Genomic DNA, 72089 nt, shown 5'->3' on the forward strand with positions numbered 1-72089 from the left:
AAAGAACATGAGATATCTAGTACCCAGAAATGGTTTGGCTAAATTCTAACCGGTTTAGGAGATATTAAAATAATTAATATTTTTAATTAAGTTCGTAAGTCTAAACTTAGGAAAAATAAAATATTAATGGGTATTAACATAATACTAGGTTAGAAGGTTCCAAAAGTCATGGATAGTGAAGTGTTAATGATATCAAAGCACAGGTGAGGGCAAGCCCAAGCAATAGAGAAAGAAATCAATCATCTGCATGGAAACAATTTCATCCCTCTCTGCACGTGGAGTAATTTCCTCTTCCATCTGTGGTAGCAAGGGTCTCGATCTATTTATGTTTTGAGCATTAATTCGAGCCTCTATAATATTTCTGAAAAAACTTATTTATGTCTATGTCCATTTCCTGTGGATCTCTTGGCATCTGGTTTGGTTTCATAATTGCAAGGAGTAGACTTTCGGCCTCTTAAGGACATCAACTTTTACACAAGGATTTCCTTTGCAGCCAGTAGTTTCATTGCAGAACAATGTGGTTTTTGTCTTCCTCTTTGAATAGAAGTAGGGCTACAGAAACTAGTAAGAGTTCTATGAAAGAATCATCCAAGAAAAACTCAAATAATTCCCTGCGGCATAATTTCTGAGCAACACTCTAGTCTCTATGATTAACATGAATCGATGAACAAGGAGCAGTAAGGATTGTTAAGAATCCATTTGGGCTTGTTTGAAAAACTTTTAAAGACCAAATTATTGGAAACCTGTTATAATTTTGTCCTCATTAGGGATTTATTACTGAGCATGAAGGTTTTCATCTAAGTTTGTTGATCTCTAAGGTTTGGTGGTATCACAGTTCACTGACAGTTTGGCTCTAAAATAAATTCCATGAATAGTTGATGACACTTCTAGATTTGTGGCATAAGCCCTCGTCTCTTTGGAATATCACTCTAATCCTTGAATTTTAGGGCATTTTCTATCTTGTGAAGTGTGGAGCTATTTCGATCCTCTTAGGGCTTCAATCAATCGGCAAGGATGAGTTGTTAAGACATGAGAGTTTTGAAGTTCCTTTTGGATTGACTTGTATTTAGAGCTTACACCAATGATTCTTGAAGGAACTAGTGAAAGAAATCCTTTTATCTTGTGGACTATTTGAACATTTCCCAAAAATTGTTTATAACTCCTTGAAGCACTTCAGTCATCTCTGGTTAGGGAAAGGGCATATGGATATTTTAGACCTATTTAATATCTACGAATAAGTGTTTTACTAAGATGTCTACAACTCCTTTTTAGATCGATATTCTTCTATGCTTACGACATGAATTACAGACCTATCTGTAACCTCTGTTGGTCATCAATTCAGTCATCTATGGGCCAGTACTATTATAAGGACGAATAATTCAGACAGTTGATTTAGAGTTCTAAAGTTTGAATCTAAATGTTTCAAGGTCTATGCATACATATTGTTGATTGTAAAGAATATAAATTTCTGAAGCATTCAAACTCTGCAATATGCAAGCTATTCAAGCAGGATGTTGTGCTAAAGTTGGCTTCACTACTGCATCATTATTGTAACAATCAGAGAAGATAGTAATTTTGTCAAGGGCTTCCTCAATATGCAGCAATATGAATAGACAAAGGACTACTATTCATAGTTCTCACGCTGCAATCATTTTATCTATATTAGACAGAAGCAACATAGAAAAGCCTTGCTAGGATTTATATTGATGGCAGTCTTGACCCTAATAAGCAACAAAGAAAATACTTGACAACTACATATGTTGGTGTCAGAATCCCTCATACAAATTTTCTTTATGGGCAAGTTTTATAAGGTATGTGACATGGCAATAACATTTTTCTTATATAAGACAGTGATTTGATAGTGTTTTCGTTGTCACACACATTAGAGCATACATTTTGAGAAACCTTAAAGTGTTACAGACTTTATCCGAAATGAATATTTTGAAGAGTAATAGCATTCAATGTTTGGATATGTTTTGAAAATGTGCAACAATTTAAACAGTTGACCTTATATATATTGCAAGTTGTTACAGTAGCAGAAAAACATTAGCATGACAGTGACTCAGGAGGGTGACTGTAGTAACCTTCTATCTGACAATAATTTATGATGGTATGATGTATTAGATGTAGCATAGTGACATACTATATAGTGTTATAACAGTGATAGTGAAGTGTCAATGATAGTTAAGACAACGATGATTGCACAGTAACCCTTGACACAACAACAAACAATGGTGTGTACCCTAGATTATGTGCAGCAGTAACATTAGACTTTATTGTTATTATTAGAGGTATGGAAATCTTTGCAAGAAATTAGTAAGGGTCCTTCATCACTGCAGTAGATTTCATTGATCCTAAAAGAAAGTCTGTAAGCAAATCTTGTTGATGGTTTTAAGAACAGAGAAACTATTTAAGAAATGGCAGTGGAAAAAGTATGACAAGAGAAGAAGAATAGAGCACGGAAGGAGTTAATGAGGTGCATAACAATTATTCTATGTAAATGATCTTGCAATGACATTGATGTTGAAGCAACAGAAAGATGGAACAATAGAATCAGTGGTGAGAACTGTGAAGTGCAGAAAAGGCAGTTGCATGGCACAGGGAGAGTGACAACTACAATTGAGTACAAATTGCAGTGCCTTTGGCTTTGATGGGAGGTGCATCTCACCTGAAGCTTTTACTCTTAAAAGGGGGTGCATGGAACTCTAGATAGTCCTCTGTATCAATTCATTGTTGTTAAGAATCATTGTTGGACAAAGCATGTCTAGTCAAGTTAGCTGATATAGTTGAGAAGTAGAGTGATGAAGGCTAAATGATCAATTGAAGTAAGACTTCTTAGGGAGCTATACTAGCAATTGCACCACATGTTACAAAGGAAATGCCATAAGGTGGTAGCATAGAAGAAAGAATATGTTATATGGTATGTGATTTAATTGAATATTTAAATTATAAAAATGAATTATTTTATTTAAAAAGAAATTTTAGGTTTGGAGAATTGTTAGGATAAAGAAATTGGTTTTTATAGCTTTAGGTTAGTATAGATAGTATACATAGTATATTTAGTTAAAGACATAACATAATGTTAAACAATGTCATCATGGTTTGACAACCCACATATGTAAATAGATGGAGCAGAATGGGCACAGAGGAAAGAATGAAAAACAAGTTAAGGGTCATAAAGGTGTAGCTCAAAGATCTTTAAATTTCCTACTAATTTCTAAGGACACAACTGCCATCAATATCAACTTTTCAAGAAAACGCCTTCATGAAGAGGTTTCTAGATCCATCATAGTATGGTGTAAAGAATTGTTTGGTGGACAAAATACCATCCTAGTAAACAACCTTCAATCCAACCATTAATGTGACTTAGCGGTTGGGCTGACCATATGAAGGCTTTGGGGTAGAGGTTTTGTTGTGGGAAGGTTTCTTGGGGGAAGGCATGGTATTCCAAGACATTGGTCTCTAATGAATACACATAAAAATTGAGTTATTAATCTAGGTACAATTGCATTTTTTCTTGTTCATAATGATATAGACAATCTAGACAAGAAAACAACTGGGGCACCTGCTAGTCAATGGCCAACCCTTTATTGGTTTAATGAACACACTTTTTTCTTGCATTGTTGGGCGTGGGATCCCCCAAGGGAAGTTTTGGGGCTTAAAGCTCAGATTTCGACTAAATCCGATGTAAAGACTCTGCGTTTTGTGGGCATGGAGCACGAGCTTGTAAATGAGTCATAGCATTGTCTGCCCTCATTTTTGTAATGTAATGTCAACTTTAGAGATCTACCCATGGTTTGCGGACCATGGGATTTTATAAATAGAGTGAGGCTCTAAGTTGTAAGGAAGAAAGGAATAGATGGAGAATTCAATCTTATCTAAGTGTAGAGATGATTCTTGGTCGTAGAGTAGGAGAAGGCTCTACAACTGAGTGTACAGAGGCCTAGTAGTCTGTAGCTAAGTGCGCGGACCCCTACAGCTGAGTGGGTAGGGCAGGTTGAGTCTATAACGAATTGAAGCATTAATAAATATAATTTGTATACCATTCCTATGTATTTGTTTACTATTTTATGCATCGAATGTATTGGGTATGAATTACATTTCTATTGTTTATATGATGCACGAACATATATGATTGTGTTGATTAAGTGAATATAAGATAAAGTATCTATTTATTCGAAATTAACTAACAGTTATAAGAAGATAAGTAAGATCCATGGTATAACATGGGGAAATAGTGAAAATCATTGCCTTAGCATCATGAAAGCCCCTCAGCCCTTGGTTAGGGCTACGCGAAGGTTGCTATAACAGATCACGAAGGTCTCGCAGGTCATGACAGTACGCAAAGTGACTTGCAATAAGTATTCACAATTGGACTAAATCGACCCCTCAAATATCTGAAGGGTGCAGAAACTTGGTTCTAGCATACCTCCATACTACTTCGGGTGAGACCTCAGTCCGTGGATTGCAGAAAGGGCCAGTAGTGTAGGGATTAGTTTGGCTAATTAACTCTAAACCTGGGTCAGGCCCACTCAAGCTAACAAATGGTTCCATTCCCGGGACCGGAATCTGCATAGAGATGTCTGATGTCGTATCACTAGAATCCAACTAAGAAGGAAATTCAAGGTTGGTTAGACAAGAGGATTCATGAGTTCGCGGCGCAGGAGAACAAGAATCCGTGACTCACAAAAGAAGAGTGGTTAAATTGCTACTTGTACATAGAAATCCATGAGATCTTTTTCATATTTTTCCCTACTGAGTTGTACGAGTGGATCGTGAAGATAGCAGATAGCCAAGGAAGAGGGAAGCTCAACAACATTATTGTGTGGACCTCAACGTTGGTGCGTAGATTGGAACCATCGGAGGATAAGATCATGCGCACTATTGATCACTGGCTCGATTGGATTATAGGAGGGTCCATTACTGAGTTTGCGGTAGATACTTCAATCAGCTATAGCGAGGCAGAGCGATGCTTTCTCAAAGGACCATGAGGTAAGTACGTAAAGTCTCTGAATACTTGGATTAAAATGCTATTGTGTGAAAAGAGGGTTATGCAATTACCTTAATGTTCGGAGCTACGCGAAGTGGAAAAACCTACAGAAACGAAGGAAGTAAGGGACCAGAGAATAGCCGTTTGATTTCACCTATGTGAGGAGACGAGAAAAAGCTCACGAAGGTCTCTCTACAAAGTGCAATCCATCTGACAGGGCAAAGAATTCCACGCATACCGCCCCCACCCACACTGCCACTAGCTTCACCACCTTCACCTCCATCTTCACCCATACCACCTCCGCCACCACTACAAGTAAATATGGTAACCATGATAAAGTTGCATGTGTTCAAGGGAGTATGAAATGAAGATCCAAACTAGTTTTGGCTAGTGATAAGAGTCGTATGGGAAGTGCAAGGGGTTATAGATGATAATATAAAGAAAGCGACACTGGTTAGCGAACTACAAGACCGCTTGCTGACTTGGTATATTAAGCATTCTAATGAAAATCCGAATGTGGGAATTGTAGATATCCAAATTGCATTAAATACGAAATTTAGCAGGCCGAAGTCTGAAGCATAGTCGATCATTGGGTTCAAAGAAATCATGATGCTACAAAGAAAAAATCCTTGGGAGTTGGATCAAAGGTTGAAGTGTAGGATTCACAAAGCTAACATGAATCTGATGAATGGACAACACCGCGAATGGTTTGTAGCATTGCTAATGCCACATCTAAGGAGCACGCTATTGTAGCAGAAGTTAACAACTCAGGCAGAGGCCTTACAAATCAATATGAGGCTGCATGAGACATTGATGCAGGATCCAAACTTGGGAGTTTAGTAGATCCACATGCAGTTGAAAAACTTATGCCTTGAGATGCAGAGTCTAAAACAGGATAGGACAACTCAACTAGAAGTATGCAAAGAGGTATGGTGCGAAAAAGGCAAGGGTCAAGGTCATGATAGGGACCACTGCCGATGTTCTCGATTTACGTCACGGGAGGAGTATCAATGCCATTAAGGCCGAATGCACAAGCAGGACCTAGCGTGACACCTAATTTGTGGTGTGCGATTTGTCAAATAGGTGGAAAGCATGCTACGGACAATTGCCATTTGTTACAGAAGTATAATCAAAATTCGAAGCAATTGTTCTATAATTTTTTTAGATCGCTTGGACACAATGAGAGCACTTGTAGAAGCTATGAGTTGATGATGGATAGAACTCCCACCTATAGGGTTCAGGCTGAAACACAACCCCTAGACTCGAATGCAGGAGTGGTGCAAACATGATTTTAGGGGTGTGGATGAGGCAGAGGCCGAGGAGGACCTAGAAGAGGTCGCGGAAAACTAATATTCTACAATTGCGGAGGGCCAAGACATTAGGCCCATGATTGTATGAACCCGATGTGTCCATCATGTTTGTATTTTATATTGTTTGATCATGAGGCAGAAGATTTTCCTACGCTGATAGCTAGGATACACAACAAGGGAGCGCTACCACCTCCCCTGACTCAAAACCTGTAAATGATGAGGTCTGAGCTATCTGAGGAAGGTCCAAATTTGAATATTGTGCTCTGAAGTGGAATCACAATGGGAGATGATAAAGGAAAACAACTCGAAGATAGTACTTGGATTTGCAAGGCTATGATGAAAGAAGCAGAGTTTGATTTGGAGCGTGCTAAGGAAACCTTCATGGAAGCTAAGAAGAGCTTCGCTAATGCCTCCAGTTCAGGAAGCAAAGATATACCAGAGCCGGAAATGGATCCATCTATGCTTAAGACGTTCCTGGAAACATGGATGAAGCTCTGCATGATAGTAAGGCTATAAAAGGATTGTAGGAACTCATTAACAAATTCAATGGGACCACGCTAGGAGAACCGCGCATAGTCCGAAAGATTGGAAAGCATATGACAAGGATGGGAAGAGAAATGAGGTTAACCACGTAGATAGGAGAATATGAGATGGACCAAGTAATTCTAGATTTAGGATCAGATGTGAAGGTTCTGCTGAAGTAGACATGGGAGTGCGTGGGGAGGCCTACGCTGCAATGGTCTCCTATTCAGCTGTGAATGGCGAACCAGCAAAAGATAATACCTATGGGGCGATTATAGGGAATCACTGTGGATATTGAGGTAGTGATCGTGCTAGCAGAATTTGAAGTAATATAGATTTTTTATGACAACGATCCCTACCTCGCGCTCTTAGGAATTGATTGGGCCACTCACATGAATGGGGTTATTAATCTAAAGAAGCGCAAGATGATTTTTGGAAAGAAGTATTTGCCTGTAGTTATACCTTTGGATCCTGTGAAAGGATTGCACTATACAGAGTCGTTGCGTGACTATGAAAGTGACAATGATTTGGACTGCATCTACAAAATAATTGTGTGAGAGCAAGATTGGGTAAATCCCACTACAGACGGACATATCTCATAGGAGCGTCAAAGCTCCTATACGTGGGATTCTGATGAGGAGTTAGAGCGATGGCAGAATCAGTTACACGAGGTAACCACGTTGAACTGTAATATGATGTCAAGATCGCTACACTACATATCAACAGAAGTAAGGGATCTACCTACTTATTATGGGTTAAGTGAGGTAGATACTTTCCTAGATAAGTTTGAAAGGTAGGTGCCAAAAAAGCAACGTCTCTAGGCCTTGAATTGGTTACTCCACGCTACGCCCACGAGATGGTGAGGTACACACAAAGGGAGCTTTGAGGACTGGCGTGAATGTAGGAGAATGATGCGCACATAATTTGGGAAGCCTAAGATGCGACTAACAGACAAGTATGATGGACAGGATGATCCACGCACACACCTGGCCAAGTGGACGAAGGTCTATGGAGAAAAGCCACAACCTGAGTGGGTGCACCTGTTCTGTCATACCCTAGATGTTATACCCATGAATTGGTATATAAAGATAGAGCTCTGCCATGGGATAGGTTAATGGGATATCCTACGTGAAGGGTTCATGATGACCTTCAGTTTTGAGGATAGATGGTGGGACAATGTTGATGAAGCAGTACAAGAGGTAAAAGTAGCTATCTTCTGCGTACCACAGGAGACAGTAGAATCAATTCAGCTTGAATGGGCTACTCAATTGAGCTGCGCGTAGGAATGTTATAATCTAAGTACTGAAGAAGAAGACAAAGATCTGCAGAAAATTGACATTCCCAAAATAGAAGGCCATCGCAAGGTTCAAGGACGACAGATTGAGAACCTTGACATAACCGCGCAGGTAAAACGAAGCAGGTGAACATTGGTACGAAAGCCAAACCTAAGTTTGCAATGCTCAGTGACTAGTGGGATGATGCAACAATGGATAAGGTCACTGCGTTACTCCGCGAGTACCAGGACATATTCCTGACCAAGTTTACAGAGTTTAAGGGAATCATCAAAGTTTTCGGAATGACGAGGATCACATTAAAGCCCGACGCGAAGCTAGTTAAACAAAGGCCTTACCGCTTAAATCACAAATATAAGGAGAAGGTTTGCGTAGAACTAGACAAAATGCTCACAATAGGAATTATTGAGTCGGTGGAAGAATCTGATTGGGTAAGTCCAATGGTGGTGCAAGGAAAGAATCAGAAGGATGAAATAAGAATATGCGTGGATCTTGGGAAATTGAATGAGGCTTGTGTGCATGATCCATTCCCAACTCCGTTCATAGATGAGGTGTTGGACAATGTCAGTGGGTAGGAAGCATATTCTTTCATTGATGGGTTCTCAGGGTACCACCAAATTAGAATCGTGCCAGAGGATAGGAGCAAGACAACCTTCCTGACTGAGTGGGGTTTCTTTCAATACACTGTCATGCCATTTGGGTTGAAGAATGCACCAGCCATCTTCTCACGCGTGGTGGTTGTAACATTCAAGGAATATATTCATAAGTTCTTGGAGGTTTATTTTGATGATTGGACTGTATTTGGGCTAGTTAACCACCATGTAGCTAGCCTACGCTTGATGATGGATACCTGCTAAAGATACCAAATCGCGCTTAACCTCAAGAAGTGTATGTTCCTTGTCCCTTTTAGGAACCTGTTGGGCCATGTGGTTTGCAGACAGGGTTTGATGGTAGATCACACGAATATTGTGGTGATTCTAAATTTGGAAACACCGCGAAGTGTGAAATAGCTACGCGCTACTCTGGGACATACGAGGTACTATAGGAAGTTCATAAAAAGATATGTCCACATCACCGCACTAATGGAAAATCTGTTGACAAAATATGTCACATTCTTCTAGAAGGATGACTATACGAAAAACCTGGATGTATTGAAAGAAAAGATGGTCACTGCGCTGATCCTGGTCTTCCAGAACTGGGACAAGGAGTTTCATGTCCACGTTGGCGCATTGTGTATAACGTTGGGAGCGGTACTAACATAGGATGGTGGAGAGGGCTTAGACCACCCTATCATGTTCACGAGTCACAGATTGTCTAAAGAAGAAAAGAACTATTCCACCACTGAATGTGAGGGACCGGCTATGGTGTATGCACTCTAGAAATATCAACACTACTTGCTAGGGGGACACTTCAAAATGTATATAGATGATTCCGTGTTGAAATACCTGGTCAATTAGCCTGTGTTGGGGGGGAACATATGTAGATGGATTTTACTGTTCCAAGAATATGATTTTGAAGTTGTTTTGAAACCTGGATGATTGAACGCAAGACTGGATCACTTGTCACACATTGAGACAGGAGAGGAGCCTACTAGTCTGGAGGAAGGATTACCTGACACACAGCTCTTTGCTGTGCGCATAGTGGATGGACATTTTGAAGATATAATCCACTTTCTTAGGACTGGAACTGCACCAAAAGAGTACTCCATCCAGTAGAAGAAAGAATTAGTGGTGCGCATGACGGATTTCTTTGTCATTGCGGGGCACCTATATAAGATGGGCAATGATGAGATACTGTGAAGGTATGTACCTGAATTTGAACAAAGAAATATCCTCATGGACGCTCATGGGGGCATTGTGGGAGGACATTATGTAGGGAGAGCGACCGCGCAGAAGATTCTCCACGCAGGGTTGTGGTGGTTGACCCTTCATCAGGATTCAAAAGCACATTGCAAGGCTTGTGATGTATGTCAAAGAATAGGTAAACCATCGCAGAGGGACAAGATGCCTTTGAATCTGCAAATTACACTGCAACCCTTTGAAAAGTGGGTCATCTTCTTCGTAGTACCTATCAAACATCAAGGAGAAATGGGCGTGAGATATATTATCACTGCGATAGAGTACTTGACTCGTTAGGAAAAAATGCAACCGGTAAAATATTGCATAGCTGCCACAACTGCAAAGTTTGTGTTTGAACATGTATTGACATGATTTGGATGTTTGAAGATCTTAATGAGTGACTGTAGTACACATTTTTTGAATGAGATGATCAGTGCGCTGACAAAAGAGTTTCAGGTGTATCATTAGAAAAGCACACTGTATCACGTACAAGCCAATGGAATAGTAGAAGCATTTAACAAAGTAATGCAGACTGCGTTGACCAAAGTATGCAATGCGCAGTGAAGTGATTGGGACCTACGTGTACCTACAATATTATGGGCTTATAGGATGACATGCAAGAAACTAACAGGTGTTACACTAAAAAATGTCACCTTGACTACTTACAGTTAGTATGGCTCAAATCAACAGTCATGCTACCCTCTTAGGCAAGTCTCATGCCTCTGTTATCCATCTCAAACTCAAAGAAGAGAGAAAGTCTTGTAAAAATCATGTTTATCTCTGGGGTCGCAGGTTCTCTCTAGTCTTACCTGCGGGGACGCGGACCTTGTTCACAAAATCTGCGTCCATGGACGCTCTGTATGTTAAGGGACAGGTGCGTCCCTCTGTAAAAGACAAAATGCGCGAGTTTTATCTTGAAAAAGTTACTTGTGGTTACTTCTAGAACATTCTAGAGGTCGGTTTGATGAAATGGATGCGCCTCCAGTTGGTTCATGTATCTCTATTAAGGGGGAACTTATCCCATCAATAAGGGAGCTATCCCACCCATAGAGGGGGATGATTCCATTGATAGTGGACCTGAATAACCTCTTTACAGCACTATAAATAAAGGCATTGAGCCAGAAGGAGAGGAGGTTGGAGCTATACATTTTCTTTGGGTAAATGCTGCAGGATTTAGGTCTTCCATTAGAGCCTTTGTGAGGAGAGATTGTCTTCAATTGATTCTACTTGGGAGAGGGTGAGCTTTGTCAAAGTAGAGGAAAACCCTTGATGGACCCTGGGAGGAACTTGCACAACACCAAGGCCAGGTTGTAAGAGTTTCTTTGTTTCGTTATTAATACAAACTGGTTTATTTTTCTCAATAGCTTGTGTTAATGAGTTATTTCATGTGTTCCTTGGTCTGCATGTTGAATATATGTTTTATTATATGAAATGCAAGTGCTTGGTAATTGTTTGATTGTTTGTGGTTGCAGGAATTGACTTGAAGGAGGAGCTCATCCGGATCGTCAAGAACGGACTTCAACAACAGCGTTTTGGAATAAGGTAAGCCTAAACACTTGTAGTTTTCATGTTGTAAAAGGTGTATTTAGAGAAAGATCACTCCATTTTGTCTTGTTTGTCATTAGAATGTCTTAGACTTCTAGGAAGGTCAGTCGTGTCCGCACCCTTGACAGATTCCGTGTGACAAATTGGCGACTCCACTGGGGAATCCATTAATGAGAGAGTCTTTTCCTTTATATGAACTTTGCTTTGAGAAAATCATTTTTTTTTTTTGGTTTTTGACTGTGAGAATTAGTATTTGGGTGGCTTAGCTGTAGATTTAGTTGGCTTTAGTTTTTCTTCCTTTTTCCAGAAGGATGCAGTCTCTGTGTGCTGCACAGTGCGTCCTTGGACGCGCTGTTGTCGACTGCACAGTGCGGGGCCGCACCTGTGACAACGGGTGGCCTGCGTCTTCCTGTAAAAGTTAAGAAAATTCCATTTTTGCTTTAAATTACTTTTAGATTTTGTTTTTCCTTAGTGTTTTCTGCCCAGATCCTTTAGTACCCTGTCAAGAATTCTCACCTGAACTAGTTTTGTGAGCTTTGAGTGTTTTAGTGGTTTTCAACGAAGTTTAGACCTAGGGTTTGATTTTTGGAAAGGCTTTGTAGTGACTTTGATAGTAGAAAGTTGTCCAGCCTTAGATATCTCTGGTTAGTCAACCTTCTTAGAAGTTGAGCCTGTCGTAAAGTCTCCTTGTTTGAGCAACTTGTCATTTGAGTTGTTTTGGGTCAAATTTCGCATTGCTTGTTTTTAAAGTATTGATTTCCATTTTCAAAAAGGACAAAAAGATTAGAATTTTGTTTTGACTAGTTTTTGGTTCTGCAATAAGCTAGTCCTTGATTTGATTGTGATCAAGTAAAACACCTTAGAAATAATCATTGTTAGTTTTGGCCTCGTTAAGATTGCTTAGAGTAAATTTGCTTTTAGTTTGCTTATGAGTGCATTTTCATAGATTTTAAGAGTTGTTAAGATTGATTTTTGGTTATATTAGATTTACTTGCTTTATTAAAAGAAAAATACAAAAACATCTTCTTAAAAAGTCTTGTTTCAAGTAGCTTTTTGTTTTCAAAAGAAGAAAAGAGTTTTTTCGTGCATGTAAAGAGAAGTTATGTTTTTATGCTTGGAAAAGAAAAACGAATTGTTTCTTTGATTGTCTTCAATTAAGAAGTTGCTTTTATAAAGATTGCATTCTCTCAACTTTTTAGTTAAGCAATTCATCGAAAAAGTAAAGTAGTGGATAAATCATTTTAGGTGCATTTTGTAGTGGTTTCGAGTCGAGTCAACACACCACTAGTTTCACTTCCATCACCTTTTGACTTAAGAAACAACCTTAAAAGTAACGCTTAAATTAAAATCAATCTAGTAATCTTTATTTTTCTAGGGCTCTGAAGCACCAACATAGCTTAGGCTAGGGTCTTGGAGTAGGTGAGTACTTAACTCTCCAAGACTACAAAACCAAACAGATAGTCTATCTTGAGTAGAACAAATCCAATTGTTTCAGTTACATTCTGGGAAAGCTCCTCTTAAAGGAGAAACACGAGCTCGTGTCCGAACCAGTGAGGGGATCATTCCTCCCTCGTTGGGAACGACGCCAGGCAGTACGTATTACAAACGGTAAACCTCGGATTAACCATTGTCGAGGAGCCAGGGGTCACTTATCGGTAAACCTTGGATTGTTGTCAAGGAGCCGGTAAGGGGATTGGAGCTTGCTACTCTGCCCTTGCGTGCTGTCGGAGTTTAGACTGTTCCCCCAGGTGTAATTGTTGTGATTGGTAACCTTAGTGGCCATAATATCTAGGATTCTACCCAAGGTGACGGTGGAGGGAAGGTCCCACTGTACCTGGAGCAGACGTCGGTTATACTCACTTGGATTTTCTGGGGGGTTCGCTTCACTTCGAGACGGTTAAAGTGGAGGAACTTGGTCCAGTCTATTCATTAAGCAGGTTGCCGGGGTAACTGTTCCACCCACTATTTCTGTACTGAATCCTGCGAGGTTGGGCCTAATCACCAACTAGCGCTTTTGGTCCGGAAGACTACTGTTTGTGTGTGGTTTGACGCTCTAGATTATTTAGGCGTGTGCTTCAAATTTGATTGGTTCTTTAGAAGACTTTAGGTGGTTTGATTTGAAATTTTTTACTTTGTTTTCGTGTGTTGTAGTTAAAATCTTTAATTGTGGCGGAATTACCGAGAAGGTCCCGTCGCATTGCGGGCCAGTCTCCTGAAGTTGTTTCTGTGGCCGAATTGTTGAGAAGATCCCGTGAACTTAGGGGTTCACCTCCTCGAGACGACCCCAGTAATTTAGAGGGTTTAAAGGTCCTTGTAACTCCTAGTGGCAGTAGAGTAGGTTCACCTGAAGAAGGAGAATCTTCTTTGGTAGTCCATCCAGATTACCAAAGATTAGAAACAGGTTACAATCCCGAAGCTGTTACAGTTTCCGAGCTTGCTGGTAGTTTTTCATCTGCCAGTGAAACAGGCGAAGAACCTGAAATTTCCGAACCTGTTACTCCAACTCCTAGTGTTCCTGATTCACCAAGAATAGAAAGAATTATCACCGAAAATCTTCCTGTTGGATTAATTGCTATAGAAGAACTTGTTCCAGAGGAAGAAATAGGCGTTTCTGATTCTGAAGATCTAATTACCCTTGATCTAAGGGAGCGTGAATCCATCTTTTACAGTCCTCCTAGAAGTGAATCTTGGTACCTTGCATTAACCAATTTTTTAGACAACTCAGTAGGTTTTTCTACACCTCGTACTCCGGTTCCACCTAGAGGAATTCATTCTCCTGTAAATATGTCTGGTCAGTCATCTGTGTTTTCACAAAGTCCTGAATCATTTTTACATGGCGGTCCTTCTGTTCCTACTGGGTATCAATCACTTTCTGGTACCTTTGCGGGAGCATCTCCTCAACCCATTGATCATGGGTTATTAGTTGGAAACAGTGGTAATGTACCATTGAGTATAGGTGAAGTTTATATGATGTCAGGTTCAACTCCCATTAACCAACCTCAAGGTGGCCAATTACCGCCTGGGGGGCAACCTTCGTTAATGCCTGGGGGGCAACCTCAAGGTACTTCATTCGTGACTGGGGGGCAACCTCAAGGGTATCAACCCCAAGGGTATCAACCCCAGCCTCAATATGTACCCCAAAGTCAACCTCAGTATCAGTATCAACCTCAAGGATGGCAACCTCAAGGATGGCAACCCCAAGGGTATCAACCCCAAGGGTATCAACCTCAAGGATACCAACCTCAAGGTCAAGGTCAACCCCAGTATTCGTATTTACCTCAAGGTTATCAACCTACGGGTCAATACCCTGGTCAAGGTTATCAACCACCTCAAGGGCAATCATATGGGACTACACCTTACAGTTATCAACCCTATCCTCAATACGGCTATGGATCTCAGTATCCTCAACCTGTTACGAGTCAATACCCTGGAATGTTAACATGGGATCCGTCACAGGGTCAACAGATGTCGCAACCAAGTATACAGTCGGTACCTCAAGCAGGACAACCTGCAGTTCCTGGTCCACCCCAGCAACCGCAACCTGTCCAGTCAAGTGTTCAGACCCCTGTAACTTCTGTAGTTACTCAGCCGCCAATTGCACCTAGTACTCCACCTCACACGGCTGCAGCAACTACCGCTTCATCTACCATGCTTACTTCTGGAGTATCGGCAGCTCCGGTTTCTACTGTCCCTGTAACCGCTCCTCAGACATCTGTACCGTTGTCTGGACCCACGGTTCAAACCACAGTCCAGATGCCTGCAGGCCAACCTGGTACAAGTACGGTTGTTACTACTCAACCTCAATTTGTTCAACCTCCGTACCAGGGACAGTATCAACCTGGGCAAGCTGCCCAACAACCGGTTTACCAGTATCAACCGTATCCTGGGTACACTTATCAACCACCTCAGCAACCCCAGTACGGTCCGGTTAATCCTGGTTTTCCAGGAGGATATAATATCCCAAATGCGACTCCTGTTCCTAGTTATCCTGGATATCCTCCTCCTGGGGCTGGTATTGTGACTCAGAGTTTTAGAGATCCTAACCGGCAGTTACCGTTTATTGCGACTTTAGATTTACCCGACTTGACGCGCCTAACGAACGATCCAATTCAATATCTTCCGTTCTGGCCGCCAATGCCAAATAAGTTGCCCAGCGATATACCCAAGTTCGAAGGTAAGTCTGGAGAGGATCCGTCTAATCACGTGATGACTTACCACCTCTGGTGTGCATCAAATTCCATCTCAGATGATTCTATCCGCTTACGTCTTTTCCAGCGTACACTCATTGGTCTCGCAGCCAAGTGGTACATTGAGTTGCCACGGGCTTCTTTTTACAACTTTAGCCAGTTAGCTACTTCATTCTTAACTCATTTTCAGTTACCAGTCAGATACGATAATGGTACAGAATTATTAACTTCGCTAAAACAATCGACATCCACGTACATTTCTGATCACATCCATGAGTGGAGACGTCGAAGAAGATTAGTGAAAGTTTTTATCCCGGACCAAATTTTAGCTGAATGGTTTGTAAAATCATTATTACCAAGAATTACTGAAGATGTAGCTAAGGCCGGAGTAGTTACTGAGGAGCAAGTCATTGCTCAGGCACAATACCTTGACTTAGTTTACACTCAGTCGGGTACGTTACACGAGAAAATTCCGGATCTTCCAAAGTCAAACCAAATCGCTGCTGCTCCTTCGGGATCTCATGCCGCTGATGGTATGATCGGTATCGTGACTACGAAGAGTAAGAAGAAGTCTTCCAAGACCTCCAATACTCCAATTATCACTTTGCCTGATTCTCCGACAGGAGAGTCTTCTCCTCCTGAACTTACCGCCGACATTCACGCTGTAGAGTCATCTACGGCCAAATCCAAAAACGGTGGAAAGAAGAAAGGAAAGAAGAAGGCTAAAGCAGACAAGGCTCCAAAGGAGAAAACGGAAAAGTCGGAAACCAATGACGAAAAGCGCAAACCTCGTTATCCTTGTCTTATTTGTGAAGAAGATCATTTTACGAGAGACTGCCCTCATCGGGCCGAGGTAGTGAAAATAGTTAAAGGTTCTCCCACTCCTGCTGTGTTAAAGAATCCATTTCCCGAGCAGGAAAATAAGATGATAGGTTCTTCTTCGAATGCCAGTGAAGAACCCATTTTGATGATGTCTCATGTCAGGATTGCGACTCGATCGCAAGATTATGGTAGTAAGGCTCCTGTTGATGGTAAAGAAGCAGAATCTTCTCACTCTAACCCATCAACCTCAGCTCCTGGTTCCGATCCACTACAGATCGAAAAACCTAACCCAGACTTAGTGATTAAGCCGCCCGCCAAGGGTGTACTTCGAAGGTCTGCTTTCAATCCACATGCGAGAGCAGCCCAGAATTACAACATTGTTGAAGACTTAGCTGTTTCACCTTCAGCAATGTCGGCACTCGAAGTGCTGCAATCATGTCCAGCGCAACGAAAATTGCTTTTGTCGGCTATTGGAGCTGTCGATGTTCAGGACCCGAACCTAATGATCTTTGATCTAGAAAGTAGTACACCGCGTCTCCCCCATCAAATGGCTTTCCAAATTCCAGTGATAGTCAAAAACAGGCCTATTCATCGGACTGTGATTGATGAGGGAGCTTCTACGTGTATTATGTCGATTCAATGTTGGAGATCGCTTGGTTCTCCTTCGTTGAACCAATCCCCCACCATCCTTAAGGCCTTTGATGGCCGTGGGTTCCGTCCGTTTGGTATTCTACAAGAATTGCCTATAGGGGTCGAAGGTAAAACCGTTAGTCTGGATGTGGAAGTGGTTGATGCCCCTCTAGACTACAACCTTCTTTTGGGTCGAAGTTGGTCATATGCTATGACAGCGGTCGTTTCATCGGTCTTCAGAGTCATTAAGTTTCCACATAACGGTAAGATCGTGACTATTGATCAGCTGACATACTTTTCATCCGACCCAACCTCTTTAGAAACTATCCAGCATGTTGGTAAAACGACAATCCCTTATAGGGACATTGGTGTAGGTTTAGTTAAGGATTCCGGTTTACTGGGAACTTTTCCTCTCCCTCCACTCAATGCAGACCCTTCGTTTGCAACAATTCATATGATCACGTCAGAAAACATTATTTATGATGATCCTTGGTATGTTCCCTCTGACTCTGAGCTAGACTCACTCGGTGATGTTATGCCGTTGAGTCCGTATGAGATTGCTTATGAAGCTCTTATGTCTTTTACCGACTTTCATTCAACCGACCAAATGAATGTGGTCAGTGAAGAGTCACTTTTCACCTCACCCTTAGAACGGATAACGTTTCCCGAAGAAGTGTCATCTGACGAACAACTTCGCGAAATCCTAAGTGTAGATGATCTACCATGGGAAGATCTCCATCACAGATCTTCGTTTTTACCTAAGGATGATGCATTTGAAAATGATTTTTCATCTATCTTTACCGCTGAATATGTCAAAGACGCTCAGGATCCAACGAAACATTCTGATTCAGAGCTGAATTTAGGGAATATTTCTCGTACTATTCCCATTGATATTTCAGTGAAGCCCGGAATCGAGGAGAACATTCATATAGGTGCCGCATGTACTGAAGAAGAAATCCAAACTTACAAGGCCCTATTCCAAGAATTCCGCGACGTGTTTGCCTGGTCTTACGAGGAAATGCCGGGAATTGATCCTGCCATTGTTGTTCATGAAATCAAAACCTACCCGGATGCTAAACCCATTCGGCAACGGTTGCGTCAGATTCACCCTCGAAAAGCGGCTGCAATTAAAGCAGAAGTCGAAAAGCTGTTGAAAGCAGGTTTCATTTATCCGATCCCGTTAACGGATTGGGTATCGAATATTGTTCCCGTCAATAAAAAACAAGGAACAATAAGAATCTGTATCGACTATAGGGATATCAATCGAGCTTGTCCAAAAGACAACTATCCTACGCCTTATATCGATCAAATTATTGATGATTGTGCCGGAAGTGAGATGTTTTCCTTCATGGATGGTTTCTCAGGTTATAATCAAATCAATATTCTACCTGCCGATCAACCAAAAACGGCATTCATTTGTCCATGGGGGACATTTGCTTATTGCAAATTACCTTTTGGCCTTAAGAATGCCGGTGCTACTTTTCAACGGGCCATGTCTTATGCATTTCATGACATCAAGCACATTGTGCAACCCTATCTCGATGATTTGCCTGCTCATTCTTTACACCGAGCTGATCACCTTGTCCACCTACGAGCAATCTTTATGAGGTGTAGGCATTATCGAATTCGGTTGAATCCCCACAAGTGTGTTTTCTGTATAGAAACAGGTCGATTGCTGGGATTTGTTGTTTCCAAAACCGGCATTCGCGTCGATCCCTCGAAAGTCGAGGCTATCATCCAATTGCCTCCTCCTTCGAGTTTGCGCCAACTCCAAAGTTTGCAAGGGAAAGCGAACTTTTTACGCCGATTCATCCCTAACTACGCCGAGGTCACTAAAGGTTTTACACGGTTGTTGAAACAGAACGTACAATTCTTTTGGGACGAGATTGCTCAACAATCTTTTGATGCATTAAAACACGCGTTGACCCATGCACCGTTATTGCATCCTCCCAACTACAACCAGGACTACTTCTTATACCTCGCAGCTTCGCATTCCACCATTGGAATGGTGTTAGTTCAAGAAGATGAATTCAAGGCAGAGCATGTGATATATTACCTTAGCAGAACCTTAAATCCAACTGAGTTAAAATATTCACATGTGGAGAAATTGGCCCTGGCAGCCGTTCAAGCTGTCCAGCGTTTTCGTCACTACATTCTTCTCCGCAAAACTACTGTTATTTCGGATTGCAACCCTATGATTTATATCTTGACAAAACAACTGCTAGGGGGCAAGTACTCTAAATGGATCGTCATCCTGCAAGAGTTCGACTTGGAGTTTGAGAAGTCCAAGTCTAAGAAATCTTTAGTCTTCGCGGAATTGATGTGTGATTTCCCGAGTGCTGACACAGAGACTGTGGCAGAGGAGTCCATTGCGGACGAATCTTTGTTTCTTATTAGCACTGTAGATCCGTGGTATGGGGATATAATCATCTATCTCCAAACCCAAACCTTTCGGCCTGAAGCTTCCAAGGAAAACCGTCGAAAAATTCGGTTTCAATCCCAGCAATACAGAATTATTGGAGATACACTTTATCGCCTGGGGGCAGACTTAGTTTTTCGACGTTGTTTAACTCACGATGAGGCTGAGAGAGTTTTGAATGATTGTCACTCTGGAGCATGTGGCGGTCATATGTCTGGGTATGCCACAGCTCAGAAGGTGTTGCGCGCTGGCTATTTCTGGCCGTCTATGTTTAAAGATTGTATCCTTGCCGTCAGAAAATGCCACAACTGTCAAGTGTTTGATCGCAAGATGCGCGCTCCACCTGCTCCTCTCCACCCTATAATTGCCGCTGGTCCATTCGCCAAATGGGGCATTGACTTTATTACTTGTAACCCTCACTCGGCCGGGGGGCATGCGTATATCATCCTTGCGGTTGATTATTTTACTAAGTGGGCCGAGGCGATGCCTACATTCGACGCAAGCGGCAAGACAGCTGCACTTTTCGTATTCAATCATATCATAACTAGGTTTGGTGTCCCACAAGCAATCATTACGGACCATGGAAGCCATTTTCGAAATGTCATGATGACTGAGCTTACAAGCCAGCTTGGTTTGCGCCACGATAGCTCTACACCTTATTATCCGCAAGCCAACGGTTTGGTTGAGTCAATCAACAAAGTTCTAGTCGTCATGATTCGACGGATCATTGGTATCCATCGAACGAATTGGCATAACATGTTATTTTCGGCGCTATGGGCATATCGAACTTCAGTGAAAAATTCAACAGGTTTCACCCCTTTTCAGCTAGTTTATGGCTTAGAAGCTGTGTTACCTATTGAGTGCGAAATCCCATCACTTCAAATGGCTGTCGAATTACTTCCAGCTACTTCCGAAGAGGAGAAACGGTTGTTATACTTGGCTAAATTAGATGAGACTCGACGTGACGCTACTTTAGCTATCGAGACTCACGCGAAACGAATGAAAGCTCAGTACGATAAAAATGTAACCCCTCGAAGTTTTTCGGAAGGAGACCTAGTACTATTATATGATCAAGCTAACGATAAGCTAGGTGCTGGAAAATTCGTTCCCATGTGGCATGGGCCCTACATTGTAAAGCGAAAGCTAGCAAAAGGGGCTTATGAGTTAGTTGATTTTGATGGGGACTCTTTGGGTAAACCCAGAAATGGACTTTACCTAAAGAGGTATTATGCTTAAAATGATGGGTATGGAGAAATTTTTAGATAGGTTAGATTTTCTTTCTAGCTAGCAAGTGTGTTAGTTTAGTCAGTGTGCTTAGCTTAGCAAGTGTGGTTTTTCGTCATTATTCTGGCTTATCTTGGTTTTACTCTTGATATTGTAGATGTCGACGCCTCTCCAAACATACATTGGATTTGCTGATGGTGCTTGTCGTAGTACACGGAATATCTCTTCCGCAGCTTGGGTTATCTATTCGCCCTCTGACGAGTTAGTTTCTATGCATGGGGTAAGCCTCGGTCAAACAACGAATAACATTGCAGAATACAGTGCAGTGGTTGAATTATTATCCGAATCTATTTCATTTGGAATTCGACGTTTGATAGTGAGGTTAGATTCTGAACTTGTTGTATTACAGCTTAATAGAGTTTATGCCATTAGAAATCCTGTGTTATTAAGGTTGTTTTTGAGAGTGCGTCTCTTGGAACGTGAATTTGATTACATTGAATATCAACATATTCCAAGGTCTTTGAATACATTAGCAGATGCAATTGCTTCTCGAGTGTTGGACAGACATTTATAATAATCATGCAAGTAAATTTAAAGACATTTCATCATACATGTTAAACAAGATAAGCCGGTAATAGTGATATATAGATATAGATAGAAGTGTGTCCAAAAATATATACATCGTCTTCGATCATAGGTTTAACACACCTTATGATCGGCAAAATGATAGTACAAAAAGTCAAAAATGTCACATGTGACTACAAAAGTGACTAGTCAATCACTGGTGGTGCTCTCTGTACGACACCACTGCGCGGGCTACCTTACGCAAAAATCTCCTAAACGGTCCAGGGACCGCGACTACGAAGCGCTGAAGCCTCATAGGAATATCGTCCATAGTAGTCTCAGGTATATCTGCCGTGAGACGCTCTAGATCATGCTCCAAATCAGCTAGTACTTCTGCTGTCGCATCCTGTGGGGCCGGTACCGGTGCAGCTGGATGTAGTCTATCATAAGGCCGGAGGTTGGCTGGACGCTGTGGGCCAACATCTGCATTTTGAAAGATTTACTATTAGTTTTGAGACGATATATATAAAAAATACAAAAAATACATAACTAGAAAACTTGTGAAAATGAAAGTACCTCTGTCATCCCATTGTTCTCCCTGTGGAAGAACCATGTCCGGATCACCTCTGAAATCCATTCCGGCATATGGAAAGTCTTGTATCACAAAAAGCTGGCCCTCTAGCCAGTCGAAGTAACTGTCCGAGAATCGAACCACTGCAGCACCCTCGTCAGGATGCCGGGCCATCACCGCAACCCATCGAACAAGCTTTGGCTCCCGAGGACCCAAGTCATCAACAGTGAGTTGCTGAGGGATCAGCATAGGAACTCTCTCCAAGGCAAAGCTCACGACTATAGGCCCATATCCAAAAGTTTTTAGTCGTCCGTTCTTTGCCTTGGTTAGTTGGCTCTTCATATGAGCCGACACAGCTTCGCACCAGTTGAAGATGGTGCCTTGGTAACAGTCAACTGCCATCCGCATTTGGGATCCGGAGGTAATGTGCAAGGCGGCCGCGCCGCAAATCCTGGTGACCGTAAACGCAATAACTCTAAGTTCCGCCAGAGCGATGTGCTTTATCTCCACGCCTTTTTTATGGCGAGTCCCTGGTCTGCACCACTCCTCGCGGAGATCATCAAGGGATTGGCCACCCGGCCTGGTCCCCGCAAGGTTGAGTTGCTCACCTCTGTTTGGCAAGCCAGTGAGAAAGTATACATCCGAGGGCTCTATCTCGAGCTGGTGCCCTCCAATGTAAAAACATTGATCTTGAACGTTCCATCGCTCAACCAGCCATTCCAAAAATCTTACCTGGCCCCTCATGCCCGGTATGGTCCAATATTTGTACAATCCACATGTTCTTAAGGCATCCAGAGAGGGTTGGTGGTTAATCGCAGCTTCATCGTCCTCTACGTGCTCTCTCTCTCTCCAGTCTAACATGTTTTAGGTCCTGCACATCAAAAGAGTCAATTAGAAATTAATTTGAGAAATTTGGTGGTTTTTTGAGAGAGTTGGGGTTTTGAAATGCGCCCTTTGCGGAAGACGCACCCCGGCTTTGTAGCACAGGGCGTCCGGACGCAGCTCGCCTGAAGGCGGACTGCGTCCCCCGACCTTTTTCCCGTGTGAGAAAAAGTCGGGGGACGCAGGTCACCCGAAGGGCACCTGCGTCCGCCGAGGGGCGCATTTTGAACCCAAAACCCCCCCAAAAAATGAAACAGAGACCAAAAACAAAAAACTAAACGGATAAAAATGAAGAGTGGGATGTGTAAAATACCTCGGTGAAGCGGCGTTCGATTCCGACGGTCAGATTTTCCGCAGCAACCACGGGAAGTTTCTTGTCAAAAGCTCCTTTTTCAACCTCAACAGTGAAACGGTAAAAATGACATGGTAAAAGGTCTTTTTATAGGTTTTTTGGATGAATTAGTTCATTTTTTACCATGAAAAGATGTTTTTGAATGTATTTTTGCCTATTTTAAACAGGTATGAGTAATGTGTCGCTTTTGTGCAGGACGAAGGGATTTCGAGGGAAATTGTAATTTTTCACAAACAAAATTTCAGAGTCATCTTTTAAGCCCTTTTCTGACTCCTAAAACATGAAAAGATCGCCGAGTGTTTCTTTTTCACTCGTTAAAACGGAATTAAAAGACGGTCCCCTTTTAGCTCTTTTCTGACCGCAAAATCAGGAAAAGATTGCCGGGTTTTTGTCGTTTCGAACTCGATAAGGAAATAAAACGACGTGTCCTTGATCGCTTTTTACTTTTCAGGTTAACGACACTATTATGAAAGTACTCCTTGGTCGCAAGATCAAGCGGTTCCCCCAGGTATTATTTTATACTTTTTCGGGCTTGAGGGACACAAATATACGAAAAAGTTCAACGTGGAGTCTCCTTTAGTTTTTTCAGACTCTCTAAAATTGAAAAACGCCGAGTTTCTCCTATACTGGGCTCGTTAAACTTTTACAGTAAAGGACCTGTTCAATTACAAACAGGAACGAACCACTCCTTCCTAGGGTTCGAATTTAAACTAGGTTGGACTCGTCCGAAGGATGAGCTTATAATCAAGCATATGTTATCCTCCTCAAGCTTGTTAAAAATAAAGAGGTACTTGCCAGAAATGGTGGGGGAAAAAAGAGAAGAATGAACCTATTTGTCACCTTTTGTCTCAGAAGAAACTTTATTACCGCTCTTGAACACGACACTTTTCATTCACCTGGGTTGGGAAATCTTTTACCTCACAGTTGACCAAATCACTTTGAAAGTCTTTAACCGGGTTCCAGGGGTTAACTTTGAGTTATTCGTCACCAAGCCATCTGTTGTGTCGTTATGTGTTCAAGAGGTCTGCAAGCAAAAACTTTCATCTGCAAAATACTTGTCATCCATTTGACCATCCCTGAGTCAGTCCTTACAGCAACATTTCTTCAACTTGAACAATGATTTCGTGTTGCGGGCTTGCCTGCAACGGGTCGCTTTCTATCGACATCGACACATTATCTAGAAAGATGACTTAGGAATCGACAGTACCTTGAAGTCTGCATGCATCAATGGCAGGTTTCTCGCCTTTGACGTCAGTTTACATCATTGACTTTCGATCAGAGGATTCCGTGAAGTGTTCGACATCAAAACATCTATTCACATTTCACGGGTTGTGCTTGGTACTTTGAGAACCATTGACATTACTGGTGGTTTCTCTCACGCTTGTTAACAGTTTACATCATTGACTGGTAATCAAGTGGTTTCTACCATGTTCGACATCGAATCATTTAATCACATGGCTAGAATCGTACCAATTCGGGAAGTAGAAGTGAAGACCCTGGATCTAGTTTCTACCATCCAGGCTGCGAGGAGTTTTGTATTCATTGTCTATGTAGACTAATCATAAACAGATGGCTGCGTCCATACTGTGTCTACAAAAGTCTATAAAAATGATGTACTGCAAGATCATTCCTGTATCAGAATAGTTAGTCCATTAGTTAAAGTTTTGAATCTGAGTATGGGAATGCCTACCTCAGTGATGATATAATCTTATCCATGTATTTTGTGTTGAAAATTGCAGGTTCCAACCAGGCCATCCACAAGGCAATCCTTGAAATGATAAAGCGCTTCACCCTTCCTAGAATTACAAAACCCTATTCTATTCCAGGCTTCGCACTTTAGGGGGCAATCTGTTACACTAAAAAATGTCACCTTGACTACTTACAGTTAGTATGGCTCAAATCAACAGTCATGCTACCCTCTTAGGCAAGTCTCATGCCTCTGTTATCCATCTCAAACTCAAAGAAGAGAGAAAGTCTTGTAAAAACTATGTTTATCTCTGGGGTCGCAGGTTCTCTCTAGCCTTACCTGCGGGGACGCTGACCATGTTCACAAAATCTGCGTCCATGGACGCTCTGTATGTTAAGGGACAGGTGCGTCCCTCTGTAAAAGGCAAAATGCGCGAGTTTTATCTTGAAAAAGTTACTTGTGGTTACTTCTAGAACATTCTAGAGGTCGGTTTGATGAAATGGATGCGCCTCCAGTTGGTTCATGTATCTCTATTAAGGGGGAACTTATCCCATCAATAAGGGAGCTATCCCACCCATAGAGGGGGATGATCCCATTGATAGTGGACCTGAATAACCTCTTTACAGCACTATAAATAAAGGCATTGAGCCAGAAGGAGAGGAGGTTGGAGCTATACATTTTCTTTGGGTAAATGCTGCAGGATTTAGGTCTTCCATTAGAGCCTTTGTGAGGAGAGATTGTCTTATAACCAAGCATATGTTATCCTCCTCAAGCTTGTTAAAAATAAAGAGGTACTTGCCAGAAATGGTGGGGGAAAAGAGAGAAGAATGAACCTATTTGTCACCTTTTGTCTCAAACGAAACTTTATTACCACTCTTGAGCACGACACTTTTTCATTTCACCTGGGTTGGGAAATCTTTTACCTCACAGTTGACCAAATCACTTTGAAAATCTTTAACCGGGTTCAGGGATCAACTTTGAGTTATTCGTCACCAAACCATCTGTTGTGTCGTTATGTCTTCAAGAGGTCTGCAAGCAAAACTTTCATCTGCAAAATACTTGTCATCCATTTGACCATCCCTGAGTCAGTCCTTACAGCAACATTTCTTCAACTTGAACAATGATTTCGTGTTGCGGGCTTGCCTGCAACGGGTCGCTTTCTATCGACATCGACACATTATCTAGAAAGATGACTTAGGAATCGACAGTACCTTGAAGTCTGCATGCATCAATGGCAGGTTTCTCGCCTTTGACGTCAGTTTACATCGTTGACTTTCGATCAGAGGATTCCGTGAAGTGTTCGACATCAAAACATCTATTCACATTTCACGGGTTGTGCTTGGTACTTTGAGGACCATTGACATTACTGGTGGTTTCTCTCACGCTTGTTAACAGTTTACATCATTGACTGGTAATCAAGTGGTTTCTACCATGTTCGACATCGAATCATTTAATCACATGGCTAGAATCGTACCAATTCGGGAAGTAGAAGTGAAGACCCTGGATCTAGTTTCTACCATCCAGGCTGCGAGGAGTTTTGTATTCATTGTCTATGTAGACTTATCATAAACAGATGGCTGCGTCCATACTGTGTCTACAAAAGTCTATAAAAATGATGTACTGCAAGATCATTCCTGTATCAGAATAGTTAGTCCATTAGTTAAAGTTTTGAATCTGAGTATGGGAATGCCTACCTCAGTGATGATATAATCTTATCCATGTATTTTGTGTTGAAAATTGCAGGTTCCAACCAGGCCATCCACAAGGCAATCCTTGAAATGATAAAGCGCTTCACCCTTCCTAGAATTACAAAACCCTATTCTATTCCAGGCTTCGCACTTTAGGGGGCAATCTGTTACACTAAAAAATGTCACCTTGACTACTTACAGTTAGTATGGCTCAAATCAACAGTCATGCTACCCTCTTAGGCAAGTCTCATGCCTCTGTTATCCATCTCAAACTCAAAGAAGAGAGAAAGTCTTGTAAAAATCATGTTTATCTCTGGGGTCGCAGGTTCTCTCTAGTCTTACCTGCGGGGACGCGGACCTTGTTCACAAAATCTGCGTCCATGGATGCTCTGTATGTTAAGGGACAGGTGCGTCCCTCTGTAAAAGACAAAATGCGCGAGTTTTATCTTGAAAAAGTTACTTGTGGTTACTTCTAGAACATTCTAGAGGTCGGTTTGATGAAATGGATGCGCCTCCAGTTGGTTCATGTATCTCTATTAAGGGGGAACTTATCCCATCAATAAGGGAGCTATCCCACCCATAGAGGGGGATGATCCCATTGATAGTGGACCTGAATAACCTCTTTACAGCACTATAAATAAAGGCATTGAGCCAGAAGGAGAGGAGGTTGGAGCTATACATTTTCTTTGGGTAAATGCTGCAGGATTTAGGTCTTCCATTAGAGCCTTTGTGAGGAGAGATTGTCTTCACTTGATTCTACTTGGGAGAGGGTGAGCTTTGTCAAAGTAGAGGAAAACCCTTGATGGACCCTGGGAGGAACTTGCACAACACCAAGGCCAGGTTGTAAGAGTTTCTTTGTTTCGTTATTAATACAAACTGGTTTATTTTTCTCAATAGCTTGTGTTAATGAGTTATTTCATGTGTTCCTTGGTCTGCATGTTGAATATATGTTTTATTATATGAAATGCAAGTGCTTGGTAATTGTTTGATTGTTTGTGGTTGCAGGAATTGACTTGAAGGAGGAGCTCATCCGGATCGTCAAGAACGGACTTCAACAACAGCGTTTTGGAATAAGGTAAGCCTAAACACTTGTAGTTTTCATGTTGTAAAAGGTGTATTTAGAGAAAGATCACTCCATTTTGTCTTGTTTGTCATTAGAATGTCTTAGACTTCTAGGAAGGTCAGTCGTGTCCGCACCCTTGACAGATTCCGTGTGACAACAGGGCAGACACCTTTCTGGCTGGTCTATGAAGTGGAAGTTGTAATGTTGATTGAATACATTGTGCCTAGTCTGCGCATAATAGCACTCATAGGTATGATGGACACATAGCCCTAGAGAAGAGGCTCGTGCAGTTGGAGGAACTCAAGGAAGAACCATTTTTGGCTAGCTTTCACCAACAAGTACAAAACTAGTGTGAAAATTCTTGTCATGATTGACATATTAAGTTACGCACCTTCAAGGTGAACGATTTGGTGTTACTATATGATAGTAAGTTTTATAAACTCCTAGGAAAATTGAGAATGCATTGGCTAGGATCGCATGTTATTAAGGAGGTCATAGACGAAGGCGCGGTGCAGTTGGTAAAGTTAAATGGAGAACCTTTCCCAGGAAAAGTGAATGGAAATCGGTTGAAGCCATACACGAGTAGCCCGGTTATCTGACTAGCCAACCGAAGCATAGTCTTAGTGCTCCAGGCAGCTGAAAGGAGGTGCATGACTGTAACTAGGTACAGGGAAGCAGTTTAGATACCGCAGTCTCTGAACAACACGTGCAAGAGGTACAGCAGGCAACTGCTTAGTGTGCTACCGATCTTGCAGCAGTTTGGGCAGAGTTCGGAGGTCTCTGCATGAAGATCTTCACACTGACAGAGTGACTCGAGGGTGAGTCACAATGTTTGTGTTGGGGGCCTGTTGGGTGCGGGATCCCCCAAGGGACGTTTTGGGGCTTAAAGCCCAAATTTTGACCAAATTTGATGTAAAGACTCTGTGTTTTATGAGCGAGGAGCACAAGCTTGTAAATGAGTCATAGGGTTGTCCACCCTCATTTTTGTAATGTAATGTCAGTTTTAGAGGTCTACCAATGGTCCGCGGAGAATAGGATTGTATAAATAGAGCGAGGCTCTAAGTTTTAAGGAAGCAAGTAATAGATGAAGAATTGAGTCTTATCTAAGTGTATAGATGAGTCTTGGGTTGTAGAGTAGGGGAAGGCTCTGCAGTTTAGTGCGCATAAGCTTAGTAGTCCACAACTAAGACCGCGGACCCCTACAACTGAGTGTGCAGGGCAAGCTGAGTCTATAACTGATTGAAGCATTAATAAAGAGAATTTTTATACCATTCCTATGTATTTATTTACTATTTTTTACATTGAATGTATTGGGTATAAATTAGATTTCTGTTGTTTATATGATGTGCGAACATATATGATTGTGTTGATTAAGTGAATATAAGATAAGCTATCTATTTATGCGAAGTTAACTAATAATTATAAGAAGATAAGTAAGATCCATGGTATAATGTGGGGAAATAACGCATCTCATTGCCTTAGTAGCACATAATCTCCTCAGCCCCTAGTTAGGGTTGCGCGAAGTCTATTATAATAGATCGTGAAGGTCTCGTAGGTCAAGACAGTGCGCGAAGTGACCTGCACGAAGGTATTCATAGTTAGACTAAATCGACCCCTCAGACATCTCTGGGGTGCAGAAACTTGGTTCTAGCATCCCCCCATATTGCTTCGGGTGAGACCTCAGTCCGCACTTTGCAGGCTATTGATGAAAGGGCCAGAAGTGTAGGGATTTGTTTGGCTAATTAACTCTGAACCTGGGTCAGGCCCCCTCAAGCTAGCATGCATGGAATTTTATCAATGTATGATTGAGTGATGATGATACTATTTTTGAGGGCATGGACATGCTTTTCTAGTAGGTTGTGTCATATTCATCATTTTTAAAGGGGCACTAAGCATAAGAAAATCCTTAAGAAACTGGAGCAATTGGACCATAAATGTGAGTTTAATCAATGCTATTTTAGGGATGAGGATCCAAGGAAGGCTGTGAGAACCCAAAAGAATATGGAAAATTTGCTACAGCCAAGGAAGAAGGGTAGGGCAAGACAGATGTCAAAGTCACCCAATATGTAAAATCTATTGGAGCCAATCCAGGAGTGGGTACTCTGTTAAAATTGGCAACTAGGGCCAAACTCCATGTGGGTCATCTTATTTATGGAAGTCAATATTTTTGTTGGATTCCTCTCTCTGAGAGGTGTAGGATTTATCTAAAGATCATCTGATTCAGACATGTATTTATGGAGATATGAATTTATTATTGTTATTGACAATTTTTTAAGGTTGACCATCTAGAAAATTACCCCTAGCTCAATCTCAACTTTGCGTTTAAATAGAGGAGACCTCAATTCATTTGCCACACACATCTCTTATGATCTCTCTCCAATCATTTGGGTTTTGTGGAAAGATAGGTCTTGAACGAGACATGGATGTAGTCACAAAGGAGCCCTAGCTGTAGTCATGAAGGGAGACCTAGCCACATTCTTGAAGGAGCTCTAGCCGGAGTTGAAAAGGTAGCGCTAGCCACAATAAAAGGAAGACCTAACTGCAGTCAAAAGGAGGCTTAGTGATAGTAGGAGAGAGGTCTGAGACATAGTCAAGAGAGGCATAAAGACACAGGAAAGAGAGGCTAGATACGGAGCAAAAGGAAGGCTCCTATCCACAACAAAGGAGGCCCTAATATGTAGCAAGACGGAGGCCCTTATCAGCCATCAGGAAGAAGCATATATTTGTACTCAAGGAAGGTCTAAAGAAGCAGTCGGAGAGGCCCTAGCCACAGTCAAAGGGAGGTCATAGCCACTGCAAGAAGGATCCATAAGACAGCAAGAAAGAAGCCCTAGAAGCAACATGGAAGTCTTATGTTTGGTTTAGGTACATCATGTGAAAAGAGGTTGTTTTAATTGTTGTTCTTGGGTGATCTTATAGGGATAAAGGACAAATTTTGAAGCTTAAGATTACCACAAGAAGAGGCATTCACTGTGGGTGAAATATGGTTGTTCTATAGCCATTCCAGGAAGACTGAAGGGCTGAAAAGAGGCCGAGTATCTTGCTTGAAGCTTCAACTAAAGGATGAAACTCAACTAAAGGATGACTTACCTTAATAAAGTTCATGATGGCCTTTTACAATGAGATACTTATGAGCTAACCGAACTCTTATTATTGGCATTTATCCCAATGTCCCGATAGGTAGGATATAGAGGACGAATACGATCTCCCTTTCTCCATTGCATTCCTCCCACCTTGAAAATCAAAAGGGGACATAATGATTTCATATACACATACTTAATAGATATATATTCCCAATCTCTTGCCAGATTCTAGTTGCGTCTGCTTGAGCCAAGCTCAAGCAATTAGTCAATCTGATGCATGCATATCCCTACTTGTACGAAACACGCCTCTAGGTGGATCTCTCTGTCCCTACAGTGCCAGCAAAAGGGTTTGGGTGTGGTAAGGGCTACTAGCTAGTTTTTTGAACCTCTTATTTACATCTATTTTCACCTGCCCTTACCCTACTCTCATCTCATTGTATTTTCAAATTAAACCAACTACACAACTGGAAACTATGTTCTTGTGTGGTATCTCAAAATACTTCTCAAACATAAAATTACAACATACTGTCACAAGGAGACTACTCATGGTTTAACATATCAGACTTGACATCTTACATTAGCAATTTCCTTTTACATGATGCCAGTCTTTTGTCCAGGCCTTGGAACCAAAGCTAAAGGGGTCTACTACATCACCAGGGGTTTTCAGTGCCATCTAACTTAATTATAACTAATTATGAGATAAATATAGCATTGTTTATATACAAGATTGCTTAAATTAAAGATTAGCTTTCTGTATGAATTATAGTGCATTTATAGAAACAAAGATAGTTTCAAACAAAAAGGACCCAAAAAGGTAGCAAAAGTCAGACGAGATGCTTATTTCTCTTCTTCGGTGCTGGTCTTTCAAGACCTCCACTATCATCATCACTTCCACATTCATCCTCCTACACCTCAAGAGCTGCAGGTACCACACTACCCTTGTTTCTTGAAATATTTCTGATAGGAGTTTTTGCAACCTTCTAAGAATGAGGAATCATAAGTGGACTAGTTCTATGAGGCATCAACTCCTCACCACTTTCAACAGCTTCCATCATCAACTTCTAGCCTTTAAAATCAAACCGATAAAATCAAACCGAAAAACAAATTGGCTGTAAGAAGCTTATCCAGATGCCATTTATGTAGCTCTGGAAGCATTTTTGGGGAAAACAAAATGTCTTCCATTTTCATCGACACTCATTTCAAATCTACCATCCTTTACTAGAAATGATAATGCAAAGATTTTTTCTACTTTCTGGGAAAATGATATTCTATTTAGAACCAAATTCTCTAATCTGGCTTGCTTCTGTTTCCACAAAATGTTAAACATGCTTGCCATATTCTTGTTTGCTTCTAATTTTTCTTCTTTCGGCGACTCTTTCACTACTTCATGTCGAGTGCTTTCTGTCAGTTTAGTCTGTTTTCTCTATACTATAGCTTTCCTTGGCTTACGTTCATTATCCATTGGTCAAAGCATAGTGCAAATTCCTGCCACATCCTAGAAAACAAAAGCAACTAAAAGCCTAAGATTTCTCCATGATATTTGGGTTTGATTGTCATTTCCCTCCAAAGACCTACTTCCATATGCTTGGTCACTATAGCTTCTTAGAATAACACTACTAATAAAATCAATTGGCACCATCATTCTTTTGTGATCTATTAACAGTAGTGAGGAGTGTGGATGTGATATCAAAGAGTGTATCAACATCTGCAACTTGCTCATGAGGTCTCTGAAAAGATTGTGCAAGATTTCCACTTTTCTAATTGTAGCCTAAAATTTTCTAGATTATGCTGTTAAAATATTTTCTCTCCTCAGCAATCGACATCTTGAGGGCATGATAATGGGACCTTAATATATGACATTGCATCATACTCTAATTGTTACCACTGCATGCAGTAGCATCTTCTTTCTCTCTCTTGAGCTTACTGTGGCCTTGTTGTGATCCTTTTATCCCATAAGAGGAATCTTCAATGTATAACTAAATGTTTCTTCCTCTTTAGCTCTAGCTTGGGTACCAAGACTTCTACCCATCATTTCTATCACCTGCTTTTGGAGTTTATAGCAATGCAGAGATTCAACCAATGCTGGAAGGAAGGGCTTGAAATTGAGATTTCTGATTGAAGAACTGCCATGAAATGGAAAGAGAGAAAGAAAAGATTTTCGTGTTGCATTGAAATGAGGGACGACAGGGAGTTGTGATTTCCCCTACCTTGAGAAGTCTGCTTTATAATAGAAGAGGGATGAAGGCACACTACAGTGGATACAATGTCCCAAGACATACACATTGTGTAATGAAATGTGTATGTGTAGTGTGCCAATTAAGCATGAGGATTGGGAGAAGTGACACATGTGGGAGAGTGGCCATATTGTTGAAGAATTGTTTACATTAAGGAAGGACAAAATTTGAATATGGCAAGAATGTCAATTCTAAATGGTACTCATGGCTCCCTCACCCTTCAGTCTGAAAAATTTAGCATGGAGATTTTCCAGCCCCACTTGCTCATCTACATTAGGGAGTTTACAATTTGTATATCTTTGTCTCAATCCCATTGTGAATATATTAGTGTGAGGATCCATTTTTTAATGATCCATATGTTGGATTCTTTGCTGAAATTGAGCTTTATAAGGAAATATCTTTAGATATCCAAAATGTAACATAAATTTATTTGAACAGTTATTGTCTTGCAACAAGGTTTATTGACAATAAATTTCTTGGTAATGTACACATGCATAGAAGAGTGCGATTGATGGCACAGATAGTGAGCCTTTTGGGTCGAAATGGCCACCTATAAAGGTAATCTTGGAATATCCTTTGAGCCTTTCTTTGAGATGGCATCCAAGACGTTGGAGTGAAGACATCAAGGAACTCTATATTTTGACATATTCCAGCTGAATAGACAAACATGCAAGAGAAATTTAAACCAAGGGTTATATAAGTAATAGGCCCAATGTATGGGAAATCCAGGCTTTTAGAGGAATATTTCAAAATTTAATAATTGGATGATGATGAATATTTTCATTAAACTACATGTCGTTATTGATATGTTTAGACATTTTGGGTGAACACTTGGCCCTCTTCAAGAACATCCAATAACTTTCGAGTCCAAGATATTTAAAGAGATCATTTATCAAATTAGTTGTTTGTCTATGAAAGACAATCAAGTTTTGAAAGAGATACATTGTAGTACTATCAAAGCAGATTCTGAACCATGCTAGAAAATGGATCAAAATGGTTTTCAAAATGTTTGATGAAATTTGACATTTAGCATTTCATTATCATCTTTCATGGAGGCAAAAAGTGACAGGAGAAAATTGCACAATAATGGTGGCCACTAGAATGAGAAACACGATGAATTGGAAAAATGGAATTTGTTTCTATGATGACACATGGGAAGATACTTATTACTCTCAACATGGTTGTACAGGAAAAAGAGTTTTTTCCTTTGAGTAGGCGATTGCATGCTATTTATGGTCAAAGTATATCGATACAAGTGATGAAAAAACATATGTTCAATTCCCTGGAACATATCTTATTTTCATTACTTGTTGAGGATAAATATAGGACCATGGTTTAGAAACCTAATCAAAAGAAAATAAATATGTAGTTTATTTAAACAAATGTGGCCTGAGTGGAATACATATGCACCAAATTACAAAATGCGAAGGTCAAAGTTCTGTATAAAAGTTTTAAATTAAAAAAAATTCAAATAGTTTCCAGGCAGTTTAACGAATGCCACTTCCGAACACTCATCCAATGGCCATTCGAGGAGGGTCGAAGCCATTCATCAATATGAAGAGATGTATAAAAGCAAGCAAGGACTTTGAAGAAGGGATTCCTGATTTTTCATACCCAAATGTTGCCTGATTATTGAGCAAGGGCCTGACGAGTTAGTGAGGGTTTCCCTTTTGTTTTTGTTTCAATCTATTTTCATGCTTAGATTTTTGCTAATATGATGTCACTGCTGGACCTTAATGTTCGAGGGAGCTGTGCAACTTCCTAGTCTAATGTTCATATTCATGGAGACTTGAAAACAAATTGAACCAGTTTCTCACCTTATGAGTTGTGATGTCACTGTTCCAAGTTGCAGGCATCCTTCTGCAACCTCCTAGAGGGTCAAGGATTCTAGGCAGCTATGTTGGTAACCTTTGGGTAATATCTGAGGTTTAAAGAACTGCTATGTTCTAGAAGATCTCCACTACATCTCCAAAAAACTCTCTTTGTTGTGCAGGGTTGAACTTCAGCAGTCCTAGGACTGCCTTCTTTATTTGGCCAGGTTCAATATTGGTTACATTTTCTCTGGTTATTTCACCTCACCTAGTGAGGGCATTTATGGTTGGTCCACCCTCTTTGATCGATAGTCTTGGCTCAGAGTTCACTAGGTGTGTATTCCACCATCGATTCTTGATTTCCCACCTTCCAATCAAATCAGGGCAGTCTTTGGTGGAATGTATAGTTGTTATGCAATTGTTGCATAATGGCCTTCTTCCAACTCCTAACCTATGAGTTAGACAAAATGATATGGATAATTCCATTTCCGAAAGACTTAATCCAACTGGTCCAATCCAAGCTAACAAGCCTGAACGAGCTGAAAATAATATATTTCTTTCTTTGAAGTGTGAACCATATAAAATTTCACGCATAGATAAGCCTGAATGCTTACCAAAATATCTAGCTATATGGGAGGAGTTGAGCATAACCATTGTTGTCTAAACTCTTGACTGATCTATATAGCATTGCACTATACTCTGATTGTTACCACTGCATGCGGTAACATCTTCGTTCTCTCTCGGGGGCTTAATGTGGCCTCGTTGTGATCCTTTTACCCCACAAGAGGAATCTTCCAGTGTCTAACTCAATGTTTCTTCCTCTTCAACTCTAGCTTGGGTACCAAGCTTTCTACCCATCCCTTCTATCACCTTCGTTTGGAGTTGAGAGCAATGCAGAGATTCAACCAAAGCTGGAAGGAAGGGCTTGAAATTGAGATTTATGATTGAAGAACTGTTGTGAAACGGAAAGGGAGAAATAAAATCTTTCTATATTGCATTGAAATGAGGGAGGGAAGGGAGTTGTGATTTCCCCTACACTGAGAAGTCTGCTTTGTTATTTTTTCCGTTGTTTTCCCTATTGGGTTTTTGCGGGTTTTTGTAATTTTGAATTTTTCTTGTGTGGTATGCTACCAAACTACTATAAGAGTTCAACCTATTTTTAATATAAATTTCATTTCCAATATAGTAATTATGCGGCTAGTTCATTTTAAATTAAATTAAAAAACAAAAAAAACAAAACCCAAATAACCTAATTTCAAGTGAAAAAGTTGGTAGATTGTTTGAAGCAATTGAATTTGAGGAAGGAATTAAAGGAGAGAAAGGGTACTTGTGTAAGTATTTGCTTCAGTACATTGGGCTCTTAAAATAAGACCAAGATTTTTGATCGTTCGATCGTGGTCCAAATTTTCCCAGCAAAAATAGATGTCGAACAAATCAATGCTTTTTGAACAAGCCATTAAAGAGATCTTCCTCAATATTATCCCTCAATGCATCCAAATTCAACTTTGAAACACTAAATGGCAGTGAATCACTGCAACATTTCATGTGAAAATATAAAACAAATGTGCAAATCAATTCTAAGATTGAAAATCAATCTAGAAACCTTAAAGATTGATCCAGCGACCTGTACCTATTTCCCTATAGCCACAGAGTAGATTGTACCATGCCCATGGTCTTTCCTTTTTTTCAACTACTCAACATTCATTGAAATATAGTATCACAACCACAGTTGCAGAAGATTGCCTAGTAGTAGGCCGATGTTGTTCAGTCGGACCAACAATTGCAGCAGAGGTTGAAGTAGCAGCAACAACTAATGCAGCAGGCCATGCTTCAACAACAATAGTCTCTTTATCATGCCGACATATTGGCACTGTTGTCCCAGATTGGAAATCTACCACCCAGGTTTGATTCAAGTGCATTTCGCAGTGTATATGTGGGTAACATAAGTGTACATGTCACAGAAAGCCTTCTTGTAGAGGTGTTTGCTTGTATTGGCCCACTGGAGGGATGCAAGCTTATCAAGAAAGAAAAGTCATCCTATGGGTTTGTGGACTACTATGACCATAGATCAGCAACAAACTCCATTTTAACTCTTAATAGAAGACAAATATTTGGTCAGCCCATTAAAGTCAACTGGGCTTATGCAAGTGGGCAAAGGGAAGACACAACAGGTCACTACAATATTTTTGTTGGCGATCTCAGCCCAGAGGTTATAGATGCAACTCTCTTTGCTGCCTTTTCTATATATCCAACTTGTTCAGATGCAAGGGTTATGTGGGATCAAAAGTCTGGCAGATCAAGGGGATTTGGTTTTGTTTCCTTTAGGAATCAGCAGGATGCTGATAATGCTATAAGCCAGAGGACAAGAAAAAATTTTGGGAGTAGAACAATTCAGTGTAATTGGGCAACCAAATCAAGCTCTGGAAATCCAAGTGATGACAAACAGAACTCTAAAATGAAATTTTCTTCAAATGCATCAAATAATACTACACTAAGGAGGGGAACAAAACTTGTTCTTCTTTTTTTTTTCAACTACTCAACATTCATTGGAATACACTAAGGTGGGGAAGAAAACGCGGCAGAATGGTATTTCCCTTTTTTTTCAACTACTCAAATACACTATGGCATGGAAGAAAACGCGACAGAAATTAAACTTTTAATTTGGATGATCGTTAAATTTTTTAATTATTATCATTTATTTTTTTATAAATTTTTAAAACATTATATTTTATGAATATATCAAAATGTATGGAATGTATATTTTTTTGTCTTATTGTATACTAATTTCAAAAAATCATATTTTTTATTTCTCAAAATTACAAAATAACTAACCATGTGTAAGTTGTAATTTTAAACAAATTTAGATTTGGATTTTATATAATTAAACCAAAAAAACTACAAATATTTTTATTAATGTCTAATTATCTAATACTAATATTATGGGTTTCCATGTTAGTTAAACAAATGAGATTTGGTTTTATAATTATTATGTCAAACTTTAAAGCTAAAAATTAACTTTTAACAATGTAATCTTTTATAACCAATTTGGATGTAGTTCATTGTTATGGCAATAAAAAATGAATCTCATGAGTTATGCCTTTGCATAAATCCTCTGTAATCAATTTGGTTGTAGTTCATTATGATGGTAGTAAAAAATGAATCTCGTGATCCTGGTCCCACCCACACATTGGTATAGTTCTACCCAAGGAACCATTGATCTTTCTCCATGAGTCAGTAATATTGTACCACGGAGCACCATAATATATGGCATTTATATTTCCCACAATTGAAAAATCACCATCAATCCTTCTTCATGAGAATTTTTCTTCCATATTGTTGAGCTAAACATGGCAATACCTTCCTATGGCAACAAGAATTTCCCAAACTCTTGTCCCCCCTATCATAATATATCTTAGAATTCATCATGTTGGAGTGTAGTATCCCTAGTAAGCATATAGGAGTGCAGGGGAACACAACCTCAAAGACAAAGGGAAGCCAAGGGGAAAGGTTTGTGCATCTAAGATGAACTCCTCTATTACATAGATTTGGTCTTCTAAGCTTTTGCATTAATCAAATGTATATTTGAGGGGGAATTCAACCATAAAAAAATTCTTAACTGAATTTTCATACACAAGGGTTGATTCTACTTCGAATTTTGATACTTTGTGTTTACTCACTTTAATATCATTACATATAACTAATAATTTTCAAGTCCTTGTCTCATTTCATCACATTTTATTTCAATTGTGAAGTGACTAAGCCTTGAACCCCAAATCCTCATAGCTAAGATTTACAAAGTATGCATTGCATCATTTCCTCTCATTTTACTTCAGTTAAATGGAGCAACTATGTCTTAGCCCCAAACCCACACAACTAAGCTTTGCACACTACGTAATCCTCTCTCTCCTAAGCTTTGCACACCACATAATCCTCTCTGTCCCTGGTATTGCACTTGGTTTAGATATGTTTTTCTTAGAATAGAAGCAATGCCTCACTAAATACCTTACATGTTAACTTATCATTGGATCCCATTACATTTTCCAAGGATTGAGGACATTAATAAAATTTCAAAATTCAATTTCACACTTATTTGATGTAATCACCATGTTCCATCAATTTCAAGTAAACTCTACAAACAAATGTAAGTAATTATTTTGATTTTTTTTTCATTGATTCTAAATTAGCAAGTGAGAAAACTACAGATGCATATTTATTTTTAAAGTACAATCATCCAAAAAAACTCATCAAAGACTAAAGATAGGTTAAAACCTTTATGGAGTGAAAAATATTGTTGGCGTCCTCCAAAATAACACTACTTTCAGAAGCAAGCTTCATATTTTACCACAAATCCAAGAACCAAAGTGAGAAGCTTATTTTAAATTTTTTATGACTTGATGTGTTATAAAAAAAATTGAAGAAGAACACAATACAATTTTTTTTTGTATCTAGTGTCATTCTAAATAGAGAAAAATACTCGTTAGGCTATATATGACATGAGTAAGAATTGCTACCCACCTACTTTCAAAATCATCATGGACATTTACAGATTAAAAAAGGAATTGATTAGGCTACCTATGACTAACTAAGATTTATTCCCCACCTTTCCAAACTATCACGTACATTTAATCTATCATATTTTATCAACATCCTTTTTATGATGCAACATGTTACAACTTTCCATTATATTTGTCTATTATATGAGTTGATGTACTTGTAAGGTTCATAAATTCCAAAATAATTGTCAAAATATCCATGTTTCCACTAGCTTAATTGTTTAAGTAAGAGAGACATTTTATTGTAGGAAGCATGCATCAATCGAAAACTGCTCTACTCATAGTTTACAAAGCCAACCAATTTTACATACACAAACACATTCAAGACTAATACATAATAACAAACAATTCTCAAAATAATATTCTTCATCAAACATCTATCGATGCATAAAAAATGAGGAGACAAGAGACACATCAAATATGTGACCAACCAAGGCCAAAACCTCTCCAACATGAGAGGAAAACCCAAATGAAATATTCTTCTTATAGAGACTTCAATTGATGAATATGAAGACCATGGCTTAGACCCTTGACTCAATGACCTCTCCAAGACCAAGTCACAAGCCTCCTTGATTCAAATTCCTTCCTTTTCCTTGAGTTAACGATGATTAAGCTTCTTCCTTCAATAACTCGAATATCCTTCAAATTCCAGTTCCATGCATCAGATCTGTAGTTCTCAGTCATCCTGCATAAACCCTAGAGTGTGTGGTTGACCAACCTTTTGAACCTTGATCTTCTTCGCTATGATGGCATGCAATATTATTATAATTTGGCTTGTAACCTTGCTTATCTTCTTCCTTGATTCGACTTCTTGGACAACAGTAAGATATTTGACCTTGTGGTTGACCAACCTTTTGAACCTTGATCTTCTTCGCTAGGATGGTATGCAATATTATTATAATTTGGATTGTAACCTTGCTTATCTTCTTCCTTGATTTGACTTCTTGGACAACAATAAGATATTTCACCTTTTATGCATTAGATAGTTCTTCCTTCCTTCACACATGTGGAGTTATTAGCCCTAAAACAAACCCATAAACAACACCAAAATCTTCGCTCTTTGTTTCCTTCTCTTGGTTGGTTATCTTTTCACTTCTTATTACAGACGTACTTAACCAAATTTTCTTGTCCACAAATGGAGGATGAGCTTCCCTATATATAGTGTTTTTTCCATCAAAAACACGTAATAGGAAGTGTTAAGGAGTGTTAGGGGAAGACAAGGGAGCAATAGCTAAAAATAATGCATGCAAATGAATGATTAAGGGTTTGTGACAGGAAGTGTTAGTGAGTTCCAAGTGTGCTAAGGACAGAGTGATAAGGTATGCTAGGCAGTGTTAAGGCATGTGAGAAGCCAGGGAAACATGCCAATATGTGTAAGGTGCCAGGGTATTCCAATGCATGACATGGAGTGTTATGGAGTTCTAAGGAGACATAAGGGAGTGCTAGTTTTAGATGCATGGAAATGAATGACTAAGAGTGTGTGAGAAGGAGTCTTAGTGAGTTCTAGGTGTGCTAAAGAGGGGACGACAAGGTATGTTAGGTAGTGCCAAGAATTGCTATAGTGTTAGGGTGACATGTTAGGGTGTGCCAATGCATGCCAGGGAGTGTTAGGGAGTGAGACATAAACACAAAGGAAAACTAGTTCAAAATTCATGGAAATGAATGAATAAGTGTGTATGATAGGGAGTGTCAGCGAATTCCAAGTGTGCTCATGAGGGAGTGACAAAGCTATATAATAGGTAGTTCCAAGGCATGCAAGAGTGCCATGACATGTCAAGGAGTGGTATGGTATGATAGATAGTGCTAAAGCATGTAATGGAATGCAGGGAATGCCAACATGTGCCACATAGTGCCAAGGGACTGTTAGACATGCTAGGTGTCATGCCATGTCAAGATGTAAACCATGTTTCTTAGTTGTTTTATGGCCATGGTTGGACGTGAGCCTTGACTTGGTAACTTGTTAACTGGGATGATTTAAGATTGGGCATGAGTAGCCTAAGATGAGTTATAGGCCATTCTTAGGTGAACAAGGCATAGTATAGTTGTAGTAACTATAACTTGGTCAAGATGTTTTAGTCGAGGTACGACTTGGTTGGTTCCCACTTATTAAAACCAATAAGGGTAGTTATGAGGGCATGATATCTAAGGAGTGCTAGGGCATGCCAAGGAATGAAAAGGTGTGATAACACATGCAAAATAGTGTCATTGCATGTCAAGAAGTGTTGGGGACTGTGAGAGCATCACAATGGAGAACTAGATAAAAGTGCATGGAAACGAATGAATAAGAGTGTCTTCCAGGTGTCCCAAGGATGAAGTGTATTAGGAAAATTTCAGAATATAACTTGTAATAGGTAAGCCTACGATTACGATAAGGGGATGCAAAAAGCAATTTTAGACAAAGGTAGACTTTTGTCTAGGGACAACACTCTTTTTTCCAATGACCTAGTTAGGTTCCCAAGTCACAAGAAAAGTAAGGCTATCTATGAGGGCATGAAAACTAGGGAGTGCCAAGGCGCACAAGGAATTCCAGGAAGTGACAACACGTGATAGAAAGTTACAAGGCATGTTAGTCATTCCAATACATGCCAAGTGCTAAGGCATGGCAAGAGGTGTTAGGTGTTAGGGTGTGGTGCCAACGCATGGTAGGAAGTACCATGGAAACACAAGGGAGGACTAGTTTCATTTGCATGGAAATGAATGAATAAGACTGTGTGATAGGGAGTGTTAGCAAGTTCTGGGTGTGCTAAGGAGGAATTGACAAGTTATGCTAGGTAGTGCGAGGGAAACACAAGTGAGGACTAGTTTCAATTGCATGGAAATGAATGAATAAGAATATATGATAGGGAGTATCAGCAAGTTCTGGGTGTGCTAAGGAGGTATTGACCAGGTATGCTAGGTAGTTTCAAGGCATCGTAGAGTGCTAGGCAATCATGTGGAGAAGTGCGAAGTGCTAGGGTGTGCCAATGTGTATGAAGGAGTGTTGAGGTGTACTAGGGAAGCTCAAGGGAAAACTAGGTCATAATGCATGGAAATGAATGAATAAGAGTGTGTGATAGGGAGTGTCAATGAGTTCTAAGTGTGCTAATGAGGAGTTAAAAATCATGCTTGGAAGTGCTAAGGAATCTTAGAGTGCTAGGGTGGCATGTGACCAAGATGTGCCAACGCGTGGAAGGACCTAGTGCCTCATTTCCTCTCATTTTACTTCAGTTAAATGGAGAAACTAGGCCTTGAGCCCCAAACCCACACAACTAAGCTCTACACAATACAGAATCCTAGGACTTTCAATAGGTAAGCATATGATTGTGATAAGGAGATGGAAAAAGCAGTTTTAGACAAAGGGATACTTTTGTCTAGGGACAACACTATTTTTTCAATGACTTGGTTGGGTTCCCAAGTCACAAAAAAAGTAAGGCTATCTATGAGGGCATGGCAACTAGGGAGTGCCAAGGTGTGCAAGGAATTCTAGGAAGTGATAACACATGCTATAAAACAAAAATTGCATTTGAAATCAAGTGTTATTTAACAAAGTTAGCTATTTCTACTCCTCGTTTTCTGGATTTATACATGAAATGACTGATTTTGTGACCTTAACCCGAATGTCGTAATGGTGACATTGAGCTAAATGGAGACCATGATGATGTGATTGAAGTGATAATAATGATGTTTTCATGATGGTAGACTTAATTGAGCGATGAAATTGATCGACATATGAAATTATTGAGAGAGTGGAAATAGCCCTAGACACACTAGCTAGTGACCAAATTTTTATTTGAAGACTCACTGAAATGACAAAAATTTGACTTGACACCCTAAAAACACTTTGTAAGAGAATATTTGGTCATTGGTGACATATCTAACTAAATTACAATAACATCCTCATAGATAACCTTAATTTTTTTGCGGCTTGGGAACCCAACCAATTCCTTAGCAAAACAATACTGTGCCCAACCCAAAGTATCCATTTCTTTGAAATTTCTTTGTCCACACCTTATGAGAACCATAGGCTTGCCTCCTGCAAGTCCTATTATGAAATTCTCCTAAAACACTTCATCCTTAGGACACCAGGAATTCACTGACACTCCTTGGTGCACACTCTTATTTGTTCATTTCCAAGCATTTTGAGCTAGTTATCCCTCTTGTTCCCCTGACTCTCCCTAACACTCCTCACCATCCATTGACACTGTTTGACATGTGTTCGCACACCTTTTCATTCCTTGGCATGCCCTGGCACTCCTTAGCTATCATGGCGTCACAACTAACCTTACCTTTTTTTCGACTTGTCCGAAACCCAACCAAGTCCTACCCCGACTACAACAACTTAACCAAGTTATAGTTGCTACAAATAAACTATGCCTTATTCACCTAAGAAATGCCTATAACACATCTTAGGCTACTCATGTCCAATTTCAACTCATCCCACTTAACAAGTTACCAATTCAAGGCTCACGTCCAACCATGGCCATAAAACAACTAAGAAACACAATTTACATTTTGACAAGCCATAACACATGGCACGTCTAACAATCCCTTAGCCCTATGTGGCATGTGTTAGCATCCCCTACATTTCTTGGCATGATTTTCACTTCCTAGCATACCCTAGAACTTTTTGACATGCCCTTGCAATCTAGTATGCCTTAGCACTTCCTAGAATATAACCTTGTCACTCCCTCCTTCTAACACGTGGAACTCATTGACACTCCCTATCACACACTCTTATCTCTTCATTTCCATGAATTTTGAGCTGGTTCTCCCTTGATTTTTTTTTTCACTCCCTAACATTCGTTGGCATGCATTGGCACACCCTGGAACATGGCACATCTTGGTATGTTTCCTTGGAACTCTAGCATTCCTTGGCAGTACCTAACATATCTTTTCGTTCCCTCCTTACCACACCTAGAACTCACTAACACTCCCTGCCATGCACTCTTTGATGAGCCCCAAATTTGGTAACTTGTTGGGATCATATGGCCTAATTATCCTTGTTCAATCCTTTTTCAATCCTTCATTTTTCATAGCTTATGCATTATTTTTCAGTATGTTTATGTCATTTGTACGAATAAGGGTAGTCACTCTTCCTAGGTGGCTAACACGTGCTCATTTCAGGTTTTTTGACACATGTTGGAGCAAAACTGAGCAATCATGGGCTAGAAGACAGCTAAGCTTGAGGTGAGGATCCATAGGGGGGTTTTCTATGGCATTAAATATCCCTTCCTTGAGATCTTAACCCCCAACTCCGAGCTCCAAAGGCCACCAAAACCGGATCTAGAAGGCAGCCAAGCAGATTTTGGAGGGGGCTGTCTACTCACAGTTTGGACAGCCAAGTCCCATATATTTAGGAGTCCAGCTAGGGCCCTCATGGTGTATAAATGTTAAGGCCTCAGCCTTCGTAATGGACTTTTGAAACCATTGCATATTTTGTACTACAATGTTGTTTAGCTTTACTTTGTTCTCTTGTAGCTAGTTTGGCATAACTCTTGACTGATGAGTATTTTTTGATAATGAGAAGCAGTCCAATTTTATATCAACTCTGAGTTTTCTGTAGGAGCCATAGCTCTTAGGGTTGGGCCCAACCTGAGAGACTAGGGCTTCCTTTTTGTACTGTTACCTTTCCTTTATGCGTCATTTTTTTCCTTTTATTCATTTGAAATGTATTTATGTTGGGCAGATTTAGTTGTGTTGGTTAAATAGGACATTGTTTATGAATAGAATTGATTCAGATGTTTAAAATAGATTGGTAGGATGATAACAGGAAAAAATCTCCAAGAAAAGGGTCAACAACACTCTCAGTTTCACCTCATCCTTATTGGATAAGGGGCTGGAATTGAAGAAACAGTGCTGCCCCAACAAAAACACTGGTTTGCTTGACCATGAAATCCTTAGTGTACTGTTTTCATTTGTAGAAGTTAGTTATGGGTTCAGATCTCTGAAATAAAGCTACATGGTTTTCTTTCCAAATAAAGCTATTGTTCATTCATTTTATTGAAAGTTAGATTAGATTAGCTAGGACTTTGATTATTTGTAAGACTTTGTCGATTCGGTTAAACGTACACCATGCAGGGCATCTCTACCATTCTCTCATCCACCTAAGCTTCATCAGAGCCAGCTGTTCCATCTCCTAGCTAGGTTCCTCGTCTCACACCTATCCTTTTCCCCACGTAACCCTACCTTCTTGCTCCATCATTTTCTTAGCCTTCTTTAAGCCAAGTCAGCCTTCTACACCCTCTCACCACTCCATCCACCAGCCCCTGGGTCACTCCAGGCCCCTATCCTACCGCCCTATCCATTCATGCATCTTCCCTCACTCACCCATCCTCTAAAATCCACTTTTTAAACATCTTGTAGAAATTTCTGAACATCCTGTAGAAATCTCTGAACATCTTGTAGAACCCCTGCAGACTTCCTGTAGAAGCTCACAAACGAGGTTTCTTGATAGCCAAACTTTGTGAAACTCTCTGGAAGGGTGTTAGGGACTCCTTAGACCCTCTCTGAACCTTCCCAACCTTTTCCAAGCATTTCTCCTCCTTGATCCACCCCTGCATAGTAAAAAGCCAGTTAAAAGCACATGCATGATAATTCTAATAACTTATTCAAAAATAAAGAAAGATGTTTTCTTCAGGTAGAGGTAGTCTAGACACATGTATTTTACTTTCATAGTAGTAATAGCATCCCTTCGAGTACTTTTCATTCTCTCCTTTGCATCAGTAGGACTAGCTGGTAGAATTAGGGTTTGCTAAGGTTTGTGTTACTTTTTGGCTTTCGGTTTCTTTCCGCAAGTAGATTAGAATCCTTCAAGTTATCTTTCATCCATCAGTTAAAAATCTTCTTCTAAGAGCTCATAGAAGTTGGCTTAAGCCCCTAGCGGACTTGTGCCAGCTGACCAAGTGACAGCTGCGACAAGAGCTAGTACTTGTGCATACAGCACCATCGCTTCCAAGCTTGTTACGAAGTACCGGGTTGATAAAAGTAAAGAAGGGAGTCCCAAGAGTTGCAAAATTATTGCTGCAATACTGGAGCCCACCATCTTTTTGGCGCTGTTGCCAGGGAAGCATCAGAGTATTGGTGATTGTTGCTTTTCTTCTATTTTCTCCTACAACCTTCTGCTAAGTAGTTTATTTCATTTCATTTCCGCAAAAGTAGAGTAGATATTTCCTACTTTCATAGATTAGCATTTCAATTCCGCAGTTTCAATTCTACAAGCGTAGATTAGCATTTCAATTCAGCAAGCGTAGACTAGCATTTAATTCCTGCAATTTCATTTGAGCAAGATAGATTAGTCCTTTCGTGCTTTAATTTCAATTCTGCATTTTCATTTCATCAAGATAGTTAGTTACAGTTCAATCTATTTTAGTTTTGCAGGTACTAGAAGAAAAAAAACAAAAGCAATCAAAAGTCTTTCCATTTCATGCCTCGTAAGAACAGAGATAAAACCAACAAATTCTTACCCAACACCCCCACCACATCACTGAGTCAACCTTCTCTCTTCTCTGGTGACAGTGAGCCAGAAGAACCTATAGGTGAACTTCCTGAGATATACGAAGATCCTATAACAGAAGAAGAGTTAGAGAACACTCCATCTGAAGCCATGGCTGATAACCGAAACGGTAGAAGAGAAGATGAGAGAATAGATGGTGCCTTTCCCATCCGAGAGACCAATGGAGACATGAAAATGAAAAACATAAGCCCCTTCGCTTTACCTCACTTCCATGGATTGACTACTGAAGACCTTGATACCTTCCTGTTTGAGTTTGTTGTCCTTTGTCGAACTTATGACTATGTTGAGGATGAGAAAAAGTTGAAACTCTTTCCCTCTACCCTCAAGGACACAACATTACGCTGGTTCATGGGGTTACCTAGAAACAGTATCACCACTTGGGCTTAGATGCAGCAAGCTTTCAATGCCAAATACCGGGACTACTGTAGATCCAAGGAAACTAAGGAAGAAATCTTTCGGATGACTATGGGAAGCGATGAATCTTTAGAAGACTACGAGGAAAGGTTCCAACTCAGTTATAAATGGGCCAGGTGCACACTTGACCCGGAATCTTTGAAGCTGGTTCTGCTTCGAGGAGTCCGTGAAGACCTTCTGGACACCCCTAACATGCTAGCTGGAGGAGACATCTACCAACTACCTTATGTGGACATAAAGGCCATGTTTAGAAACCACTCTAGGGCAGCCCAGAAGAGAGGTAGGGGGAATCATCTTTCAGCTAGTACCACCTTCTCCAAGCATGAGTTTGCTAACCAGATGGAAGACCTCAAGAGTGAGATGAGACAGACTATTGCCATGCAACTTGATACCTTCCGAATTCAGCAAAATAAAGAGGAAGCTAAGAGGTCTTTGGCCATTTTTTCTCCTAGATGCATGAGGAAGGATCCCAAGAATGAGTGCCCATTGCACTCAGCAGAGGTATGTTTCATTTGTGAGGAAGACCACCCCACCAACCAATGCCCTACCTTGCCTGGATTTAAAGCCATGTATCTAGGGGCTGAGGTGGCTACTGAACCTCTCTACATCCTCAGCTAGAGGAGGCCACATGGACCCAGACCTTACCAGCAGGGGATGCAAGGGACATTATAGCTTACTATAACCCCAACCAATCCGCTCATATACCTTCTTGGGGACCCCCTGCTCATCCTTCATGGTCCACACCTCCTCCGTGGTCTTATCCATCTCCATACCATACTCAACCTCCTTCTCATTCGTTTCACTCACATGCCCAGCCACAACCTCAGTGGAATGCACCTCAACTGGGGTGGAGGCCCCAGTACAACACTCCTCCCTCCATTTTGCTTCCACCACCGGCTCAACCACAACCATTACCTCCTACTCCTCCAAGACAGCCCCAGATGCCTACTCAACCGAACCCGAAACCCAACAACAGACAGGCCCAGCAGGTATATACTGGGGAGACAACATGCCCTACCTATGCTGTGGAGATCCAGGAGATCAACCTATGATCTGGGAAGGTCCTTCCAGAGTGCCAACCTCCTCCCCTAGAGGAGGAGGAAGAGAAACAGGAAAGTGAACCCCAAGCCATTCCACCCTTTCCTGAGCAACTCACAGTAACCACACAACCCAATCTAGAAGAGAATGAGCTTCTGGGAGAACTCAAGTCGTTGTGGGTGAAAATACCACTTCTCCAGGCCATAAAAGATGTACCGATATACAACAAATTGATTAAGGAGAAGTGTTTCAGGCACCCAGGCAGGCGAAATAGAGATGCCTCAACCATCAATGTCATAGGACAACTGTCCGATCTCATGTTGGGGCAAGTAATCTGTCCAAAGTATTTGGACCATGGAAGTCCTGTAGTTGATGTCCACATCAATGGCACCATCATACCCCACACCTTGATTGATCTAGGGGCCGCCATTAATGTGATGACTAGGGATACCATGCTTAAGCTCAACCTTCAGAGTTCCTTAAGGAAGACCTCGACAGTGCTGCAATTGGCAGACCGCTCCACCGTGACTCCCGAAGGGATTGTGGAAGATGTCTTGGTCTCTGTTGACTCCTGGGAGTACCCTGCGGACTTTTTGGTCCTTCGGCCAAAGGCAAAACTCACAGGATATCCCCTCATTTTGGGAAGGCCTTGGCTCGCTACTGCGGATGCTTACATCAGCTGTCGAGCAGGAGGCATGACCATCAAAAATGGGCCTATTTCCAAACAGTTGGTCCTATATGCTCCTGCCCAACCTCTGCTAGAACCTGACTTACCCCTCTGGTTGGAAGAAGGAGAAGAGGATGAGGTCTACTCCACATCATTATGCACAGTAGAGGCCACCAAGGGAGGTCCTCAAACCGAGGATGATTTGATTGAAAACTTAATCCAAAATCCTCCCCCCTGGTGCATTATCCTTGGAAGAGTTGGTGGAAGATACCCAAGCCAATGCTTTAGTAGACCTATGTGTGACTGATCCGACCACTCCCAGAGTTAAGAATGTGGAGTTTGGCCCTCAAAGAACTTTAAAGATCAGCTCCTCTCTCTCTCCCTCTTAGGAAAAGGAGCTATGTAGCCTCTTGACCCACCATTTGGAGGCTTTTGCCTGGAGCTACAAGGAAATGAAAGGAATCCATCCCTCGGTCTGTACCCATCATATTTACATTAAGGAGGACTACAAACCAGTCAAGCAACCTCAGAGGAGAATGAATCCATCCCTTAAGGACATTGTTAAAGAAGAAGTGCAAAAATTGTTGGATGCGGGAGTCATCTACCCCATATCGGATAGCGAATGGGTTTCCCCTCTGGTGTTGGTACCCAAGAAAAATGGGAAGTGGAGAATCTGTGTGGACTACATAGAACTGAACAAAGCCACCAAGAAAGACCACTTCCCTCTGCCTTCCATAGATCAAGTGTTGGATGGACTGGCAGGAAAGAAGTTTTTCTCTTTCCTAGATGGGTTCAGCGGGTATAATCAGATCCAAATCAGCCCGGAGGACCAAGATAAGACCACCTTCACTTGCCCATGGGGTACCTATGCCTACCGAGTCCTTCCCTTTGGGCTATGCAATGCCCCTGCCACTTTCCAAAGAGCTGTATTGAGCATCTTTGCCGAGTTGGTTCATGATTCGGTGGAAATCTATATGGATGACTTTACTCCTTACGAGTCTAGCTTACAAGAAGCCTTGTCCAACCTGGGAAAAGTTTTAAGCAAGTGCATTGAGATGAACCTGTCCCTCAGCCCTGAAAAATGTGAATTCCTGATGACTGAAGGGACTGTGTTTGGTCATACCATTTCTCGCCAAGGATTATAGGTGGATCCTAATAAAATTGCTATCATCAAAAAGGTTCCACCTCCTCAGAAGGTAAGAGATGTTCAGAGTTTCTTAGGCTTAGCGGTATATTATAGAAGATTCATTAAATACTTCAGTAAGCTAGCCTCGCCATTGTTTGGACTCTTAGCAAAAGATGTTGAGTTTAAATGGACTGATGACTGTCAGAGGGCTCTGAATGAATTAAAGGATAAGTTGGTGTCCGCCCCAATTTTGAGAGGCCCAAACTGGGCCCTACCTTTCCACATCCACACTGATGCCTCGAAAAAAGCCATAGGGGAAGCCTTAGGACAAGTTGAAGAACAACTTCCATATGCCATATACTTTGTCAGCAAAAACTTATCCAAGGCAGAAATGAATTATACTGTAACTGAGAAAGAGTTCCTGGCCGTGGTCCATTCCCTGAACAAGTTCCGACACTACATCACTGGCTATCAAACATTTGTACATACTGACCATGTTGCAATTAGATATTTAATGAATAAGCCTGATGTGAATGCTCGTATTATTAGATGGTTACTTTTGTTGCAACAGTTTGATTTGACTATCGTTGACAAACCAGGTAAAGAAAATGTTGTTGCTGACTTCTTGCCTAGATTGGATTTGCCTGCAGGTGAAGAAGGAATAGTGGATGACCAGATGCCAGATGAACATTTGCTTCCTATCTCAGTACTCTCTCCGTGGTTTGCTGATATAGCAAACTATCTGGTCTCAGCACAGTTCCGTCTGCATCTATCCTCAAAGGAGAAGAGCAGAAACCTGTTAAAACTTTGCCCCGATCAAATCTTAAGGCATTGTGTAAGGGAGGAGGAAGTCTTTGACTTCCTCCTAACCTGTCACGATGGGCCTTCTGGAGGAAATTTTGTAGCCAAGAGGACTGCCTTCAAAATTCTACAGGCAGGCTACTATTGGCCCACTCTTCATCAAGATGTCAAAAGATATATCAGCCAATGTGACCGACGCCAAAGGATGGGGAAACCGACTCCAAGGGACGAAATGCCTCTCCAACCTCAAGTGACTCTTGAGCCATTTGAGAAGTGGGGTATGGATTTTGTGGGTCCTATCAACCCTCCTTTAAGGCAAATGTCTTACATCATTGTGTGCACAGACTATTTGACGAAGTGGGTGGAAACCAAGGCAATCAAAGCAGCAACAGAAGAAAAGGTAGCTGTGTTTTTAAGAGAAAACATCTTCTACAAATTTGGCTACCCAAGAGAGTTAGTCACCGATCAAGGAAGCCAGTTCACCTCCAATTTAATTGAAGACTTGCTCGCTCATCACAAGATCAAGCATAGGAATTCCACCCCATATCATCCTCAAGCAAATGGGCAGGTGGAAGTCACTAATAGAGCATTAGAAGGGATTTTGACTAAGGTGGTGAGCAGCAGCAAAAAGGATTGTGAAAATCGCCTGGTTGAGGCCACTTGGACCTACAACACCACTTGGAAGACCACAACCAGTTTCACACCTTATGAGCTGGTCTATGGGAAGAGAGCTTTGCTGTCAATCAAGTTTGAGTACAACACATTGACGATGGCAGCTCAGCTAGACCTAGATCTCAGCCATGCTCAACAAGAAAGGTTATTGTAGCTGAATGGGTTAGATGAACACCAAATGCAGGCCCTCCTCCACTCAGAAGTGGTTCAACTTCAGAGGAAGATATGGCATGACTGGCACCTCAATGACAAGATTGGGCACTGCTGTATGATTCCAGACATAAGGATTTCAAGGGGAAGCTGAGGACAATATGTTTAAGACCATATGCAGTGGAGAAGTGTAATGACAATGGTTTTGTATTTATCTGGACCACTGATGAAGAAGCCATCCCCATGCTCGTCAATGGGCATCGACTAAAGATCTACAGGAAACCTCTTTCGAGGCAAGAGTTCATCAAAACTGTGGAAAAATCAGTGCTGGTCATAGAGAAGGATTCTGCCTCTGTTTTGGGCACACCCTGAGCATCATTATATATATATATATATATATATATATATATATATATATATATATATATATATATATATATATATATATATATATATATATATATATATATATATATATATATATATATATAAAATTCAATAAAAAATATCCTTGTTTGAAAACCTTTCTGAGGCGCCCAAGGCAGATGGTAGGGGTGAAAACCTCATTGAGGCACCCCTGCTGTCTCTCTGAAAAAAGAATTGGAATAAAAAGATCCTTGGGTGAAAACCTCTCTGAGGCACCCAAGGCAGATAGTAGGAGTGAAAACCTCATTGAGGCGCCCCTGCTATCTCTTAAAAAAAAGAAAAAAAACAAAAAGAAAGAAAAAGAAAAAAGAAGAAGAAGGAAGAAACAGAAAAAAACAAGTTTAATCTCTGGAAATTGTTGCAGGTTGCAGGAACACAATGCAGAAAGGAGGCCTCTCAACTCAAGGACAAGGGTCCCTACCAAGCTACCAGGCAACCTCACATACACTCCCTCCATGAACACTCATTTTTTCCAAGGTTTGGACACAATCTGGTCATGGTTTAGCCTTCTACAGGAAGCTACAGGACTTTCTACAGGAAGTTCTGTATTTCTACAGGAAACATCCTGTAGAGCCTTTGGGCGGGCCAGGATCGATTATGGAGAAGGATTTGAAGCTTGAAGTCCATTGAGGAGGCATGCAACCACTATTTTCTTCCATCCTCCACTTGTTTCACCTCCTTTCACCACCATTGCTGCCATCTGGTCGAATATACCTGCACATTCATACCAGAACCCTATTTTCTCAGATATTTTTTTTTTTTAAGTGGGAAATAAAGCATGCAGAGGCTCGCATGCTTTACCTATCAAGGCGACCTTAGGACCCTGCACCTATGAACGCGACTCATTTATTTCAGCATGCACCCCAGGAGGAGAAACGGCTATAGGATGTCCTACAGGAATCCTGTAGCAGCTAATCCGGCTGGAGCACATACCATGGAGACACCAGCAGCTCATGAAGCCGGTGCATGTAGCATTCACCACCAGGAAATCAGGTCTCAAGGTCTCGTAGCTAGCAGCAGCCAATGACGAGGAGCTCCAGCACCCGTGCACGAGGCAGCAGCAAGTAGATCCAGCATTCCTCATCCTGAAACCTGAAAAAACCATGTCCACGGCCGCACAGGTAAGTTCCTAACCTTAATTATTCAAATTACATAAGCTATACTCTAAATGTGCATGACTGTGAGAATGGACGGATTGAACAAGTCTGGTAGCCATTCAACTGGCCACCACAACCAGTCAGACAGCCTCGTAGGATCCAAATGGGCTTGGTTATGTCGAAAAGATGAGCAATTGACACGTGGGAAGTGTCCAGGCGGGGAGAAGCGGCAGTATGACAGGAATGGTGGCGGTGAATGCAGAGGGAAGAATTCGGTGGTCAGGGACACGCCGAGGAATGATGGCTATGACGTCGGCCAACGGATCGACCGGGACAGCTCACCCCCGCACCATGAATTCCACAGCAATTCAAAATCAGCCGGTTGAATAACTTATGATACACTGCAGTCATTTACACTCACAACCATTTTGCAGCTGAGTACACGTCCTCCTCCTCTGCAAGTTGTTAGCCCGAGTTCTCGGTCTGTTCCAACGTCTTGCTACTACTCAGACTCATCCAGAACCACCGTAACATCCTCCAGAAGCAGTGCATGATTTCTATAGGAAGCTGCACTACAGGGAGCCCGGCATTACGAAGAAGCTTGGACTGTTCACGACGAGGGTGGCAATTCTTAGTGAGGTAGGCCTAAACATAACTTTCCCATGCAAATAATTCAAAAGGTGGTGAATTCGACGTGTTGAGGGGGTAGGGAAAATGTGAATGCAAGTATGTCTATGAATTCAAAAGTTGTTTTCTTATCGCTGCATGAAATTGTCTTCGTAGTCTGCATGCGAGATTTTCTCCAGGGTCATGAATTAAATTCCCTCCTGTAGAAAAATTGAGACACAATACATATTTCATTAAATTTAGAATTCTTTTATTACAATGACACCACTATAATTGAGTTGTTTGGTTATTTTAAAATTCTAGATTCACTATTTAATTCCGAATTTAATGAAATTTTTTCTACACTATCAAGGCTCACCGGTGAAAGATTGTGAACTTTATATGACTGTGTGCATAACGGAGACATAGGTCTGCACTCTGTGTAGAGAAATCCCGAAGTCCTCCTTCTGTACACAAGTAGGCAAGTTCAGAACAACAAAAACAGAGTTTTTTACCATGCCGGGAGGGTTCATTAGAAAAGAACCTTTGGACTCCAAGAAATTACGGGAAACCCCTGATGTGGTGGACTTGTTTTCCCATGCACACTGGATGTCATTCTATGACAAGCTTCAAGGTCACGATGATGAAATTACAGAAGAATTCCTAAGGTCCTTGAAGCGAAAGTCAAAGACATTGGCCATTGTCAACTTCAGAGGATTGACCCTTAGACTCACCCGACATCTCATTAGCAGAGTAACTGATCTACCGATGGGGGTACCCTGGGATAAGGAGGAGGGAAAATTGGGTCAGAAAGCTAAAAAAGAGTTCTTCTTGCCAGAGGAACAATTTTCCGAGGACAAGAATGGAGTTCGAAGAACTAGCCTACAACCATTCTGGAGTGAAGTCAACCTCCAAATTATGAAGTATATTACATGTGAGGGGCGATTTAGCATCGTGTATGGCTATCATTTCGGGTTGCTCATAGAACTCAAGCACCAAATGGACCTACCCTTAGAACAAAAATTGAGCACTCCTTACTTCCTCCTACAATCCATGATTGAGTGTGCCACCAAACTGAAAGAGGGGACACGAAACCAGCTAGCCCATCATGGGCTTATCAAGCTCCTCGTGAAAGATGCACTCCACACTTACACTGTCCCTCTCTCTTGGGAAATTTTTCGGAATATGTCTAAGGATGATGACATCTGAATTTTGGCCAAGGAGCTCACTTCCTGCAGAAGCAAGGAGAAGGAGCACACTCAGGCAGAGAAGAAAGCTAAAGGAAAAGAAACCCTGGGCAAAACACCAAAGAAAGAACAGAAAGGAACATAAGAAAAAGGCCAAGCTGCTAAAACAGGGGGTGGTAAAATTACACCAACACCCAGGGAGAAAAGACTACAGAGCAGGGTAGAAAATACTGAGAAAGTCCAAGCCAGTGAGGGCACCCCTACGGCAGCCTCAGCCAAGCTAAAGGAAAAATGACCCTCAGCCAAGCAGGCTAAAACGGTGCCATATGCTTCTACAGGAAACCAAAAGGTTATTTCTACAGGAAGTTTAAAAACAGCTTCTACAGGAAGCCAGAAACCAGCCACTACAGGACTTTCTATAGGGAGTTCGGAAAAAGGACAGCAAAAGGAGAAATCGGCCGAAATTCTAGCTAGGGAGGCAGTAGCTATGCTGGCCACCCTAGCTACCTCTCCCGAGCCAAAGGAAAAATGAAAGAGGGAGACTCCTCTGTATTTTAAAGCAAGAAGGAGTGTGAGAATTAAGACTGGCAGACCCCAGCCTCCATCAAAAGATACAATCACAATTGTGGATACCCCTACCACACCAAGGGATAGGTCCCCCTCCAAGGCATCCATTATTTATGAGCGGGGGAGCCTGGAAACATCCTCATGGAGGGAAAGGATGGAGAAATTGAACTCGGAAGCCTCTCTACAGGATGCCGAGGCGGTTCTACAGGAAACTTTGGCTAGGCTGAAGGAAACTGAGCAGATGGAGGAAAGAGCAGCCAAGTCACCACAGGAGGAGGAGAAGACCGATGTCATCATGGAACCAAGCCCCCAGCCCAGCCTGGGCTCTTATTATAACTTTTTGGAGGCCAACAAAATTATTCCTCAAAAATTCACAGTGCCACTGTTTCTAGCACTAGAGGAAGAAAGAGTACGAACCCACACTTGGATGAGGATCACTAAATCCAAGGGGGTAGCAGATATAGGGCCTCTAGAGGAAAGGCTCAAGGAAACACAAAGGGAGTTGGCAAGAGTATGGCATGTGGAAAGCTCCCAACAGGCCAAGTTAAGAGAAGAAAATGAGCTGCTTAGACAGCAGCTACAGCTACAGGGACAAAGGAAAGAAGAGGACACAACAGCCAAGGACACCATAACAGAACCTCAAGAAAAAGAAGGAATGCAAGCTGATCTTGAGGAACTAAACCAACAACTACAGGAAAGGAAATTGCAGGCAGGCATAGAGATACAATCTCTAAAATAGCAGATGCAAGAAAAGGAGGCACAACTGGCTTGCATGGCCAGTTGGGCAATTGAAGCTTTGTGGTGTAGGAAGCCGGCCAAATCCTATGGCCTATACCTAAGGGATCAGTGGCTGCAATTCCAAATCAAGACATTGGCACAAAGGGGTATCTCCCAAATCCAAAACCCCCAGTAGTTCATGGATTTATGTAACAACAGTTCATCGAAAGATAAGGCTAAGCTTTCAGAGTTTTACCTTCATAATTTGGCCCTTCCAAACATAACCTCGTGGGACCCCAACACAGCAGTAGGGGACATGCAGCTGATGGCAATGACATCATGGTTAAACCATGAAGAAAAGAGAGCAACAAAGGTCAGAAATGTCATGGACCGAGAACTACATGAACCACTGTTGATTAGAGTAGAGCCAGGGTATCCCACAGCATTGATATCCGCTCACCAGCACCTAGCAACCAACTCTCAGGCTTTATTAGAGTACATGGATCGGCAGGCTCAGGCCATAGCACACTTCGAGGATATGGAGCAATTATTGGGGGACAATTGTGTTCATGCTTGCACCCATAGGTGGAACACATTGTCCCACAGCCTCAAAATCAGGGAATATCACACTCCAACTAGAATGAGGGAGGCCTTGGCACGAGTGCCTCTCTACAAGAAGTCTATGCAGAACCTCCAGGCTAGCTGGATAGGCCTCAAGCTAAGTCCACCATTGCTTTTGGGATTGTTAGAAGGAGGCACAGAAGAAGAAGAGCATAAGCAGTGGGAAGAGGTGGAAAGGAAGGCCGGATTCCATGACAGTGAGGAGGATACTACTTCAGAAGCTTGGGATGTGAGGGTGGCGATTAAAGCAATGAAAGACGAGGAGCTAGACTAGTTGCTCAGAGGATGAGCAACCCTTTTAGTAGGGGGGTGATGATGAGCCCCAAATTTGGTAACTTGTTGGGGTCATTTGGCCTAATTATCCTTGTTCAGTCCTTGTTCAATCCTTCATTTTTCATAGCTTATGCATTATTTTTCAATATGTTTATGTCATTTGTACGAATAAGGGTAGTGACTCTTCCTAGGTGACTAACACGTGCTCATTTCAGGTTTTGTGACACATGTTGGAGCAAAACCGAGCAATCATGGGCTAAAAGACAACCAAGCTTGAGGTGAGGATTTGTAGGGGGGTTGTATATGGCATTAAATAGCCCTTCCTCAGGATCTTCACCCCCAACTCTAAGCTCCAAAGACCACCAAAACCGGATCTAGAAGGTAGCAAAGCAGATTTTGGAAGGGGCTGTCTACTCACAGTTTGGACAGCCAAGTCCCATATATTTAGGAGGCCAGCTATGGCCCTCGTGGTGTATAAATGTTAAGGCCTCAGCCTTCGTAATGGACTATTGAAACCATTGCATATTTTGCACTACAGTGCTGTTAGCTTTACTTTGTTCTCTTGTAGCCATTTTGGCATAACTCTTGACTGATGAGTATTTTTTGATAATGAGAAGCAGTCCGATTTTATATCAACTCTGAGTTTTCTATAGGAGCCATAACTCTTAGGATTGGGGCCAACCTGAGAGCCTAGGGCTTCATTTTTGTACTGTTACCTTTCCCTTATGCATCGTTGTTTTCCTTTTATGCATTTGAAACGTATTTCTGTTGGGCAGATTTAGTTGTGTTGGTTAAATAGGTCACTGTTTATGAATAGAATTGCTTCAGATGTTTAAAATAGATTGGTAGGATAATAACAGGAAAAAATCTCCAAGAAAAGGGTCAACAACACTCTCAGTTTCACCTCATCCTTATTAGATCAGGGGATGCAATTGAAGAAATAGTGCTGCCCCAACAAAAACACTGGTTTGCTTGACCATGCAATCCTTAGTGTACTGTTTTCATTTGCAGAAGTTAGTTATGGGTTCAGATCTCTGAAATTTTTCTTTGCATGATTGATGTACATGGTTTTCTTTCCAAATAAAGTTGTTGTTCGTTCGTTTTATTGATAGTTAGATTAGATTAGCTAGGACTTTGATTATTTGTAAGATTTTGTTGATTCGGTTAAATGTACACCGTGCAGGGCATCTCTACGACTCTCTCATCTACCTAAGCTTCATCAGAGCTAGCTGTTCCATCTCCTAGCTAGGTTCCTCATCTCACACCTGTCCTTTTGCCCACGTAACCCTACCTTCTTGCTCGATCATTGTCTTAGCCTTCTTTAAGCGAAGCCAGCCTTCTACACCCTCTCACCACTCCATCCACCAGCCCCTGGGTCACTCCAGGCCCCTATCCTACCTCCCTATCCATTCATGTATCTTCCCTCACTCACCCATCCTCTAAAATCCACTTTTTAAACATCCTGTAGAAATTTCTGAACATCCTGTAGAAATCTCTGAACATCCTGTAGAACCCCTGCAAACTTCCTGTAGAAGCTACAAATGAGGTTTCTTGATAGCCAAACTTTGTGAAACTCTTCGGAAGGGTGTTAGGGACTCCTTAGACCCTCTCTAAACCTTCCCAACCTTTTCCAAGCATTTCTCCTCCTTGATCCACCCATGCACAATAAAAATCCAGTTAAAAGCACATGCATGATAATTCTAATAACTTATTAAAAAATACAAAAAGATGTTTTCTTCAGGTAGAGGTAGTCTAGACACATTTATTTTACCTTCATAGAAGTAATGTCATCCATTCTAGTAGTTTTCATTCTCTCCTTTGCATCAGTAGGACTAGCTGGTAGAATTAGGGTTTTGTTAGGGTTTGCGTTACTTTTTGGCTTTCAGTTTCTTTCCGCAAGTAGATTAGCTTCCTTTAAGTTAGCTTTCATCCATCAGTTAAAAAGCTTCTTCTAAGAGCTCATAGAAGTTGGCTTAAGCCCCTAGTGGACTTGTGCCAGCTGACCAAGTGACAGCTGTGGCAAGAGCTAGTACTTGTGCATACAGCACCATCGCTTCCAAGTTTGTTACGAACTACCAGGTTGATAAAAGTAAAGAAGGGAGTCCCAGGAGTTGCAGCATTATTGCTGCAATACAGGAGCCCACCAATCTTATTCATTCATTTCCATGTATTTGAAACTAGTGATCCCTTTTGTTTCCTTGGCACTTCATAACACTCCCTAGCATGCATTCACATGCCCTAGCACCTGGCACATCTTGGCATGTTGCTCTGGCCTTTAGCATGCCTTAGCACTACCTACCATACCTTGTTACTCCCTAAGGACACCTATATCTCACTAATTCTTCCTATCAAAAACTCTTATTTGTTCATTTGCCTGCACTAATTTTACCTAGTGCTCCCTTGTGTTTCCCTGGCACTACCTAACACATCCGAGCACATGTTGACACACCTTGGCTGCTAGCACATTTGGGCTTCATGTCGCCCTATCAATCTAGCATGACTTAGCATAACCTAGTAAACCATGTCACTCTCTCATTAGCACACTTGGAACTCGTTGACACTCTCTACCACACACTCTTACTCATTCATTTCCATACATTTTGACCTATTGCTCCCTTATGTTACTCTGGCACTCCCTAACACTCCTTAGCATGCATTGGAACACCTTGGCACTTGACACATCTTGGTATGATTCCCTAACACTCTAGCATGCCTTGGCAGCAATGCATAGCATACCTTGTCACTCCCTCCTTAGCACACCTGGAATTCGATGACTGTAATGTTCCAAACTAGGAAAAATAGTGTTATGCAAAGAGGAGAATAAAAATAACACCATAAAATTAAATTAAACTATCAGACCACAAAACTGTCTGGCATGTGTTACATGCCTTTTCATTCCTTAGCACACCGTGACACTCCTTAGCTATCATGCCCTCACAACTACCCTTAAATTTTTTCAACATGGGAACCCAACAAAATCCTACCTCAACTATAGCAACAACATAACAATAACAATAGCTTGAACAAGTTACAAATACTACAACTAGAGTATGCCTTGTTCACCTAAGAACTTCCTATAAATCATATTAGACTACTCGTATATATTTTCAACTTATCCAACTTAAAAAGTTACGAAGAAAAGGCTCACATCCAACCATGGTGGTAAAATTAAACAACTAAGAAACAAATTTTACATCTTGACATGCCATAACATTCGACACGCCAAATAATCCCTTAGCACTATGTAGCATGTTTCAGCATCCCCTGCATTTCTTGGAATGCTTTGGAACTCCCTAGCACTCCCTGACACATAGCATACCTCATACTCTCTAGATAACACTATTTTTCACACTCTTATTCATTCATTTCCATGCATTTGAAACTACCACTCCCTTGTGTTTCCCTGGAACTTGGCCCTAACACTCCCTAGCATGTGTCCCTGGTGCCTGTAACTTCTTGGCATGCCTTAGCACTTGGCAGGTCTTGGCATGCCTAAAATGCATTGGAACTATCTAGCATGTGTTAGTACATTCTGGAATTCCCTGGAACACCTTAGAACTCCCTAGCTATCATGCCCTCATAGATAGCCTTAATTTTTTTGTGACTTGGGAACCCAACCAAGTCATTGACAAAGCAATGTTGTGCACAAACCAAATCCTCCCTTTGTCTAAAACTACTTTGTACACACCTTATCAAAACCATAGGATTTCCTCCTACAAATCCTATTCTAAGCTTATCCTAACACACTTCATCCTTGGGGCACCTGGAATTCGCTGACACTCCTTGGCACACTACACTCTTATTTGTTCATTTCCAAGCATTTTGACCTAGTTCTCCCTTGTGATTCCTTGGCACTGGCTAGCATACCTTTTCACTCCCACCTTAGCACACCTGGAACTCATAGACAATTCATTTCCATGCATTTGAAATTAGTGCTTCCTTCTGTTTCCTTAGCACTTGGCCCTCACACTCCCTAGCATTCATGGATAAAATATTTACAAAATTTTCCCATATCCTACTATATAGGGTTTGGTTTTTGAATAGGTAAAAATGTGATAACTGAAGAGCTAATCATGGGATATAATAGAAAAATCCTCAAACTTCATTATCCAAATAAATTTGAGGTCAACCATGCTGAGTTGGAGGTTCACTAAGTCGAATTTCAAAAAGTTCTAGAAACCTATAAGCAATTATAGCCTAGCGAAATTAGGAAAAATGGGGAAAATGTCACATAACATTCCTCCAAGAATAAAAGGAGATGTGGGATCTACATTGGAGGATTTGGGTGATTTCCTTCCCTTTTTTCATCCATTTTTATCATCCTTAAACCCTTGCAGAATTCAAAATTACTCGAAAGAACATTTCAATCTATGAAGTTTGAACATGCAAAAGAATGATTTGTTTCCAACACATTTTTTTATAGTTGAGCATCACACAACATTGAATGCAGCCATAATTCTTCCTATGTGATGGGACTTAGGTAGGAACACATTGAAAAACATAAATGCAACTTGTGTACTAAGTCTTGGTTGGACTAACATATAGCACAACAATTTCCATCTCAATTTGGCAATGAGATAACGGAAATTGAATTTTTCCCACTACTGGCCTTTTTCTTGGCACTCCCAGCTAACAAACAAAACATCCTCACATGCTAGCTAAATAATAGTGAGCAAATGAGTTACAATGATAAATGCATTGAGCATAGAAGCAAAAGAGAAATTAGGTAAGAGTCTTCATATGAAGCTGGGGCACTTTGAGGCATATAAGAGCACTATCCTTACCATTGTACTAAAATTTGTCTGTTTGTGTAACTATAACATTAGGCTATATAATATTTGTAGTGCATACAAAAATTAGAGCCAATAAGTTTCTCATGATCCATGAAGCTACCAATTATTAGGTCTAAGGCATTAACATCTTGTTATGGTGTATAACACACCCCAACATCTTATAGTTTACCTGTACATGAAAGTTGTGACAACCTTGGATTACCGTTTTTTTCTTATTGTAAATGAAATAAATTAAACATGGGTTGAGTAAAAAATACATTGATTCCAAGGCTAAGAAGGAATTTTTACTTAGGACAGACCTTGTTTTTTTTTTACAGATATAAAGACTGATAGATGGCAACCAAGGGGGTAGGTGGTATTGGGGTGATTGGTTTGCAAGACCAAGCAGGTAGACATGAAGAAGAAAAGGCTGACAAAGCTAACCAACATGAAAGAATTTTGGGAACAAAAGGTCAGTGGGGAAATGTTGATTGACACACACACTTTAGGCGACGATCCGAAATAACAAGGTGGAAATGGAAATCGAACAACTACAAGAACAAGGAGGGGATCTTCAACTATAACTCTCATATATGTATAATATACACATAAACATATCCTATTAGAGATCACACGGGGGGATACTCATTGTCAAAATATTAACAATACTTGGATGAGGCAAAACATAGTTACAATGGGACTCTGGTGGGGAAATAAGCACGATGTTATCCAATTAGTCAACCCATTCTCTTTTAGTATTGTACATCAAAAGTTTAGTATCACATTGGTCTGGCTATGGTTGTTAAAATGTTATTCTTTTATATTCAAGTGAAATTATCTGGATATAGATCAACCTCTTGCGTCGAGCTACGAGGAGGAATGGCCTCTTTGTATAACAAATTATATACATACTATATGGTTATCTCATTCCATAACAAAAAAAATGGTTTGTATACTGTATTAAAAACCTAACTTGTGTTCAGTAAGCCACCACACATAGTATACATGTGAATAAATCTGGGGATTAGAAGCTAATCATGGTTGAGACCATGAATAAGGCCTCAAGAATAGAGTTGGTTGAGGATCAAATGTTGGCACATGCTTGTAAAATAAAATAATGTATTGGAAGTATAGGGTATATGAAATCATTCCTGTTTGCATAGCGTGTTTACAAAGAGAGTTGTTGTTTGACTATGGCCTAGGCAGTTCTCAATGTATTGTGAAAGCGACTATGAGTTGGCCATGCATAGGAGAATTGGGAACAATGAGAATACAAAGGGTAGAATGGGATGCAACCATACCTTGTTCCCACTTAAGATGTATTAACTTGCTACCAAATACTAGAATAATATGGACATGAGGGTTGTGAAACAAGATACTTGATGTCTTCAAGAAAATTCTACAATAGTGTGGGATAGATTAACTGAGTGACCCACTAAATGCCATTCAAATCCTATTGGGGCATGTATGTATATGGAGCCTAAGATTTTTACATAAATTACCAATTATGTTGCTCACAAGGTTATGGATAAGTACTATGACCAACCTAGTAACCAATGGTGAGTGTGATTCTTATGACAACATTCTCCATCATAAGCAATCCTACGAATGGGCTGGATAATTTTGAAAAAAGGTGAAAATATCTCAATGTTTCTCCCAATACCGTCACCCCTTGCAAAAGCTAGGATGTTTCTTATAATGCTTTGTTTGGTAGGGTGGAGGTAATGGAACCTCTGGAATCCCTGGTTCAACTAGTAGATTAGTTTTGTCCCTTGAGCAACCTTCTCAAGTCTTGGAATTTGGCTCGGGGGTGATGGTTGCATGAGAGACCTGGTTGCAGCTCGTCTATGGTTGGGAGAAGAGTCGTAGTCCAAGACTTGGTTGTTCAGTCTATACCCAAGATAAGTTTCCATTCCATTTAAGGTGTGTCACGAATTTCATGTTATGATTAATAGTTTGGTATTTTGTTCTCTAAACACTTAAGCAAGGTCTTGTTTAAAGGGTTATTAATGTTATGCTACACCTGAAGTAGACACATGATAATTTAAGCATTTAATAATTCCATCGTTAATCTTGGTTTAACAACAAGGTTGATCACTTATTGGTGGCTTGTTTGCACAACTAGACTCTCACTCCCTCTTCTACTTGAACTCTTCTCCATTTGACTGTATATTTGTAAGCTTCTCCCAAATAGTGGATATTCAAAAGTTGTATCTCTAACTGGATTGTTGTGGCATTTCAAGTCCAAATTCCTTTCTAAGTCTTAGATGCCAAACTTTGTATATAAGTTATGGAATGCATCCAAATGTCCCACACAGATTGACCTTGACCATGACAGAGTTATGTTCCCCCCTTAGGTAGGGAAGATAGTTTCAAATATGGGACTGTTGGGTTGTACTCTATTGTAGCTTGATGAAAACTATTGGTTGTCCTCTACTGTAGCTTGTTAACAATAGATGCCTTGACCACCACCTATCCTTAATATGGAAAGCCTCTTTCAACATGGAGAAGGTAATCTTCTCTTTATCTGAAAATCTATTAACATGAAGTACCCTTTTCTGCAACCTTTGTATCTATTTAGAGGAACTCTAGTAGATTAATCCAACATTTTATCTTCCTGTCGCTTGAGGGCTTCTTGGGAAACCTTTTAATGGAATTCCTTGCTCTTGAGATTTTTGCAATATGAGGTTGTTTGAGTTGGTGTCGAGGAAGGTTCTCCATGGGTCTTATGTCTATGAAAGAGGAGATGTCTAGCATGCTCATGTGCCAACAACCAAAGAACTAAGAAAGCATAAAAGAGGGATACACCCTTATTTGCTCCTAAATTGTAGGAAAATAAGACAAGAATCAAAGAGACCTTTTTGTTATGAAATGATTTTTATACATGATGGATGAGAAACACATGATGATAGAAGAAATGTATATAATTTTGATGCTTCTAAATCCTTCTTAATGTTATTGTTAAGATAATCCTTAGTGAGATATGACTTGTTGCAAATCAATTAAGAATTGTTGAAGGGCCTATCACCAACTTTGAGTAAGTGCAACTCAGTTTTAATCTCTGATTTGTTTTCTTACGATTTGTTGTCATATCTCTTGCTTGCTTCATGATAAAATGATTGTGCTAGCTTGGAATAGTAACTATTGGCTTGAGGGGGCCTGACCCAGGTTCAACGTTAGTTAGCCAAACAAATCCCTACACTACTGGCCCTTTCAGCATTAGCCCGTGGAGCGCGAACTAAAGTCTCACCTGAAGCAATATGGGGAGATGTTGGAACCAAGTTTTCCAACCCTTGAGATGGTTGTGTTGTTGGTTTTATTCGAACTATACCTGCCTTTGTGTAGCTAGCTTCGCTCTCTGTTCTATCCTTTAGTACCTTTGTGAAGTGTTACAATCGGCTTTCGCGCAACCCTAACCAGGAGCTACAGTCCTTTTGCGATGCTAGAGTCGCGATCTGCACTGTCTCTCAAATTAGGTTAAGTATCTTAGTTATCTTATTAGCAGATCTTAGTTAGCTTCGCGTAAACAAATGTTCTTACTTGCGTTCAGTTAACCAATATATTTATACAGATTCGCGCATCATATAAGCATTAGAAGTGAAATTCATACCCAATATAATAGATGCATAAACAGGAAATAAATATGAAGAATGATAGAAAACTTCTCTTTATTAACATTTTCTGATGGTTACAAACTCAATTCTCCCTACGCACTCAGCTGCAGAGCCTCTACCTACGCTATGACCCAAAACTTAAACTTACACTTTAGAGCTATCTCACATACATTATCAAAATAAGGGTGGACAACCCTATGACTCTTTAACAACTACGCGGTCCGCACCCACCAAATGCGGAGTCTTTACATTGGAATTACAAAATTGGACCAAAATCTAGGCTCTAAGCCCCAAAACTGCACTTGGGGGATCCCGCATCAAATAGGCCGCCAACACAAACATCATGACTCACCCTAGAGTCACTCTGCAGGTGTGAAGATCTTAGCGCGAAGGCCTCCCAGCTCTATTTGGATCGCTACAACTTTGGCAACACACTGAGTGGCTACCTGCTAGACTTCCTCCATGCACTGTTCAGTGACCGTTGCTGTTGAACTGCTACCTTGAATCCTCTCCTGAGTTGCTTGTAGTTGCGCGATGTTTGCTTCAATGGAGGATGCAATTGTATACGCTTGAACGATCCATGGCTATAGGCACGCTTTTAAGACCACTTCTTTGTTCCAAGCGACATCCACCTCTTCCTTGAGAGCCTTTACCTGCTGCATCCATGCAAGCCTTTGTGTAAGGGAAATCGGTTGCGTGGTCCCTTTTAGCTCATCGTATTTCTGTTGTAGCTCGTGCGCCTCTGTCTCTAGGCACTCCACAATTAGGTCCTCCTGTAGGGTGGTTAGGACCTTGAATGATTGTTCGAATAGCTTCATGCAGTCTACCATTGCACTTTGAACTGCCACGATCGCTGTCATAACCACGGTGGTAAACTCTTCCTTATCCTTCGGTGGGGTTGAAGGTTGAGCCTTCAACTGTAGTTCTGCGATTTTCAAGTTTAGCTCCAGCTGAACCTTAGCCATCTATGCTCTATCGATGCACACCCCTGTGGCCAATTTGTGGACCCGCACCTCCATTGGTTTTTTTTCCTGAGTGTCCAACTCTGGGACCATCTGGCAGGCTTCCTCTATCACTTGCATAATATATTGATTTTTCTTGACTGCCTCATTGCGTTGCAGGCCCAACTGTTTAATGTTGATGCGCTGCTCGCTCATCACTTGCAGTGCCCGACACTTCCTGGCTTGAAGTTCTGTGGTGACTCCATCCTGTAATAGGTGGAGTGTCTTCTGAGGGAGCGCAACCATGTTCAACACTACCCCTTTCAAACTTCTCACCATGGGTCTGTCGACTTCCTTTTTTGTAGTAACGGCCCCATCTGGTAGCACGATCATATTGGTCACCCTTGTGCACAACATTTCCCTGGAAGTTGAAGTGCCGACTGCGAGGCTGGTGGACACTGTGCCAGCTTGTGGAGCATGAACCTGCAATTCCTAGAACTTTGTCTAAAGAGCCCCCAATACTAGTTACAGTTGTACTTCAAATTGTTGGAGGGCTTCTGTGGTGACATCCCTCACCATTTCTCTTATGTCATGCAAATCCTACTCAGTGAGGGTGATTTGGTCGAAAGACATCTTTGATGCATTTTTTTTCTTTCGCGGCACTATTTTCTCTCATGATCACATAGGCTTGAGTTGGGTGGATGTTGTCTGCGGGTCTGCGCCGCCTTGTTCTGTGTCTATCTCTGGTTCGGGCGAAGGTGACTTCATTCCTTCATGCTCTTCTTCTCTTTTGTTCTATTTTTCTATTAGCTTTGCAGCATCGCACGCTACCTAGGCCTTAGCTGCTACTTCCTCTTTCCTGCGCTTCTCTACTAGCTGTGCCATTCGAAGCTTTGTCTCTTCCTTCTTGCACTGTGTGATGGACTTATCCATTTCGACATCGAAGCCAACTCAAGTGCGCCACTCCGGCAGCCAAGACTTAAGGACTATGAATATTACATCATCGATCGCCAGGTATGGTAAATCATTCCATGTCTTGGTAGGGTCCTTCTATGTTATGATGAAGTCATGGTGGAAATCTACTTTGAACTCTATAAAGTTTTGCAAACTATTGTAGACTATAAGTGATAACCATGGCTTGCAATTAATCCCGATCCGGATGTTCATCTCCATTAGCACCTAGAAGATCTTGCTATATCCCCTGCGAGTCCTTCATCGTCCATAGCAAAGTGTACTTCGTTGCCTCCGGAACGTCTGGTGCGACCGAAGGGAACTGGCTATCTTCGGGCAACTCTCATGCCACCAGTACGATCGACAATAGGAGCAATGCGTAATGAAACATTTTTCCCTACTCCTGTGCCTCACGACAATTCGTAAGGAACTCACCACATAGATAGTTCACCCAGTTGAACTGGACCCTTTCTACGCATTGCACTACTAGTGCAACCACTGGCGCAGGCACCTCATCCACATGGCACTTTCGCATCACCTTCCCTACTAATATTTGTGTCGAGACCTTAATTTCAAGGTTGTTAATGGTGGAGATGGCATACCCTCACTTCTTCTTCTCCAACTTAAACTTCTTTTTCATTGCCTCCATGAGGGCCAACTCGCCACCTTTTCCCTCTGAAATGTTTGTTGGGTCCTCTCCTGAGCAAGGTAGCCATGTAATCTAGTGAATCAGATGGTCTGTGATGGGGATGGGCTCCTCCAGCCACAAGCACCCATCATGCACCAAGCAGAGCAGCTGCCTGATGATGAAGACGGTCACTAGGGCATGGTGGTAATGTGGCACCTAGAGTAGGTTTAGCAACCCGACCTTCTCTACACCTCTGAGCCATTTGGGCAGCTCCAATTCAATTATTCCAGTGGTCACTTCAATCTTCTAATGCATTAGCTTCTCAGTCACTAAATGCAGGAACTTCTCGTGGTCTACAAGGTCCCTATCTTCAAATTTCAACATAGGAACCCGCCCCAAGTGTGGTCCCTCAAAGATAATATCGCCTGGGAGAAATGGAGTTTGCAAAGAGCTCTTGCTCTCATCTATATCCTTCGACACCTTGGATTTACCCTTTCGCAGAGGAACATATTCCAATAATCGGGTAATAGGGTCCGCACCTTGGGTTTCAAATTCCATCTCTTCATCCTCTTCCTCCACTAAGATTTCTTCAGATTTCTCCTCGTCGGCCTCGAAATTAGTGGCCTTCCCCTTTTCCTGCAATGTGAGCTTGGTCCTTAGTTTATTTCTAGGTGAGACGCGCACCGTGATCATCGCGTCCTTATCCTTCTTAGGTCTTTCTGTTTGCAGTGATTTAGGGACCTCAGCGATTATTTCAACGCTCTCTAGGGCTTCCACTTCTGCATTTCATGTGCAACTTCCTCAAATGTCACTACTCTTGTGTTCATGCCTTCTCCAAGTGCTGACATAGCACTACTCCATAGTTCCTTCAGTGTCTCGGGTAGTTGCTCAAACAACGAATTCGCTTTCAGAGTCTCGAATAAGTCTCAGTTCATGAATACTTGAGCGCGCAACAACTCAGTTCTCAAATTGCCAAGTGTTGTTTGTTGGACAACCACTTGTAATTTATAGTGCCTTTTGAATTTGAATTCGACCGTTCCCCCCACATTTGGTCCATTAATGCTAGATTGGTGACATATTTCCAAGAATCTAACCCATAAAGTTCGCCTTAAATGCTTGCCACCTACTCCATTTGGCCTCAAACCAACCATCAAATCATGAATAGCGACTTTAACCGTCACTTTCTAGCAGACCTACACACCAGAGAAACTATATTCACGCTATCACAGACACTGTGACACTTCGCTACTATGTACAATCCTGACATCGTGTAGTTTCTGGGCAGACTAGTTTATAGTTCGGCACCTCGTTTCAACTGCTTGGAGCACTGATACTGTGTCACTTTCATATAGTCACATAGCTGGATCACTGGTGTATGGCTTCAAGTGACTGCCATTCACCTTTCCTAGGAAGGGTTCTCCATTTAACTTGACCAGTTGTACCGCACCTCCATTGGTAATCTCCTTAATAAGATACGGCCCTAACCAGTGCATCCTGAACTTTCTGGAGAATTTATTAAACTTACTATCATACAACAGAACCAGATTGTTTACCTCGAATGTGTGCATCTTGATATGTCAGTTGTGCCATGCCTTTTCACGCTGCTTTTGGACCTGCTGGTGAAATCTAGGTAAAAATCATTCTTCTTCAAGCTCATCCAACTATGCGAGCCTCTCCTCCAGGGCTTCGAGATCCATCATACCTATGAGCGCTATTATGCGCAAACTGGGCACGATGTATTCCATAGGCATTATAGCTTCCACTCCATAGACAAGCCTAGAAGGTGTCTGTCCCGTCAATTTCTTGCATGTCGTCCGATAAGCCCATAACACTGCAGGTATGTGTAGGTCCCAATCACTTCATTGTGCATTGCATACATTGGTCAGTGCATTTTCAAGCACTTTGTTTAACGCCTCCACTATCTCGTTAGCCTGTGGGTGATAAGGTGTACTCTTTTGATGATACAACTAAAATTCCTCCATTAGTGCACTGATCATCTCATTCATGAATTGCGTACCATGATCGCTCATCAAAATCTTTGGGCATCCAAATCGCATCAATAAATGTTCAAATAGAAAATTCATGGTAGTTGCACTCGTACAATCCTTCACCAGCTGCACTTCTGCCCAACAAGTCAAATACTTTGTTGCAGTGATAATATACCTCACGCCTGTCTTTCCTTGAGGTTTAATAGGTTGTACAAAATCTATTTCCCACTTTTCGAAAGGTTGCATCGTCATTTGTGGATTCAAAGGAATTTCATCCCTATGTGATGGCCTTCCTATCCACTGACATACATCACATGCCTTGCAATATGCTTTTGAATCCTGATGAAGGGTTGGACACCACAACCCGGCGTGAAGAATATTTTGTGTGGTTGCTCTTCCTACATAATGTCCTCCCGCAGTGCCCCCATGAGTGTCTGCGAGGATGCCGCTTTGTTCAAACTCAGGTACATACCTTTGCAGTATTTCATAATTCCCCATCTTATATAGATGCCCAGCAATGATAGAGAAATCTGGCGGGCGTACCACTAATTCCTTCTTCTGCTGGATAGAGCATCCTTCTGGTGTACTTCTAGTTGTTATAAAGTGTATTATAACTTCAAAATGTCCATCCGCTACGTGCACAACAAAGCTACGCGTCAAGTAATCCATCCTCCAAACTAGTAGGTTCCTTCACTGTCTCGATGCGTGATAGGTGGTCTGGTCCTGCATTCAATCGTCCAGGCTTCATGACAACTTCAAAATCGTATTCCTAGAACAATAAAAGCCACTTGCAAATTTGCCCCCCCATCACAAGCTTATTGACTAGTTAATTTAGCGCAGAGTGCAAGTGCACCTACTTCGGTTGGGGCTTTTCTTCATAGCCCTGCATCCATGTGCACGGATCATTTTTCCCATCATACTTATCTATCAGTCAAACCTTAGGCTTCTATAATCATGTTCGCATCATTCTCCTACATTCGTGCAAATCATCAAAGCTTCCTTTTTGCATACCCCACCATCTTGCGGGCGTAGCACGTAGTACCCACTCTAAGGCCTGGAAGCATTGCTTTTCTAGTACCTCCCTTTTGAATGCATCCAAGAGGGTATCTACCTCATTTAGACCATCATAAGTGGACAAATCTCTCACTTCTATTGACACACAACACAACGACCAGTTCATCATGTTGCAATTCAACGTACTTACTTCGTGTAATCAATTTTGCCATCGTTCTACTTCTTCATCAGAATTTGAAGTGAAGGAACTCTCACACTCCCATGCAATCCATCCATCCATGGTGGGATTCAACCAGTCTTGGTCTCATGGTGTTATCTTGTAGATGCAGTCTAGATGATCGTCACTCTCATTGTCGTGGATCGGTTCCGTATAGCGCAATCATTCGGCAGGATCCAGGAGTACTATTATGCGCAATGACTTCTTCTCAAAGATCATCTTACACTTCTTCAGGTTAATTACCCCATTCATTTCAGTGGCCTAGTCAATTCCCAGGAGTGCAGTGTAGGGATTGTTGTCATCAACAATCTCTATCACTTCAAAATCTGTCAGCGCGCTCGCCCCTCAATATCCAGGGTTATTCCCTGCAATCTCCCCATGGGTATGATTTTCTACTGGTTCACCATTCTCAGCTAAATGGGAGATCATTGCAGCGTGAGTCTCCCCATTCACTCACATGTCTACTTCAGAAGAACATTCGCATTTGATCCCAAATCCAGAATGACTTGATCCATCTCATATTATTCGATCTACGTGGCAAGTCCCATTTCACGCTGTGTCCTTGTTTTATGTTTTTCTATCTTCCAGACTACGCGGGGTTCTCTTGGCACGGTCCCAACACATATGTTGATGAGCTTCTGTAACCCTTTCACAGCCTTATTGTCGTATAGTAACTTCATACATGTTTCCAAGAAATTTATCAGCATGGAGGGATCCATTTCTATCTCAGACTGATCTTTGCTTCTTGAAGTGGAGGCCTCAGTGAAGCTCTTCTTAGCTTCCATGAAAGTTTCCCAAGTGCACTCCAAATCAAACTCAGCTTCTCTCGTTGGGGCTTTTTGA

The 72089-nt window shown here is 41.2% G+C and overlaps 1 pseudogene; it reads left to right on the forward strand.

Annotated features, from left to right (window-relative positions):
* The first annotated feature begins 8308 nt into the window (after positions 1-8308).
* On the forward strand, positions 8309-37274 carry LOC149142517 (oligouridylate-binding protein 1B pseudogene; annotated as a pseudogene).
* The last annotated feature ends 34815 nt before the right edge of the window (positions 37275-72089 follow it).

This window comes from Pinus tabuliformis, chromosome X (assembly GCF_031772625.1).
Source record: "Pinus tabuliformis cultivar Carrire ecotype Pingquan chromosome X, CPIR1, whole genome shotgun sequence".
Taxonomy (NCBI): Eukaryota; Viridiplantae; Streptophyta; class Pinopsida; order Pinales; family Pinaceae; genus Pinus; species Pinus tabuliformis.